Genomic DNA, 72089 nt, shown 5'->3' with positions numbered 1-72089 from the left:
TATGTTTAGGCCTCAAACTTCTGATATAATATGCCTGCTAGTTTACCCACATGATAGGAACGACTCTACTAAATTTACACCATGAATATGTTTGAAAATTGGACTGTTTTTCTTGCAGCAACCATTAGAAATTCTATATTCAATGATCTCCAAGAAATAAATACTTTTATTTTATTGCCTGTTCCTTCAACTACTCCCATAACCAGCAATAGTCGGATGGGTCCCCTGCAAGCTCATTCCAAGATAAGCTTTGAGATTCAAGAACTACTTTAGAAATCAATGTATGTGAAGGGAAAGGAAAGAAAACAGGATTGGGGAGGGAAAGGCATGGCACTCTGAGGTAAACCAAATTGCTGGGTACTCTGGAGCAAATACTGAGCATTAGAGTGTCTCTTATCATACTGGAAAGACTTGGCCTTGATACACTTGTTCCATTCGGTAAATGTGGACTACCATATGAAGAGTATGTATTAGCATTCTCTAGAGAAACACACTAATAGGATGTGTGTGAGAGACAGAGAAAAATAGAGTCAGAGAAAGAGAGAGAGAGAAAATATAATAATTTGTACAAGGAATGACTTCAGTCATAGTGACTATAGGGGATTATACTCCCACCAATAGTGGATGAGGTTCCTTTTTCCCCACACTGCAGAAATTGTTGTCATTTGATTTTTTTTTTTTTGATGATAATCATTATGACTGGAGTGAAATGGAATTTCAAAGTCATTTTCATTTGCATTTCTCAGATGGCTAAAGATGTTGAAAGTCTTTTTAGATGTTTATTGGTCATTTTTGTTTCTTCCTTTGATAACTCTGTTCAGTTCTCTGTCCCATTTTTGAGCGGGTTGATTGAATTTTTTGTTGCTTAGTCTAAACCTAGATACTAAACTTCTATCAGATGTATAGCTGTTGCAGATTTTCTTCCATTCTGCAGGCTGTCTGTTGACATTGTTAATGGTTCGCTAAGCTGTGCAAAAGCATTTTAGTTTCATGAGATTCCCAACAGGCAAGTGTTTATCTAATCACCTGAGGAAAAGAATTCTTTCTTCTTGTCATGTTCATGTTAAACTCCTAGATGTGAGTTTTGAAGACCCATACAGGTGACTCATTTTCTCCGAATGGTCAGTCTATGCACATACTCACATTTCAATTTAACTATATTTGTTTTACAATTAATGTCTTGTTTACTTTTTTTTGAGGTAGGGTCTCACAATATCCTAGGCTGACCTAGAAATTTTTATGTAGTCTCTGGCTGGTCACAAACTCTTATGCTGGGCCCTCTTTTTCTTTTTATCAAATTTATATGTTTAAATTCTCTCCCATATAGTAATCATTCTCTCTGAAATTGAAATAAAAATCTATATGAATTAGCTCTTTTTTTCTCAGAAAGAGTTATTTTACTTATAGTGTTCTCAGAGGTCAAAATGTTTGTCATAGAGATATATGCCATGAGGTTAAGGAGAGACAATTTTAATGGTCTTTTGGAATATTATATGATTTCCAAAATGTGGAATGTTAGGTGAAAATCCAGAAAGGTCTTTGAAAAATCAAAGTACTATTATTTCATTAATGTTGAAAGAACATTATTTTTGTTATACTTAGATTCATATATATTTAAATGATTTTTTCATAGTGATTTATTCATAATACTTTTACATGCAGTACTAGATGACAAGAGGAAAACTTGTCTTTATATTTTATTTCATTTGTTGAATAAGTTATTTTGACAAGTCACCTTTGTCTCAAACTGGTGATTTCATCCAGAATTTTGTCTTATGCTACTATAATTTAATAGTTTCAAGGCTAATTAAATAAGTTAGACAATTTAAAATATTGATGTAATATACATCATTAATACATTATGCATAATGAAATGCCAGAAATAATACACACACATACACACTTAAAACCAACTGCTTGGGATTATGAAGATTGGGAAAGCATCTCTGTAGTAAAGAAGAAATGGAAAGATATGTTTTTAAAGCCATTGAAAAAAACATTATATTGTTGGTGATAAAACTAGAGGCTCACAGGAACTAGAGCAGTTAAAAATATAAAAGTTGGGATATATTAATTTTAGGGCATTTCCTTGTCAACATGTTATAGACATATATTTCTCACTACCTACTCTTAATTTTCATAGAAATTGACAACAGAATATGCTTATATCAGCAGTAAATGACTCTAGCAAGGACATGGGTTGATGGATATCTAGGCAGTTCCTTTGCATCCAGTGAAGCATGAGATCTCCATAAAGTCTCAAGACCTAATGCTTCATGCTAACCAGACAATGCATCTCTCACTTAATAATAACAGTCAGTATGGAAAGATGACTTTTTAATCATACTTAATTCACCACCTAACCTTGAACTTGATAAATGAAAGTTTTCAAAATAACAAATTTTAATGACTTTTTGATTTTTATATATTTATTTGTGGTCATTTGAGAATAGTTGCCATTGATTAAATAATTAGATTGCAAAATACCAGGGCATATATAACTCCTTGCACTTCCAGTAGGCCTGGTAATTTGGCTTATTCACATTCTAAAAACTAAATTGTGTTTTTGTTCATTCTACTACATAGAAAGCATAGTTTGAATGACCCTGGGATTTGGTCTGCTTCTTTAAAGCATTTTCCCCTATTGTAGTCATCAGTGAGATTCTCCATACAGATGAGCAATTTTACTAACTTATTCAGCAATAAAATTGTTGTCTATTAAGACAATTTGCTTCTTGTGCTTTTCTCATAGCTCTTATACACTTATAGATCAGATCCCATATTTACTTCAGGTTTGGTACTGAGTTAGTTAGCTTACTCTCATTGTGATAAAATGCCCAAGACAATTAAGAAGGAGTAAAAATTCAGTTTAGCCACTTTTGCTTGTTTTCAATTATTTATTTATTTGAGAGAGAGAGAAAGAGAGAAAGAGAGAGAGAGAGAGTGTGTGTGTGCAGGAGAGGGAAAGAGATGGGGTGGGGGTTGCAAAGAAACAATGGGCATGCCAAGGCCGCTAGCAGCTGCAAACCAACTCCAAAGTCATGTGCCACCTTGTGCATCTGACTTACATGGGTCCTGGGGAACTGAACATGGGTTCTTTGCCTTGTAGACAAGTGCCTTAGCTGCTAAGCTATCTCTCCAGCTCACTGCTTCTTAAGTTTTAGTCCATGGTACCCTGTCTCCACTATTCCTGTGACATGCTCAGTCATAACCTTAAGAGAAAGGACTGGAGCACACAACAGTGCCTAAGAAACGAAAGGAAGAGACCAGGGACAGAATATTCCCTTAAAATACAATCTTCCAATGGTCTACGTCTTTAAATTAGTCCCACATCCTGAAGTTTCCAGCACCTTCCTCCAGTACTACCATGTAGAGACCAAACCATCACCTCATGAGCTTTTGGGGATATTCCACATCAAATTATTACAGATATTTCCATATGGTATAAGATTTACTACCCTCATGTATGCTAATAAAGTCTTTCAGAGCTTAACAAAATTCTCTGAGAATATGGAGAAGTTACTAATAGTTTTGGAACATTTTCTTCCCATAAATGCCATGGATGTCTATGTTCTGCATAGAGACTGCCAGCATTTCTTGCCATCCTGCCTATTCAAAACTCACTTCTGTACCTCTTCTTATACTTTCATGATATAGCATTTAGGTTTTCATAGATAAGCTCCCTACTTGCTCTTTGATGCTTCTTTGGAGCATATTTCTCTCTTAAGCAATTTATATTCAGCTCTGCTAAAGTCCTTCACTATTTTTTAAGGATTACCAGAACAACCAAAACTTTTAAAAAATATTTTATTTTTTATTTATTTATTAGAGACAGGAAGAGGGAGAGAGAGATAGAGAAAGTGAGAATGGGCACGCCAGGGGCTCTAGCCACTGCAAATGAACTCCAGATGCATGAGCCACCATGTGCATCTGGCTTACATGGGACCTGGAGAATTGAACCTGGGTCCTTAGGCTTCACAGGCATAGGCCTTAACCATTAAGCCATCTCTCCAGCCCCAAAACTTTTTTTTTTTGTTCTCTTAAACCTTGTTAAGAGTTCTAGCTAGAAAAGAAATTGGCACATATACTTACTAAAGACATTAAAAAAAAACTAGAATTGAAAATAAAAATGTTATGAAAAAGACAGTGCATGAGCACCTAATTTATGTAAATACCAACCTCATTAATTTAATGACACCTGAAATGTCATAGAAAATCACTAATCTAACCCATGAAAAAATATATTCCAAATACCAAACTCTTGTGTCAGAATATATTAAAATTATAGATATAAAATGCATGTACTAGTAAAATTCAAGTTGACATCAGTATATCAAAATCATGAGTTTAAAAAAAAAGGTAAAAAATATTTTTAAGAAATTAACACAGGTGTAGTGTGTGTGTTTCTGTGTGTTTGTGTGCATGTGTGTGTGTGGACATGCATGTGGAGGCTAGAAGACAATCCCAGGTGTCATCTTCAGGAACATCATCTATTCCTTGTGAAGAACAGTCACTCAATGGCCTGAAGCTCACCTATGAGGCTAGACTGCATGGCCACTGAGCCTTAGGGATCCTTGTGTCTCCACTTCCCAAGCACTGTTTACAAATACATGTCACCATGCTCAGCATTTTACATGGATAGAGGGGACTGAATGAGGGAAGCATTTTACTGACTAAGCTATCTCTGTACTCATTTCTATAATATATTTTCTTTTTTGCTTTTGGATTTCCAAGATGAGTTCTTACATAGACAAGGCTGGCTTCAAACTCACTATGTGGCTGAGAATGACTTTGAACTCATGATCTGGCTCCTATTATGGGCATGTTGCCACCATGCCTGGCTACTAGTGTAGGTTTTCCTAAAATGTATTAATATATGGTGTCAAAGACTAAGTATAAAAATATGGATATTTCCCGGGCTGGAGAGATGGCTTAGCGGTTAAGCGCTTGCCTGTGAAGCCTAAGGGCCCCGATTCAAGGCTCGCTTCCCCAGGTCCCACGTTAGCCAGATGCACAAAGGGGCGCACGCGTCTGGAGTTCATTTGCAGAGGCTAGAAGCCCTGGCGCGCCCATTCTCTCTCTCTCCCTCTATCAGTCTTTCTCTCAATGTCTGTCGCTCTCAAATAAATAAATAATTTAAAAAAATTTATAAAAAATGGATATTTCCCAATTTATTAACAACAATAAGCAAATCATAAATCATTAGTTATTAATACTAATAAAAAGCAAATTTCTATAATAATTGCACAGAATACATATATTCTGGAGACGTTATGAGATACAATATATATTCCCAAGAATTGATACTTATTACACATGATCCATAATAGTAAAATATAGCATAAACCTTAATGAGGATGAATAATACATTTCTATTTTATAAAATACAAATAATCTGTCAAAATATTTTTAATTGCTGGAGATATAAGAACAATGACACCACAAAATTTAATTATAATCATATCACTGATATGAATCTCAAGCTTCTATATTGTGAATTTCTTGTTTGACACCAAGGAGAGGCTATTATTTAATTTTTAAAAATTTTCAAAAATTTTTAATTTTTTAAAATTTATTTATAAGAGAGAAATTGAGAGAGAGAGAGAGAGAGGGGATGGGCATTGTAGGCCTTTAGCCACTGCAAATGAATTCCAGACACATGTACCACCATGTGCACCTGGTTTAATGTGGGTTCTGGGGAGTTGAACCTGGTTCAGCTTAACAGGCAAGTACCTTAAATGCTAACCCATCTCTCTAGCCTGATGAATGCTATTTAAATATGGAAATTTAACCAAGTTAATGGTACAAAAATTTTGCTTTATTTCAGATTCACTTTTATTATTTTTGGTTAATTTTGTTTGACCATCTAAATGAGATTATTAAAGACATTTAAAAATTTCATAAAATGTGGAAAGAGGAAGTAAAAAATTAAAGTTAAAATGAAGTGAAGCAGATAGTACACATCAGAAAATATATGAGAGGTCAAAGATTCTGTAATGGTTTGGAGGGATTAACCCTAGTCAAAGGAAAGTTCACCTCCTCTTTCTTTGTTAAAGGAATAGAAAGTAGAAAGATCATACAAGGTTGAATTTATAGGAGAAGAAAGGAAATTGTATGTTTCTATATTTTCTTGAAATAAGATATTGGTTAAAGGTGAAATAAATAGTGTGCAGAATAATATTTGCTAAGTTGAGAAATACTGATCTCCTAAATGTGGTGCTAACTTGAAATAAGAGAAATATAGTATTTTTGAAAAAAATTCTACCAATACTCAGCAGCCCTTATGCAGGCAGATAAGATCAACAACGAGAGCTTTCCAGGAAGGGTAGTCAAAACAACAGAATCATAGTTATTGTCAAAAATATTAGCTCAATCATAATATCCACCTGGTATAAAGGGAATGAAGTCAGGAAACATAAACAGAGACCAAGATGTCCCTCACAAGCTGAAAACAGGTGAAGATGAGAGAAAGAATTGGGAGTGAAAGTCATGACTTTGTACTTATGATCTGAGAGATCAAAAACATGATTTTATAATGTAAGTACCATAAGCAGTCAAGAGATGGGCTTGAGAATATTCATCTAAACAAGATGTGGAAGAAGCAAAGGGTTGGGCTGGAGAGATGGCTTAGCCGTTAAGCGCTTGCCTGTGAAGCCTAAGGACCCCGGTTGGAGGCTCGGTTCCCCAGGTCCCACATTAGCCAGTTCTTTTGCAGAGGCTGGAAGCCCTGGCGCGCCCATTCTCTCTCTCTCCCTCTATCTGTCTTTCTGTCTGGGTCTGTCGCTCTCAAATAAATAAATAAATAATTTTTAAAAAACTATAAAAAAAAAAAAAGAAGCAAAGGGTTTTCTGTTGTTTGGATACCATCCATGTGAGGGGAATATATTTAAAGAGGCAAGGGAATTGGGAACAGCCTGCTTCATGGGCATTGGGGGTTACGCAAGTCAACCCCATGCATTCAAACTAACTTCAAAGCTCATGAAGAGCGCTCTGCTGTGATGGTAGCAATGTGTGAAACCTGTTTATTTTAGAGCCATAGAATCTTTACTATATCTAAAGCTATTGATTTATATTTTATATCTCCAGGTAAACATGTCTATCATGCATGGTAAGTGTGAGGCTCAAAATTTAGAAACATTTCTAGAATACTGTGAATTTTTAGATTTAAAAGTGATGGAATTCTTTTAGCACTTCTTTTGACTTAACATTATGTTTCAGCACATGTCAGGGGAAAGCCATTTGCTGCATAGAAATGACAAGATTGAACTCTGAGCCAGTCATTGATGGTTAGTGATCTTTCATGATTTCATCTTTGTTGCGACTGAATTTATCAGTCATGTCTTCTACGTGTGGGCTTCTTCTTGTTGTTTCTCTCTTTCCTTCCCAACCTCTTCCTCTGTGCTTCTTCGTTCCTTCTTTCTTAGTTTTTTTTCCTTCTTAAAATTCATCTGATTTTCATTTCCCCTGCTTTTATTCTTCACCTTTCCTATCTAGTCATTTTCCAGTTGGTCACTTGGTCCACAAACATCTCACATTTGAGGGGCTCAATATAATGCTATCTGTATACAGTAAGTCAAAAATCAAGACAAGAAAAGAAAAATATTCTGTTATACTGCCAATAATGATGAAAAAGAAGATAGAATTGCATATGTAAGCAATAAAAGGGAACCATGAACAAAAATATTAAACATAAAAATTACACTTAATTTCTACACATTGAATGCCTACTAAGAAATAGAACTTACTCTGTGGATTGAGAATAAAGTAAAATTATCATCAGATAGTGACTCACAAAATTCTTTCAAACATTGAGTATGTTTAGTCATAGCCCTCTATCTCTTTAGCTTATGATTTTATGGGTACTGTTTCTTATGTAATTGTCTGATTAGCTACAGCTTATCTGTTGGCCACTTCTTTACCATAAAACCTCCAAAGCGTTTATGCTGCTTTCTGAGCTGCTGGAGCATACCAGGGGGAAAATGATTCTTTCAGCTGAAGTACCAGTAACTAGAGAAAATATTACCCCAGGGACAGAAGAAATAAAGTTAAGGACCAGTGGGAATGAACTTAAGAAGAATAATATTTTGAACCTGAAAACAGTGAAAATAATGGTACTTGAATCTGCAATAGAGAAAAATATCCTTATCAGATGGAATGAACAGCTAATTGTTCTGTGTCTGTGAAACTGTTGTTAACATTGTTTTGTGTCTACTAATGTCTACATTAGCTTACATAAATAGAGACCAAGATGTCCCTCACAAGCTGAAAACAGGTGAAGATGCTTACTAATAGTTTCACTTGGTAGTTGGTTTCTGTTTCAAATGTAACTTTGTTTGGCAGCATAATTATTTGAAATACATAGGATCATTTTCATTATAACATAATTATCAATTTTATGTACCTTCACATTTAAATGAATTACATGGAACACAATTTTTCTTAGATAACTTCTTAGAAAGTTCATTTGCTGATGCCTAAATAGTATTCAAGTGAGTTTAAAAAAATTGAAATATTGGGCTGGAGAGATGACCTAGCAGTTAAACACTTGCCTGTGAAGCCTAAGATGCACAAGGAGCTGCACACATCTGGAGTTCATTTGCAGTGGCTGGAGGCCCTGGTGTGCCCATTCTCCCTCTCTCTCTCTCTTTGCCTCTTTTTCTCTCTGTCACTCAAATAAATAAATAAAAATAAATAATTTTTTTAATGGAAATATTATTGAACATACAAATTCCTTTTTACTTTATTTATTTATTTGAGAGAGGGAGATAGAGGGATAATGATTATGCCAGAGCCTCTAGTCAGTACAAATAAATTTCAGACAAATGTGCTACCTAGTGCATCTGGCTTTACATGGGTACCGTTGCAGTCTGATTCACATTGCTGGTAGAAATCACCCAACCAAGAGTAGCTTCTGGGAAAAAGAGGTTTATTTTGGCTTACAGGCTCGAGGGGAAGCTTCACGATGGCAGGGGAAAACGATGGCATGAGCAGAGGGTGGACATCACCACCTGGCCAACGGAAGATGGACCACAGCAACAGAAGGGTGTGCCAAACACTGGCATGGGGAAACTGGCTATAAAGCCCATAAACCCGCCCCCAACAATACACTACCTCCAGGAGGCATTAATTCCCAAATATCCATCAGCTGGGAACCTAGCATTCAGAACACCTAAGTTTATGGGGGACACCTGAATCAAACCACCACAGGTACTGAGGAATCAAACTTGGGTACTGAGGCTTTGCAAGCAAATGCCTTAACTGCTCAGCCATTTCTCTGGCCCCCATATGAATTATTTCACTGAAGTTACTGAATATTTCTTTATGTTCTGTTCAAATCTTGAAAATCCTGTTTACAGTTTCCCCAATCAGAAGATGAGGGATTTACTCTGAGTCCCATTTCCCGGTATACTAGCACCCATGTAAATAGCTGGATGTGGTGTTTCATTTGTAACTCCAGATGCTTTCTAGTCACCCAGTGTTGCAGAAAACAGTAGTTCCACATTTCATGAACTTAAACCTTTCAATATCTCACCGATTATTCATTCTATTTTCTAAATATACTTTAAATTAATCTCAGTTGAGAAATAAAATGATGGAATTCTTTGCAATTAAGTCTGGTCCCAATTTATACCCTCCAAATTTTTCTGTTGCTGATTATTACATCAATTGTAATACCAATAATGAGGTAGTAATTTCATGTGCTCTTTCCACTACACATTGTCTTTTGATTATTATGCATTGCCAAAGCTCAATGCCCTATTAATAATGCTCATGTACCTTTCTCTTTAATATGAGTTTTAGCTGTCAAATTATACTTTTAAAATCTCTTCCTAAAAGTATTCTTGAAGCTGGTGGAGGGCTTGGCAAACATATTTGAAACTTTTCCCTAATATCATATCATCGAATAAATAATCTTCCCAGGATATCAGCCAATCTCTAGCATAGCTTTAATGAGACAGATTTTATATAGCAAGAAAGGAATGTACAAGTTTACAAAGATGGGGAAGGACAGAAGTAAGGAGAGATCATGACTTAAGGGAAGAAAGTGAAATAAAAAAATAAAAAAATTAGTAGGGGAACATTGACTTCCAAGTGAAAGAGTTCCATGAAAGTGAAATCATCATTTTAAAATTAATAAGATATTGTATAGTCATTTTAGGAAATAAGTTATTTAGGAATAATTCAGGCAAAACCAATAATGTTCTCACAATTTGAAAAAAAAAATTTTAAATTTAATTTTTATTAACATTTTCCATGATTATAAAAAAAAATCCCATGGTAATACCCTCCCTCCCCCACCACTTTCCCCTTTGACATTCCATTCTCCATCATATTACCTCCCCACCTCAATCATTGTGCTTACATATATGCAATACCAACCTATTAATTACCCTCTTCCCTTCCTTTCTTTTCCCTTTATATCTCCTTTTTAACTTACTGGCCTCTGCTACTAAGTATTTTCCTTCTCATGCAGAAGCCCAATCATCTGTAGCTAGGAGCCCCATATGAGGGAGAACATGTGGCGCTTGGCTTTCTGGGCCTGGGTTACCTCACTTAGTACAATCCTTTCCAGATCCATCCATTTTTCTGCAAATTTCGTAACTTCATTTTTCTTTACCGCTGAGTAGAACTCCATTGTATAAATGTGCCACATCTTCATTAACCACTCATCAGTTGAGGGACATCTAGGCTGGTTCCATTTCCCAGCTATTATAAATTGAGCAGCAGTAAACATGGTTGAGCACATACTTCTAAGGAAATGAGATGAGTCCTTAGGATATATGCCTAGGAGTGCTATAGCTGGGTCATATGGTAGATCAATCTTTAGCTGTTTTAGGAACCTTCACACTGATTTCCTTCCACAATGGCTGGACCAGATTGCATTCCCACCAGCACTGTAGAAGGGTTTCTCTTTTTCCACATCCCCGCCAACATTTATGATCATTTGTTTTCATGATGGTGGCCAATCTGACAGGAGTGAGATGGAATCTCAATGTAGTTTTAAACTGCATTTCCCTGATGAGTGATTAGCTTTTATAATAACCAAATACTATCTGACTTCCATTTGTGTCTCATATCATGTATGTTGATTTCAGCAAACTTCCTGAAGTAGGATGTTAGGGGGCACTCTACAGCTGATATCATTTACAAAACTCAATACATGAATTTGCAAATGATACCAATTTAGTTATTTCTTCATTGGGTCACAACAAATTAAGTACTTGCTCTGTAAGCATCTATTCATTGGCTGCTGAGTTGTGTGACTTTGGTAAATAATTTGATTTTTGATAGAAGCAGATGTAGGAAGTAGACTACAGAAAATAAGATCTATTTACTAAAGGATATAAATCTTGAGAATTGAAATCATTGAGATTGCTCACTGTCTACAGTATGATGATGTTACTATTTTACTAATTTTATCAATATATCCTTACTCTTCCCCAAGAAATGTAAAAATATCAATATTTGTTTCTTTGATATATTCCTAAATATACGTAACTTCAATAAAAGCACAAGGTGACAATAGCCCAATACTCTGAAAACTCACCTCAAAATTATTATGTTACACTGGCCACCTTAAATTATTGCTTCATGATTTTACACAGTTATAAACAAACTATTTTCATTGAATCGCCTGTCTTGAGCTGACCTCAGTAACTTAATAAATATCCCTGTTGTTTTGCCTTTGCTCTGAAATGCCTCCAAGGATCAATACACCCTCCTATTCAGGATAGCAAACAGGCACAGAGATCTTATTTGCCCTGAGTCCCATTTCCCAGTAATCCGGCACCCATGTAAATAGCTGGATATAGCCCTATCATCTGCAACCCTAGGTACTTTCTAGTCACCCAGTCTTTCAGAAAACAGTAGCTCCATATTGCATAAGTGACTTCTGTAAGAAACATATAGATGAGTGATAGAATTGATCTCTTGATATTTTCTTGTTTCCATATGCATACATGGCACTCATATCTGCACACATATGTGCACACACTGTACAAAGACACACCACACCATACATATCATACCAGTACATAACCAAGTACATACACAACTAAGTAGTGTGAGCAAATGAGAGGGAGGGAGAGAGAGAGAGAGAGAGAGAGAGAGAGAGAGAGAGAGAGAGAGAGAGAGAGAGAGGGAAGTGGGAGATCCCCTGTTGGCCTAAGGCATTATACATGTCATTCTGGTCACTTTTTTCACTGGTAGTCTGTATGGTTATCTCCATGTTCTTGGCATATTATTCAGAGAATTAAAGAAGTGGACATGGATAGCAAAGCAACAAAACATTTTATTAGCGGGTGAAGCCAGAGTACAAAAGAGGGGAATATGCTGCAAAAGAGCAGCAGGCTCTTTGAGCTAAACGGCCCACAAACAGCTAAACTGGGATCCTTTTTATATGGCCGAGGAGAAAGAGGAGCTGGTTACTACAGGGTGTCATTGGGTTGTTCTCTGTCTTAACAGGCATCATTTATATAAAAGTTATTTTTAGCCGGGCATGGAAGTGCACGCCTTTAATCCCAGCACTAGGTAGGCAGAGGTAGGAGGATCACCATTAGTTCAAGGCCACCCTGAGACTACATAGTTAATTCCAGGTAAGCCTGGACCAGAGTGAGACACTCCCTCACAAAACCAACTAATGATAATGATAATAATAATAATAATAATAATAATAATAATAATGTTATTTTTATTGTATATGTACTTTCCCATTGTACATCAGCTTTTAGTGACATGTATGTCCAGTCAAGCATAAGCATAAGATGGTAAATAGGGGTTTCTCCCTAAAATTTCATTCAGAGAAGACCGTTTGTCTTGCTGTGCATGTACCCAAAACCGGTCCAGATTAGGAAGGTCCACTATCTCTCAAGGGTTGAACATATTTGAATAGAAGTAGGGCATTACCCACAGATGAGTAGCAGCATAACTGTCATGGTCATAACTAACAGCATTCTGATTGGATTTGAAACCTGCTCCTTTGGATAGAATTCATGCTGAGAATAAGAGAATGTTTAGTGTTCATCACTAAGTGAAAAATCTTTCTCATGCCCTCCACTTCTAAAGTAATATAGAGCAAGAGTGATTATGATAAAAATGCATTGTGTACATGCCAAAAAAATTAAAAATGGGGCTGGACATGGTGATACATGTTTTTTATCTTTTTTTGTTTTGGTTTGGTTTGGTTTGATTTTTTTTTTTTTTTTTTTGCTGTTGTTTTGTTTTCAGGACAACTTAAGATTACATGATGAATTCTGGGTCAGCCTGGGCTAGAACAAAATCCTGCATTGTTTTATATGTGTGTGTGTGTGTGTGTGTGTGTGTGTGTTTAACTTAAAAAAACTGAAATGGATCATTACAAAGGGATTACTAAGGGAGTAACTCCATCCATCATCTGGATTGGAATGTACATGTAGCTACATGGGGAACATGGCATTTACTAAACTGAGGACATTCTATTCAATTCTTGTGTTTTATATGTTTTCCTATTCCCTCATCTGTCACTGCAGATTATACAAATAGTTCACATGAATTAATACAGATATGTTCTCTCATAGTTTATTTCTAAAAGCATTAACACCATGTTAGCAAGTTTTTCTTTATATTCTTTTCTTTGAATTTGTCATGGTTCCAAGTAGCATCTTTTCATTTAATTTAATTAGAACACAATGAATGGCAATGTTCCCAACGTAATCACATCCTAATCCTTAGAAGCTAACACATGTCAGATGATTACTTCTGCTTTTTAATATTTTTCAGTTTGTTTGTTTATTTGCAAGCAGGAGAAAGAGAGAGAATGAGTGAGAGAGATGGGGAAAGGATGGGCCCATCAGGACCTCTAGATACTGCAAACGAATTCCACATTTATGTACCTCTTTGTGCATCTGGTTTTCTGTGGGTACTAGGGAATCAAACCCAGGTCATTACACTTTGTAGGTAAATGCCTTAACTGCGGAGCCATCTCTCCAACCTGATCACTTCTCTTTGTTCAGTTTTAAAGTAGTGCTCAAGCTTCAATAACTGGCTTTGGAATCTTTAAATAGGGAAGATTATACTAACTTCGGATATAGAAATTTTGTAGTTACAGTGACTGAAAAATCTCTGTGATACTTAGCTTTTATTTGTTTTTATTGATTCTGTTTATTTGATGCTGAAAATACTTTTTACTTAACGTGAAAAAGAAAAATAGAGAAATACCAAATATCCTTAGTAAAAGCTGATGAATTTTTAATTTAAAAGTGAATTCATAGGCTGGTAGTAACACAGAAAAAAAAATATTACTTTCTTCAAAATCTAAGTCATCCTAAAATAGGAGAAATGTTTTTTAAGCCTCCATCTTAAGAGGAAAAGGCATGGCTCTTTAAAGGCAAGTGGTAATCTTTTATTGTGTTCTTGGAAATGCTGGAGTCCATTTTTCTTCTTTAAACAGAAAATAAAAGGTCCTCTACTATATGTGAATTGATCTAATCGATCATGTATCCATCTGGATTCCTAGCAGAACAAAATGTTTACTTCATAAATAAAACATGTATTATATTACTTGTATTCCATTTTATAGATAAAATAATTATTTAAACTATATACACTAAAAATAGAAAAAGGCAAGTTATAGAGCTTGAGTGGTAGAATCAGAAACACTATTCAAGAGTCTCGATTCTCATATTTTAGCTTTAAAAAGTAGCTGTGAAACAAAATGATTTAATGAAGTTATAGCACTTACAACATGGCATCCTTATAGTAATGAAATGAAGAGATATATGTAAAACTTAAAATATGCTAGCCATAAAAAACTACAATGTACAATGTACTGTTTCATAATCAGTCACATAATTGTCCCAAAATTCTTATAAGATCTAATTATTGAAGCTGAAAGAATTGAAAAATGAAATAAGGTGGCTTATTTTAAATAATTATTTGGCATACTTTTATTTCATAACTTAATTTATCAAAGTCTGTAAACCTTTGTCTACTGAGTAGATATTTCTTGAATGTAAGAATTGACACTTGTAACTTACACAGTGGGTCACTGTCTTCAATAGACTTCTCTAAGATGGAAGCGACTGACACATGGTACAAATCTGACACAAGTGGCAGGAAGCAAAGTAGATGAGATTTCCTGGCTAGCTCTTCCAGGAGGCAAACAGGAACCAGCAACTGCAGCTTGATGTCCTTCACACATGACATGTTACATGTAGGGAGGGTGATGCACTTCATTCAGGTAGGCCTTTTCAAAGGATGAATAGCATCCTTGAGAAGAACACATATCTTTTATTTTCTGTGCATTTTGACACTGTCATTCACCATTAGAAGGGCATCCCTCAGTAAATATAAATTAGGTTTGCAACATAAAGTATGTGATATTATCCTTTGTACATCTGGTACAAGGTGAGAATCAGGCTATAGAAATGGTAAAAGAGGCTCAGGGAATGTTGTAGAAAAGGGGTCAGATTGATTGTAAGAGCCATAGGTAGGGGAAATATCCAGAAGCATTGCCTCAATCCCTCCCCAACATTGATTAATGTCTGTTCTCACAACTCATAACCCACAATCCCATGCTGAATACCAAAAATCTCACTGAAGAAGACCCTCAGCAGAATGGGGGCAGGAAGAAGGGAGTGATGGTACCAACAAATGATGTGGCCATACAAAGTTTCCAATTTAAAACAAATAAATAAATAAAGAGGGGTTAAGAAATGGCTTAACCATTAAGGCACTTGCCTGTGAAGTCTAAGGACCCAGGTCCATTCCCTAGTACACAGATAAGTCATATGCACAAGATGGCACTCACATCTGGAGTTCATTAGCAGAATCTAAAGGCTGTGGCATGCCAATTCTCTCTCTCTCTTTCATAAACAAATAAATAAAATATTTTTCACATAGAAATGTAATAAGAATATAGAATAGCTACTCAATTCATAATAGCTAAAATCTGGAATCAACACAGATGCCCATCACTGGATGAATGAAGACCAAGATATGGTATATCTATACAATGGAATTGTACTCAGCAGTATAAAAAAAAAAAGTGACACATTGAAATTTGTAGAAAAATGATTGAACTTGAAACAGACCATTTTAAGTGAACTCACACAATCACAGAAAGACAACCATGTCATGATTTCACTCATCTGTAGTCCCTAACATGGATTATCCCAAGTTGCTGACATAAATGAATAGCATCTTGAGGCTTGGACAATAGGGAGAGTAGGGCTTGGGGTAAGAGAAAGGGTAGGGGAGGCACAAAACTAAACTACATATTGAACTGGTACTATAGAATCCTATATCTTGGAAGTCAGACTAAAAGGTAGAATCCTTAAGAGGACCTCAGAGGGAGCACCTGAATTGAAGGGCCCTGGAGAGAGTGAGATGAAACCTAACCTCAAATTTCTCCCCTTTCTCTTACTTCTTTGGCTTTCTATTTTTACTTTTTCCTTGGTGATGGCCTGCAATTCCATATACTACTATGTTGTCTACATCCACAATGAGCTCTTGATCCTAGAGACCTACTATATTGCCCAATACAAATTAGACACACTTCTATCAGAGCACTTGATTACCCACCAGAGGTTAATGGTAATACTCTACTGCTGAAGACACCAAACACTGTTGGCATGGACCATGGAGAGACCTGTTTAGAATCCAGATGAGAGCCAGTCCCCAGACAATTAGTCCATCTAGTGCTGGAGGGTGCTACATGAGCTACCAGGGGAAAATGGCCAACATCTCTCCAAGCAACTCAAAGTCTAAGCAACTCAGAAGCAAACAATTTGACATGATGCTCACACAAGTGCAATAGTGGCACACAGCCATGGTGAGTAACCAACTGCTCTTGGGTTGGCTAACAGATCCTCTTAGTGGAAAGGAAACTATATTTGGAACTGGGAAATATGTCAGAATCATATCCAGATAATGATTCTGCTTTCCATTGTAAAGCTCCCACTAACTTCAGACTATAAGAGTATCTAAACCCTTTTAATTCTCTCTAATTTTATAATGATAATACCATTTAACCAGCACTTACTTCACTCTTTGTCGGAGATTCTGCTTCTGTTTTTCAGATGGGTACTGGACTTAAGAAAATAAATGACCCAGTGCACTCCATCCTGGCCCCAGCTGAAACCACAGAGGAATTGGGGAAATGAGCAAGAGTGGTGCTTTCTTAGTGAAGCTGATATCAGCACAAGGGTGATGGAGAAAGATACTGAGGACACTTAACACCTACCAAACCAGAGATTCAAATGTTCCTAAATGCCCATCACTGAAGTAGGCTTAAAATGCTCTCAGCATGGCTTAGGGAATTTTGCAGAAGAGGGGGTAGAAAGACTGTTAAGAGCCATAAGTTGGGGCATTTTGCACAAAGGCATTGCCTCCCCCACCCTCGCCCCAGCCCCTAATGCATGACCCACAATTTCCATGGTGCTGATCTGCAGCCCCAATGAGGAAGGCCTCTTCAGAAAAGGGGCAAGGAGGAGGGAAAGGATGGTACCAATATGTGATGTTTACATACAAAATATGTCCATATCTAATAATAAAATATAAGTTAATTAATTAAAAAAATAAAAACAATGCATCTATTCATAAAAACAAAGAGTATAGAACAAAAGGAAAGATAATGAGGAAATGCTAGATTCTAATCAAGTAGCCCCAGAATAAAGCACAATGCTATATGTTGTTTCAAATAATCAGTGTAGCTATATATGCCTGTGTGGTATAGAAACATGTATTTGTGTTGATATATGATATGTACATATGTACTCATATATATACATATATGAGTATGCGTATGGAGTATGTATGTTTGGAGTAAGTATGGAGTGTGTATGTTTTCATGTGTAAGCTAGAGGACAGACTTGGGTGTCTCTCATTATCCTGGAACATACGAATTAGGCTTGCCTGTCTGGTCAGTAAATTTGTGGGATCCTCCTGTCTCTGCTTCCTGGCACTGAAATTACAAACACACTGTTGTGCCCAGATCCTTGTTGTTGTTGTTTGTTTTTGTTTTTGTTGCTTTTTATGTCAGTTCTGGGGATTGAATCTAGCTCAGCATACTTGAGAAGCAAAAACATTACCTTCTGAGTTATCTACCCAATACTCATTGAGCAATTGTTAAATGAATAAGTGAGGCATGCAACTAATATTCTTCTTACCGGTATCATGGTGACTAGTTTTCCTAAATATTCAAAACATGCATAATAAAAATTAAGCAATATTCAGGTTAATTTGTATGCAAAGGGAGTAAAATGCAAACACTGTGCATCATCAACAGGGAACTGAGTGAAACAAAGCAGTCAAGGCTGCTTGGTTTAGTCACATCTGAAGGTGATGGTACTGAGTTCTTGAGATTGACTGCTCTTAAATGTAATTATAAGCTCAATGAACTTAGGCAGGATTTTAAAACTCACTGGCCTTCATTTCCTTATCTTTCAACATGCAAATAATAGTTAATTCTAATACTGAAAAATTAGATGAGTTAATGTACTTGGGAACAAGTTGGTTGTTATTCTTCATAACATTATCATGTTTATATTCAACATATCTGTGTGAGATATCTGTTTTGCTCAGAACATAGACATAGAGGTAGAGGCTAAGTTCCTCATTATGTTAGTCGTTAGTAATAATCAAGTCCAGTGTTTCAAACTAGGTCCTATTAAAAGAACAAGTAACAGCAGCACATGTTACTGATGACCTCCACCAAAGACACCACAAGAAACTTACTGAATACACAGCTAAACTTACTATACTTGCACAGAAAAGTAAAACTCTACTTTGGACAAGTCCTATTTTACGGAATCCCATGTATTTATATGGCTTTAGACTTTGAGAAATATCATTTTGAAAGTTATTTTGACAAGTAAGGAGCTGACTGGGACTGAGCCAAGTTTGTGAGCTAATGTTTGCTTATATGAAGAGTGATAATAAGGGCTGATGAAGAAGTGACTAGTTAAAAAATTACACAGCACATGAGCTACTGCATTGTCTACAATCTTATGAAGCAAACACTCAGAAAATCTTTTTTGTATGTGTTTGGTCTCAGTATTACCTAATGTAGATACATGAAATTAAGCTGTCTTTAGTTCACAGAAGAAGTAGGCAAATAACTGAATGGATCTCCTTTACAGCATCAGTAAAGATAAATTGGAAAGATGTATTGATTTATAAATATCCAGTGAGCAATACTGAGGTAAGTTTGCACTTAAAGTAAATGCCTGCTAGCACTTTTTTATTGTAATATTTTTTTCTAGTGCACAGGAAATAAAAATGATTTGAGTTTTACCTTAAAATACATGTCCAACTTGAAAAGAAGCATATAAGAATGAATAGTTTACAGATGAATGGTTTTAGTAACAGAATTCTAAAAGCCAATTTAATGCCAACTTCTAAACTACAAGTATATACATTTTTAACATGCCTTATTAAACCTTATTGTTTGATTTCTCATTGGTGATAATTTTTACTCTGCTTCATACACAATAGATCTATTGTCAGAAGTTACATTTGGAGATATTTAATTTTGTATTTGAAATACTTAAAAACAGATGAAAATCAATTCCTTATAGAAAAACTTAGATAATGAACTTACCTGAGGATTGAAGAAAACATGCATGGTAATTTCTCTAGAATTTACAGCAGACTAGGCCTTCAATGACATAGACAATACATGAGCCTGTAGAAGTGACATAGGAATGGGGCACATGGAAACTGTTTGCTAAAAGGAAAAATATTCATAGACACAAAACAGTCTGTGTTGGGTTTTATTTATATGATGAATAAGTATGGTGAATAAGTATGTATGTGTGTGTGTGTTGTTCAGAATATTGTGTATTTATTACTAGGCTAAGAGAGAAACTAAGATAAAAATCTAGAACAATCTCTGTTCTTTGGGACATCCCATTTACTGAGATCCTATACATGTGTGCACAAAGAATGTTCAGAGGAAGAGCTTATGAATAGCCCAGAATCAATTGATAAATTGCTATAGGAGGGAGTTTATTAGGAGTTCAAAAGCAGAGAAACATCCTCATATCCTAGGTGCATTACTTTATTCCATATAGATAGGAAATGTGTTGAATTTTAGGTAAAAATTCATATTTATGCTTCCACAGCACTAGAAATACAATTTTATAAATTTAAAAATCTAAATGTGAGTAATGTTATTCAGTCTTCTACAGCACTAGACATGGTAGCACTTGCCTGTAATCTCGACACTGGAAGGCAGAGGTTATGGCTCACATTCAAACAGATCTAGGGTCGGCCGCGTGCGATGGCAGTGCATCTGACTCCAAAACAAATCTAGTCTACATAAATCACTTCACTGAATCAGTATAATTCATTTCTCCATTTGTGAATAAAATTTTAAATGCCAATGGATCAAACATGTGGCTCTCTGACCAACTGTAACAATTTATTTTCTTAGCAAAAATAATCAAGTTTTAAATATTCTGAGTAAGAATTATAGTTGATAGACTATGGGAAACTTCCTTTTAATGACTGGATCTGATGCTTACTGAGGTTTTAAATTGCTACTCTGATGCTACTCTGAGAACTATTACAATCCAAATTTACATTTCTTTTCTTTTTTTTTTTTTTGGGGGGGGGGGGGTTTGAGGTAGGGTCTCACTCTAGCCCAGGCTGACCTAGAATTCACTATGGAGTCTCAAACTCATGGCAATCCTCCTACTTCTGCCTCCCGAGTGCTGGGATTAAAGGCGTGTGCCACCATGCCCATCTCAAATTTACATTTCTTAATTGTTATTTTGCACTGTGTTCCAGCTTTACACTTTCAGCATGAGCATATTAGGATCATATTATGGCCTACATTGGAACTGATAGACATTCACACTATTTCACTTACAGATGCAAAAATGTGTTCTTATAATTTATATCTATTCAAAGTAGTTGAAACTAGAAGTTATAGTAATTATGACAATTAGATTGGCACAAGGATAGCATGACATTTCTACTTAAAATTTGAATTTTATGCCAAGCGTGGTGGTGAATGCCTTTATTCCCAGCACTCAGGAAGTACAGATAGAAGGACTGACACGAGTTCAAGGTCACCCTGAGACTCCATAGTAAATTCCAGGTCAGCCTGGGCTAGAGTGAGGCCCTACAAAAAACAACAACAACAATAAAAAATATAATTTGAATGTTACATATTGATGTAAGAGAATCATTCATACATACATACATATATATATATATACATATATGTATATATATATATATACACAATCATATATGTGTATATATACATATCCCTGAATTATAAGAACAAAACATATTTTATTCTAAAATTCAAATGGGTAAAAAATCATGCTTATTGTGTGAGAGTAAAATAACTATTGCTAAGGAGCTGGCTTAGTGGTTAAGGCACTTGCCTGTGAAGCCTAAGGACCTAGGTTTGACTACCCAAAACCCAGGTAAGCAAAATGTACAAGGTGGTCCATGCATCTGGAGTTTGTAGTGGCTGGAGGCCCAGGTGTGCCCATTCTTTCTTTTTTTTTAAAATTTATTTTATTTTATTTTTTTTTAAATTATTTATTTATTTATTTGAGAGCGACAAACACAGAGAGAAAGACAAATAGAGGGAGAGAGAGAGAATGGGCGCTCCAGGGCTTCCAGCCTCTGCAAACGAACTCCAGATGCGTGCGCCCCCTTGTGCATCTGGCTAACGTGGGACCTGGGGAACCGAGCCTCGAACCGGGGTCCTTAGGCTTCACAGGCAAGCGCTTAACCACTAAGCCATCTCTCCAGCCCAATTTATTTTATTTTTATTTATTTATTTGAGAGCGACAGACAGAGAGAAAGAGGCAGAGACAGAGAGAGAGGAGAGTGGGTGCACCAGGGCTTCTAGCCACTGCAAATGAACTCCAGACGCATGCGCCCCCTTGTACATCTGGCTAACATGGGTCCTGGAGAATCGAGCCTCGAACCAGGTCCTTAGGCTTCACAAGCAAGTGCTTAACCGCTAAGCCATCTCTCCAGCTCCGCCCATTCTTTCTATAACTGTCTCTTCCTCTTTCTTTTTCTCCTACTCAAATAAAAAAATAAAATATTAAAAATATTTTGTAAAGGAACTATTGATAAAAATAAGAGCAGTTAATGTTCAGTAAGATTTCTTAAAAATTCATTTTAGATAAAGTAAGCTGTTTTAATCCATACTAAATATAATTTGGTTTATCAAAAGTAACTATATGATTTTACTACTAATGACAAAAATTTTGTACCTTAAAAGACTTGTAAATTATTTTTAAAGAGAAATAGTTTTCCTATAAAATTTGATATTAAGACAGTATAGGATAAAAGTTATTAAACTATATTTGATTTCTGTTTTAAGTATCTCAGAAAAGGACTTTTCAATTTATGAAAAGAACAGTATAGATTGAATTTCCCTTAATACAAAAATCTAAAATCCAAGGTAATCTGAAATTTGTATGTTTTGGAGCAAGACATGATGTTATGTGTGGCAAATTGCACCCCTGATCTTATATGTTAGATCAAAGTTAAGTTATAGGTGCTGCAATGCCCCCCAAACAATTCAGGATACTGCCACGGCTCTAGGATGCTGATCAGAACTGAATGGTAAGACTTTATTGCTAAAGATAACACACTTAATAATTGCAGGACACAGAGCAATCAAGATGTAACTGAGTGAGCGTTGCCTTCTGCTGACTAGTTTGCATAATGCCAGAAGGGCAGTATTCTGGCAGAGAAAAGCCACCAACAATATTGCCCAGCATCCTGCAATCTACAATACTAATCCATCAGGGAAGACATGCCTTCTGGTGCAGTTGTGGCATGATTATTGTGGGTTCTGATTGGATCTGAGGCCTATTTCATAAGAGAAAACTCATGCCTGGTACTGAAGAGCTGGTCAAAATCCCATGGCTAAGGAGAGTACATGTCTTAGGGGAGAATCTATTGTTGTTTTGATGAATATACATGTTGTCAAACTGTCTCCTAAATACTTACCTTGATACACATACCAATTAGTTCTGCCCTCACCCTGGTCGGAATAGCTACTTTTCCTCCCCCAACAGAGGGAAGCAATTAATACAAAAGCTTGTAACTGGTCAAAGTGCTAAAAAACAAGTGATTGATAAGTGCTCAGCCTTATATGGGACATGAATATCACCCATTTCTAGTGCTCAGGAAACATTGCTGAAGAGGGGGTACCAAGAATGTAAGAGTTGGATGGAAGGAGCACTGTGAAATTCTGTCATCTGGACATGACAAGACTATTAAACTCATGAACTTGGAGCAGCTATTGTTACCAGCACAAGACCCCAAGAATGGGCTAGTCAGCATTCTTTTATGGATAAGACAGGGGCTTATCTGTCCACTCTCCTCCCTGGAGAGCTAATGGCAATTAATGGTTGAAGGAGAGGAAGGAAACATTCTTTCATGGCATCGCTAATGGTAAGTAGTGGGAAGAAGAGGTTGATTGGTACTGGGGTGATAGGGTTGGTAAAATGGGATGGATGTGTTCAAAATGCAGTATATATGTATGAATGCAAAAAATTAAAAAATACAAATATTAAATTGCCTTCAGACTATATGCATAAGATATATATGAATAATAAGTGTATTTCATACTTACATTTATATTCTTTTGCAACCATTTCAAAATCTGGAAGAAAAAAATACACCTCCCAAACCTTTCTGGTCTCAACATTCCAAGCATCCCACACAAAGGATATGATTACTCTGTCTATATCTGACTTTACTATCGCCATCAACAGTTTATTACTCTATCATTTAAGTGTTTATTTATAAACCATGTATAATTAGATAAAATTAAAATATTTTCTTCAAGGACAATGAATTATTTGGATAATAACTTTCATAAATCAATTTTTTACTCGTTTAATGATTATCTAATTTGTTCATCCTCATTTTGTTAAGTATCCATTTTGTGATTTAGATACTATTAATTGTTATTACATTGCTGACCTTACACTTACATCAGAGTTTATGAATATTGTTACTGACATATAAATGCATATTGTAAAATGTATTTATAAAATTGGACACTAATCAAATATAAAAGTCTTCTTTGATATTGAATTTAATGCTTTAGTCATCCACATATGGCTTAGAATTATGTGCCCTTTCACAGGGACCATTTCATAGGGTATGTGCCCTCCTCGCTCTCCTTGTGTAATATCGCTTGTCCCAAGACAAATAACTTGAAACAATGACCTCCATTTTCTGAAATGTCAACCTCTCAGAAAGGCATGTTCTTCCCACCTTTTACAGCTATGAATTGTAACTCACTGTAGCTATTAGAAACCTCTACACTACTTTGTAAATTCAACTGTAAATGTTTATACATTAAACAGGAAATATAAATATTATATAATAGCACATTTTTGGAACTATAAAAGATAGTTCATTAATTTAAATTTTTTTTTCTATTGTACTTTCTTAAACAATAATTGAACTATGATATTATGTACTATATTAAACAATAAGATATGTTTACTACTATTGAAAATTGACCAAAAAGTAGTTATAGAACAAATGAAGATTTTATTGTCCACACTAACAAAGCACAACTAACATAGGAATTCTGTTCTTATTTTGCTGTTATTTTATTTGAGAGATAGGGGGAGAGAGAAAGACACAGACAGAAAGATAATGGGCCAAGCAGGGCCTTCAGAGGCTGCAAATGAACTTGGGACACATGCTCCACTGTGCGCATCTGGCTTTTGTGGATCCTGGGGAACTGAACCTGGATCCTTTGACTTTTCAGGCCAGTGCCTTAACCACTAAGCCATTTATCCAGCCCTGTTATTTTGGGGGGAAACGTCTTGATTGTACATATGTGTATAATGTGGTATGTGTATGTGAGAGATGTGGTCTAGTGTATTCACATGTATGTGCCTTTGTAGCATCCGCATGAGCTCACCTGCCAGGGGCACATGGCTGTGGTGGACACAGCCAAGAGTCTGATGACTTGCTCCAACCATTCTGTTCTTATTTGATCAAGAGTCTCTTACTGATATCATATATGCATGTCCACACACCACCTCTGCAAGTCCAGATGATTCTAGAGACACTTTGATTATTTGTGGGACTGGAGTTTTAGGCCTTTGTTGCTATATCCAGCTGTTAAAATGGGATCTGGAGATTTTAACTCTGGTAGTCTCCATCTATCCAGTCCTCCTATTTTAAGCTGTGACATGGTAGAAAGATTGCTATTGCCCCAGTCTAAAGATATGTGACAGTATATACTGCATTGGAAAACCATTGAAGGGGAACAATGTAGAACTTACCTAAAGTGTCACACTGCAGTCTTGGCTTTGGAGGATTTGCTATAGTTGTACTCCTTGTACAGGACCTCTTCATACACATCCCATGGGAATTGTCATGATCCTTTCTTCAGCAACATGCTGACTGTTCTCAGTGGCATGAGATAGCTGCCTTTGCCTTCCAAAAACTCATATGTTCTTTGACAACCTAAACAATCCATAATAGTATTAAAATACAAATGAAAATATGCCCACTATAGCATGCAATTATTTAATGAGTTACATTCAACTACCAGATGAAGAAAGGTTAAAAATATCCCATCTTATTAGTTCATATTTTGCCTCTAAATAATTAGTCACAATGTCACCAAAATCTGTTTTTTTTTTTTAATTTTAATACTGTGAATAAAAGATTTGGGGCATTTATATAAATCTTCCCTGAATAAAGAATTTACCTGTAGGAAGGGATTTTGGCACTAGGGAAGTCTGAATACTCCCTGGAAGTCTATAAATTACTGTGCTTCAACATAGCACACAGAAATCTCTTTACCCAATATCTTCCATATATCTTTGTCCCTAGATTCTACTGCTCTTCTTATCAAAGTAGAAAGTTATTTTTAACACTAGAAACATTTGACTTGCCCCTGCATCTCTAGTGACTCTAGCCCAGAAAAGCAGAGTTCATTATTACAGTCCAGAGTGAAAAGAAACTGAGAAAGTTCAAGGAAGTTAGACGTGTTTCTATTGATTGCAACACTACTGAGAGTCGGAGGGATAGATAAAAACCAGAAAGTTGGAATTAGTTTGAAATTATCTCTCTAAGGACCATGCTCAGTGGAGAAAGCACTAAATAAATTACAAATCATATTTTAATAAATTTCCAGAAAAACAGTATGAATGTACAAAATATATGTCTTTGAAAAGAACACATAATTATGGTGTTATTTATAAGATTCTAATCATATGATTCTATTCATCAGAAATATTTAGCACATTTTCTAAGGAAAATTTAAGGGAATATCTTACAGTTGCTATGGTAGCAGAGTTAATATATTTTGAAGATATTGACCTGAAACTTGACTTATAAAAATACAAATGTGAGCCGGGCATGGTGGCGCACGCCTTTAATCCCAGCACTTGGGAGGCAGAGGTAGGAGGATTGCTGTGAGTTTGAGGCCACCCTGAGACTCCATAGTGAATTCCAGGTCAGCCTGGGTTAGAGTGAGACCCTACCTCGAAACCCCCCCCAAAAAAAAAAACAAAAAAAAAAATGCATCCTTTGTATGCCTAAGGAAAGTGATATCCAACAGTACTTTCTGTGATAATGGAAATATGCTAGTTACTAGATACATATTAGCATTGAACTTTGGAAATGTTTCTGCTATGACTGTGTGTTGTCAATTTTATTTAATTTCAGTAAATGTAAATTTATGTGTGTGTAACTTGTTGTGCTTAGCCTATGACAGCATAGCCATAGAAGTTAACATGCATTGAGACCTTTAGCTCTTTTTCCTCAATATTGAAGTTATAAAGATGATAGGAAAATATCTATGCATTTAGGGAGACCTATAAAATAATTAATAATTCTAATTAATTCTATCATATATCGTAACTCTTACATATACTGTTAAGTATGAATAACAAAGTGGAAGGATAAGGATAATGGCTCCCTATGCAAATATCAGTATTAGCCATACACCTAAACTATAGAAGTACTCCTTAAACTTAAGTGTACAAAATAATCATATCAATGAAGAACCTGTTAAAGCATATAATAATTTTTAATAATAAGCAATATACATATTAGTAATGCTATAAATATAAATAATAATTAAATATAATTCTTTTTGGTTGGACTAACCAAGGTGACTTAATGCTTTGGGAATTCCTAAAAATCTCCAAAATGTTATTAGTTATCTACTAATGTACTCAGGACAGTTAAGTATTAATTTATATCTATTGTTATAATTAATTTTACTAAGCCAATTTATTTTTATCAATTTAATTAAAACTAATAATATTTGTCTGTTGGGCTCCTTCCCACACAGGTAGGGCCCAGGGAAGAACCAGGCCTGCTGGTTCCTCCCTAGGGGTTGAGCGGATGATGAGCTTCTGACGCCCAGAAGCCTCTCCTGGCCACCAGAGAAAAACCACACTGAGTCGGTATTCCTTTAGAAGCAGGAACTCACTTTATTGTTACAGGCGGGTGTTTATATAATGTTGAGAACAAAGGCAGAGAGTTTAGGGTGGGGTGAGATGTAAGGGCCAATAGCATACCGTGACCTTTGAGATGATTGGTTCCAAGCATGCATGAGAGGGGACTCTAACTTCAGGTGGGGAAGTGGCAGGCCAGAGGTCATTTGGCCCCCTGCTGAGTTCTAAGTGCCCACAGGCAGGAATTCTAATTTCCTGTGTGGAAATAGCAGGCCAGGGGCCATTTGGCCTCCTGCTGAGTCATAGCTTGGCTGAGGCAGTTAGGCTCAGGAAGTTCCACTAGGCCTCATGTCTGGGCCTCTCAAGGCCCAACATTTGTCAAATCCAGAAACAACAAAGTGTAGTAGACAAATATATTGTAATGCAATTTTTAGATTTTTAAAAATATAACAAAATGGATAAAATATGAACTCATGTAGCATAAACTGTGAATTAAATTTAAGATGTACCACCTTAAGAAGTGTTAACATAAATATGGAAGTTAAAGCCAGGCATGGTGGCACACGCCTTTAATCCTAGCACTCGGGAGGCAAAGGGAGGAGGATCACTGTGAATTCAAGGCCACCCTGAGACTACATAGTGAATTCCAGGTCAGCCTGAGCTAAAGTGAGACCCTACCTCAAAAAAAACACAACAACAACATCAACAGCGACGACAAAAATAAAGATGGCAGTTCACAGGTATTTTCCAGAGTATCTCAGAAGGATCAACTCTTTCCTACCTCTTGCACTGTCAGATGTGATGGTGATCTCATTGTGACATCTGTCACCCCAAAGATGCCTGGGTTGATTTGGCTGATCTGGCTCCATGTACATTTCTTCTCAAGCTGCCTGTTCAGTCATAAAGGACAACTTACCTCCTGAAAGGAGGGCATATGAGTATCTGTGCTTCTGCTAGAACCTTGAAACAAACTCTCCAGGTCTCTTTCATTTTACAAATTGAAACTACATGTATCTGGAATATACAGATTAACTGCTCAATATCCTATTTTATTTTTAAAAAGTTGCATAAATGTAAAACAATAAAATGCAAACAATGAGCCAGGTGTGGTATCAAATACTTACCATCCTAGCACATGGGAAGCTGAGGCGGAAAAATTGCTATAAACTTGAGATCAGTGTGCATTACATAGTAAAATTCTTTCTCAATGAAAATTTCAAAAAACAAAAACAACAAAAATGGATTCATCTCCACATTTGAATTTATTCTATGCAGAGTAATTTCTGAAATCAAATAGATAACAGTGGTTTTCTGTGATGGATGAGCCAAGGTTTGGAGCAATGGCTCTTGTGGTTCCCAAAACAAATGAGATGGAATCCTCAATTCTTTGACCTGATGAGGATTTTGATCACAGAAGTTGAATCAGAATTAAGATCTCTTTAACTTTCTCTTGTTTTCCCAACCATGGAGGAAAAGGTTACTCTGAAATTCCCTTTAATGACTTAAGGAAGTTAATCTACAAGTCTTGAAATTGTTTTGGACCCCTTCCTGAAATCTCATAAATCAGGGAAGATTAACCCATGAAACAAGATACTTAGATTTTCTACCTATTTGTATTGACTACACTATCTAATCTATTGGGGATAGTGATGTGTACACAGAAAGAGAACTTTGTCCATTGTCTATTTCTTCCATTTCTTCTTTGACTCTCTAATATGGTGTCAGCATTTTCCTAGAAGCTTCAAAACCCTATATGCTACAACCATTTCAGTCATCTATTCCTTCTTCTGAGTGTCTTACTATTCTATTAATAACCCCATGATAAGGCATTTAAGTAAAATAGGTTTCTTCACAGCAGTTTCTTTCTTCTGTTTATTTATGCACAACTCAAATACACAGGGCAAGGGGAAGTTCCTATTGCTCATAGATAGTCAATCCACAAGTTGATTAATGTCATAACATGAATATTTTTACTTAACAAATAATGAAAACAAGTCTGTGCCAGGTGTTATATAGAGTTGTGCATATCTATAATATCAATTTCAATGACTTGTTTTATCATCTTTAAAACATAATTCCACACTTTAAAAAGAAATTTTTTTTGGTTTATTTTTATTTATTTATTTGAGAGTGACAGACAGAGAAAGAGGCAGAGAGAGAGAGAGAGAATGGGCATGCCAGGGCTTCCAGCCACTGCAGACGATTTCCAGATGTGTGTGCCCCCTTGTGCATCTGTCTAACATGAATCCTGGTGAATCGAGCCTTGAACCGGGGTCCTTAGGCTTCACAGGCAAGCACTTAACCACTAAGCCATCTCTGCAGCCCAATTCCACACTTTTTATCTTCAATAGTTTAGACATTCAGTTTCCTATGTTAAGTTACAATCAAATACAATTGTATTATTATAGTTTTTCATTATAAAATATTAATATTGAATGAGGATTTTACATGAATAAATTTGATTATTTGCTCTTATATTTATGCTAATGTCATGTTTGTATAAATGATTATTAATGAGCAGGTAAGGAGAATTCTAGAAATGGACCATAATGATCAACTTCTTATTCCTTAGAAATCAGGAGGTTATAGGCATAACAGGAAAACTAAGAGGAGAGACGGCCATATATTTTTTGGTAATGGGTTGATATGTTTCTAGAATTCAGGCATGCCACTGGAAGCTGTGTCATTCAGCATGCAGATGAGAATGTCATCAGATTAGAGGACATCTGCCCAACTCTAAGTAGCTATTTTAGATTAATTCATTTCTTTCTTTCTTTCTTTCTTTCTTTCTTTCTTTCTTTCTTTCTTTCTTTCTTTCTTTCTTTCTTTCTTTCCTTATTGTTTTTGCTCTTCTTTTTTATTAGTTATGGACATACTCAGTATGTAAATAGCACATGTTTGTACCATCCTTACCCTCATTCATCCCCACCACAAAAAAGGACCTTCCTCTTTGGAGATGCTTGTTATGCCCATGGGGATTGTGGGTTGTGCACTGTGGGAGCAGCCATCCGTTATGGGGAAGAGGCAATGTCTCTCTGCCTAATGTCCCAACTTGTGGCTCTAACAATCTGTCCACCCCTCTTCCATGAAATTCCCTAAGCCATGTTGGGTTTGTTTTAGGTCCACTTCAGTGATGGGCTCTTAGGAGCCTCTGGATCTCTGTATGACTGGTTTGGTAGGAGTTGAGTGTCCTCAGTGTCTACCTCCTTCACCCTTGTGCTGATATCAGGTTCTCTAAGAAAGCAATTCCTCTATGGTTTCAGCTGGGGACCTGGTGAAGTGTGATGGGCCATTTCTTTCCTCAGGTCCTGCTTCCACTGAAGAAAAGAAGCAGATTCTCCAAGAGAGTGAAGTTGGCACAGGTTAATTTGTATAACCATTCTTAGTTTAGAGAGAATTTAATGGGTTTAGGCCTTCTTGGGGCTTGATATTGGAGAGCAAACCCATAATCTGGATGTGATTCTGCCTTGTTTCCTATTTCCAGATATGAGTTCCTTTCCCCTCAGCAGTTGGTTATCCACCATAGCTGTAGGCCACTATTATACTTGTGTGAGCACCACATCAGGTTGTTTGTGTTTGAGTAGCTTAGCTGTCAAGTTGCTTGGACAGATGTTGGCCACTTTTCCCCAGTACCCCATGTAGTACTTTCTAGCACTAGATGAGCTAACTCTCTGGGGACTGACTCTCTTCCATATTCCAGCATGTTCTCTCTGTGTTCTGTACCAACAGTATATGGTGTCTTCAGCAGTAGGATCTTACCATTAACTTCCTGTGGATAATCAAGTGCTCTGACAGAAGCCTGTCTTCTTTTGAGAACCCTTGTAGCTCATTGTGTGTGTTAATCACATCCTGATACATGGAGTTACAGGCCAACACCAAAGGCAAAGAAAGAAGAAAAATAAAGAAAATATAAAAAAGAAAGAGAGGGAGATTGAGAGAGAGAGAGAAAAATCAGAGAAAATTAAGGTTAGGCTTCATTTCATCCTCTTCAGGATCCTTTGATTCAGGTGTTCCTGAATCAACATTTTAGTCTGTCATCTAGGGTATAGAATTTTATGGTTCCACTTCCATTTGGGTTCAGTCTTGTGCCCTCCTCCCACATCCTTCTATTCAACAACTTGAAGAAGAACTCTGACCTATGTGAATCCTGTCCTTAGAAATTAAATATATATGTTATATATTTATATATTTATATTTAAAGCCAGATAGAAACTGCTCTAGGTCACCTAGACAGTACCCAGGCTGACACAACTAATACAAACACATGGTTATGCTATCTGTCATTTTTTTTTTTCCCATTTTGCAGTGAATGGGGTTGAGGAAGGTCTTATTAGCTCTGGAACTTACTCTGTAGCCCAGACTGGCCTCAAACTCTCTGCAGTTTCCCTACCTCAGCCTCCTGAGTACTATGAAAGATGTGAACCACTATGTTCATTTTATGCCTTAATTTTTAAGATGAAAAATATTAATATGTATATAATTCATAAGTACAAATTAATATATAAACATACTGCTGTGTATAAATATAAACCTAATTATAGTATATTTAATATAATATAAATATTATATATAATTATATATAGTAGATATATTAAATTTAGTATATTTAATATTTAATAAATGTATCATAATAATCTTATATTGTATAGGGAGAAAATTCACTTTCTATATACTTATATCTACTTTCAATTTAGTTACTTATGTAGAGATTTATATACATATTTATATATTTATTATTGATATAGAATGTGACTATATAATTATATCTATAGGTATCAATTATTTAAATTACACTAAAGTTAAAAATATACTTGACATTGAATTTTTTTAATATAGGAATATAGGCTTGTGCATATACCCATAGCATTTAAGTACTGGAGCCTGTAGAGTAGTCTTTTCTCAAAAGTCAAAGCATAGAACCAGATTATACTCAAAATCTTGGTTTACTTAAGAATTTTGAAAACCAATCCATTACTTTATGTCTATCGTCCCTCCATAAACTTATTTTTCTACAGTTCTGGACAGTCAATATGTTTTGCATGTGGCAGTTATAAATATTGTGCAGTTCTTGGTACATTTAATTGGTATTCTCCAAATGCCTGTCATATTCCAATGTCTCCTTATGATTACTGTGCATGTGGCAAATTGCATTTGTAATTGTGGTTAAGTGGAGGATTTGGGGAAGAGGCTATCTTTTATTACACAGCCAAGTCTTATATGAAATCCCAAATATCATTGTGAAATAAAGCAATGTTCATCTGAGAAACACAGAGCAAACAAACAGAAACCAGGACAAAATGTACCTGTGGATTCAGAGATTAGCATGATGTATTCACATGTGAGCACACAGACCCAAGTTGGGAAAGGCAAAAAATAGATAACCCATCAGTGAACTTCAATATGACTGAATTGACATCCACGTTTTAATTTAAATTTCTTACAGTACTATTAGTGAATAAATGTATATTTTTTTAAGAAACCCAGTTTGTGGTGATTTTTCAGAAAAATAAAACAGAAAAAAATGCATCAATTAACCTGGCCTTTTGGGAAAGCTGGCATATATAAATGTAAAGAATTAAAAGGAAGATTGCAATAAATTTCTTTATTCCTGACTCTATCAATGCCATACTTTATTTGTGGTTCATCATGTGGCAGTAGATGATTAAACATAATATAAAAGTATAGAGAATTTTGTACATACTTATGTATTCCTTTTTTTTTTTTTTTTTTTGAGGCAGTGTCTTGCTCTAGCCCAGGCTAACCTGAAATTCACTGTGTAGTGTCAGGCTGGCCTAGAACTCACAGCAATCCTAACTACCTTTGACTCCCAAGAGCTGGGATTAAAAGCATGTGCTGCCATGTCCTGCTTGTATTCCTTTTTAAGTTAAAAACAAGAATAGGAATATTAACAGCATAGTTGGATTGGAAGTAATGTTTTCTTTAAAATTTCTAAGCATTAAAAACCTCTCATACTAAAAAATAATAAGGATCTTTAAAAAGAGCTAAAATGGTAATCTTTTCTGTGTAACTCATGGTTTTTATGATATATTCTCCAAAACAATTATCAAGTCAGTTCTTACAGCCTACTTTCTTTTCAGTCTGTTGACCAATACTGAGATGACACAGCACACAAAGCAGTATATCTTTTCTAGGTAGAACATATGTTAAGATGACATTTGCAAGACCAAGACTGTACTTCTCAAAGAGGATTAAACAAAGAAGGAAATGTCAGAGTTACACAGCTCTTTCATACTACTCCTGCCTTTTTTGGAAAACACACACACACACACACACACACACACACACACACACACACACACAGTATTCATCCATCTCAAGTATTGTATGACCAATCATCAAAGGACTACTTATTTATTTTCTCCAGATGAATTGTCTGCATTTTAAAAGATATCTCATTTATAAGATTATGGCTTCATTGATTCAATAGTTAGAGTTTTTGAGGTTGTGTCACAGAAGTCCAGGTATTTCTATCAGTCCCTTAAAAATCCTTGAGTTCCCCAGGATGGTCATAGAGTTCTGAGAAAGAGCATGAAGGAAAAGAAAATGGCCCTGCTTTTATTTGAGGCTCACAGCACAGTTCAGTGTGAGGGGCAGCAGCTTCACAGAGCCCATTGTTACCTTTCAGCCCCTCAGAGCAGGGTGCAGAAGGATACCATCTTCATGGGGTTGAGTCTTTTTAGTATGTTTTCAGGTTTTGACATCTGACTGAGGGTAAGGAACATTGAAAGTTGATGAGTTCTCTACTAAGAAGACAGAATAACTTGAAAATAGAGAGATTTGAGTACAGTAAATAGAAAAAAAATATGTTCTTATTTTGGATTGGTGATAAACAAAAGTCAACATTAAATGTCAAGCTTTGGTGTTTGAAAAACCGTAAATGTTGATGATATTCATGTGTGATATTTTTTAGCCACAAAGTAGCATCTAAACTAAGAAATGTCACACTCTGTCTAATGTTAGTCTTTATCTAGAGCATCCTGCCCCAGAGCAACAGAGCTGGCTTCTCTGCTGATACCATCACATCAGTGCTTGGCTCCAGGAGATGTTTTGCCTATTGTTATAGGATAAAATCTTGACAATGTCATAATACACTTCTTTATTCATAAAGTCTTCTGGTGTCAAAATGCTGACAATTAAAGGTAAGCTGTGTGGATAATGCTACAGCATGACTGGCCTTATTAAAGAACAATCAGCTCCCTTGAGAATATTTCCAAAAGCTATAAAAATCTAGTCAGAGCATATAAATTTCATAATACATAAAGAACGCTGAATTTATGGTAGAAGGTGAATTTTCAGCAAAAGGTTTTGAGATGAAAAATGAATTTTCTTAGCACATTCATGGAATTATTAAAACAAATTATATTTATTACTTTGAAGATGATAAATGACTGTCCAAACAACTTAAATAGCAGGTACTATTTTTCATTATTTAAGCCAATTGCCTAAGTATTGCCAGGTACATAGAGTTGCATGATTCTTATGCTGAAAGCAAAATAGAATCTTGAGAAAGGATTATCAGAAAAAGGAGTAGTTAAATGTCTACACATTTGCTTTAATGTGAGGAAGTGTTTCAGCACATTCTCATTTAAATTTCAGATTAAAGTTGGCAGTGACTGCCTACCAAGTGAAAATTTCTTCAGGAAAAATAATACTGAGAGTATATATAGTTTAAGGAGCTTATTTGTAGTATTTAGGTTCTGCTGTATCAGTGCTTCAACTCATTCAGACTATTATAACAATATGGTAAACAATAAAAACACATTTTCTGAGTTCTAGAGACGGAGATACTTGGTGATTACCATCTCCCATGAACAGCACTTTCTTACTGTGCTATTCCATAGTGGAATACGCAAGGCAACTCAACTCACTTGGGTTCTTACATGAAGGCACTGTTCTCATTGTTGAGGTCATCATTACACTAACCTTAGCCTGTTGGGAGCAAGGTGTCTTTAGAAAATTGTGGAGGGTATTTACATTGAGACCACAGAAATCAAGTAACAACTTAAAAACAGGAAGTGGGAACACTCTATAATATATTGCCCTAGAAAATAATTTTAATTTATATAATTAAAACTTACACAGTTTGTCCTTGAGTTTGTGCTTGCTTAACTATTATTAGGTGTTCTTCTTGTGCACACATGAGGGCCTGAGGAGGTTTGAGATTGCCAGAGTTGAATGAAATCTCTATTTCCCACCTACACAGCTGTGCTTGGCCACATTCCTGCAATTCCAGTCCTACAGGGGAGGGGGCGAGCAGACATGAGAATAAACAAAGCTCAGCACACTTTGGAATACTAAAAAAGAGATTACTGCTCATACCATGAAGAAGACCAAGTGGGCCACATACTCACTATTCTAATTCTCTGGCCACAACTGGAGAGCTACTCCCACCACATGCAAGGATATGGGGAATTACAAAGACACCTCTCTCTCTCTCTCTCTCTCTCTCTCTCTCTCTCTCTCTCTCTCTCTCTCTCTCTCATACATACACACACACACACAAATTTACACAATTTCATCATAGATCTAACTACTACAAAAATAATCAAGCATTCACCCTGAGACTACATAATGAATTCCAGGTTAGCCTGGGCTAGAGCAAGACTATCTCAAAAAATAAAAATTTAAAAATTAAAATTTAAAAACCAAGCTAATATTCTAAAATTGAAAAATTCAAGAATAGCAGATAAGATTACATAGATTTTCTTAAGCTCCCACTGTTTGCCCTCTTAACTTCCTTTTATGGGAAAACTCACAGCAAATGCTATCTGTGTTCCTTCTAAACCTCCCTATATATACACCTGTATTCTCTCTTCCACATGTGTCTCTAGTCTTTCCTTGAAAACTTTGATTTCTCTGTAATGAGCTTTATTAACTATTCCCGATGTGCTTGTGGCACTTAAAAATCTTAATTTATCTTAAATAAGCCTTATGAACTATGCAGTGTTTTCCACATGAGAGCTGTATTTTCTACTTCCCAGTGTTTACGACTGCTCTAGCCTTCTTTCTAAATCCCATTTTTTCTTAAATAAACCCCACAATTTGTGATTTCACCCTAAGTAAACTTAATCATTCATAATTTATCTTCCTTTCTCTGTTTTCTGTTTGTTTTTTTTTTTTTAATGTAAGGAAAATGTTTATTTCAGTTTACAGTCTCAAGAGGAAGCTTCATGGTAGGGAAAATCATGGCCAAAAGCAGAGGCTAAATATCACTTGCTTACTTGACATTACTCTTTCTCAGGAGAGGAGAATCAACAGAAATTGATAGATCTTTAAATTATCTGTTGCTGGAAATCTCTATGAGGAGGATGTTCCTCTTTGATACTTACAAGGCACTTCTCACTGATGGAATGAAACACTCAACCAGAAGCAGCTTATGGGAGGAAAGGGTTTCTTTCTTTGGTTTCATTTCATTATATATATGTGTGTGTGTGTGTGTGTGTGTGTGTGTGTGTGTGTGTGTGTGTGTATGTATGTATGCATGCCTATAAAGAAAGAGAGAGAGAGAGATTCATGTGTCACTTTTGTGCATCTGGCTTATGTGGGAATTGGGGAATGAAGCATGAGTCCTTAGGCTTCACAAGCAAAAGCCCTAACCACTAAGTAATCTTTCCATCTCCTTGATTTCATTTTTTTCAAAATTTTTTTTATTTTTATTTATTTTATTTGGGAGTGACAGACAGAGAAAGAGAGGTAGAGGTAGAGAGAGAGAACGAGGGAGTAGACATGCCACGGCCTCCAGCCACTGCAAATGAACTCCAGACGTGTGTGCCCCCTTGTGCATCTAGCTCATGTGGGTCTTGGGGAATCGAGCCTCGCACTGGGGTCCTTTGGCTTCACAGGCAAGCGCTTAACCACGAAGCCATCTCTCCAGCCCCTTGATTTCATTTTTATCAATTACTTATTAAAATTAGAGCAGGACCCAAAATTGGGGTTCACAAAAGTAGAGGACCCTGCCTGAACCCCCAAACCCTGCATCAATTCCAGAAGAAAGGAACAGATAATGAAGACTCAGCAAAGCAACACAGAATTACAACAAGGTAAATATTAAATCTTGAGACTCCATGTCTAGAATCTGGAGCATGTGCTCATGATCTGAGTGCTAAAGGGATTAGGTGGGTGATATTTGGGACTTTCTGCTTTCAGTCCAAATAGCTTATTCTATTGTACTGCATATCATTGCCTATAGCCTTCCTTAGAATTTCCAATATCCTTAGGTCCAAAGACAACTTTGGCTTGACTTTCTATGTTCATGGATTGACCTGTTGTGGGCTATGTGGAGGGAATCTAATTGTACACATTTCCCAGTGTCTTAAAGTTTTCCATAAAAACAGGAGAGAGGTGCTTGTTAGGAAGTTTAGAATGACAGGGTCCTGACAGTTTCCCTGAAGCAGTTGACTTAGAGAAAGCACATGAGGTTCTTTCCTGCAATCACTGGGCACCAAGATACCTCATTTTGTAACAGCACTCACCATCTCATCTCCTGTCTAGTAAAGCTTTATTTCTATTAGAAATGCTCTCCAAATCACCATGAGAAGGACTCTGGAACCAGATGGATGCCATGACAGGCTTCAGAGTCCTCAGTAGACCTAAGTTTCTGTTTCCAGACAAGATCTAAGTTTTTTATCTTCTGGTAAGGGTGGGTTTAACAGTTACTGGAAACTGATTATGCCATACATTCCTGAAGGCATAAAGTTCAATTCCCCTAGCTCCAGCCCACTGACCTTGCCGTAAGGGTAGGCTTAACAGTTAATCCGATTATGCCATACATTATGCCATACATTCCTGAAGTCATGAGACATTCCCATAGTCATAGATGAACTTGTAGGACCCACACTCTGCTTGGAAATGGCGACACCCCAAATCACTCATGAGAAACGGTCTTGATGCAAACAGCAAGAGGATTTTATTCCAAGCGTGCTGGGGCCCACAGTCGTACACCACGCAGGGGTAGAGGACTGCAGAGCCCCGAATGCAGGAGCGGTACAACTTTTATATGATTTCTAACAAAGCCTGCGCATTAAAACCAATCATTTCTTAGCATCAGGAGCCCGCACAGTGAGGGCCAGTCAGTTTATGCCACTCCATAGTTTCTAAGCCAATCATTTTAAATTATTCAAGCCCACGCTCCGTGGACCAATCAGTTTCCTATAACCTCGGTGGTCAGCATTTGCGCGGGCTCTTGGCTGGGGGTGACAAAGTGTAGTTAAGACAGGTTACTAGGGCTTATGGTGCTAGCAGTTTACAGAAGCCAGATTAGTGGTTTAATCCGTTACTCACTTTCCATCCTCAAGGGCCTGTCTTACGCCCTTTTACCTAGTTTTATATCGAGAGCGGGCTCTGACACAATGAGAAGAGTGACTTTTTACTTACCTTCTAGCAGAGAGTAGGGCCTGGAATTTGGGGTATGCAGGGCCTGGCTAAAGCTCCTTTTGGAGCGTGATAGTATTTCTAGGCTCCTGGCTTCTTGGGCCTTTCAAGCTCAATTCCCCTAGCTCCATCCCACCAACTTTGCCTGCCAAAATCCTAAGCCAACCAGAAAAGTATACTGTTTAAATCAACCAGTCATGTACCCGTCCCCTTCTTCTATGTTCAAATCCCTATAAAAACCCTACCCTCCCACTACTCAGGGCTCTTGCATGGATCCACTGTGTTGGTGAAGTCAAGAGACCAAGCTTAAGCCCAAATTAAAAGCTCCTTGCCCTTGCATATGTGTTTGATTCTCCTTGGTGGTCACTGGGGGTGCTGAGAACTGGGCATAACATTTAGGAGATCTCCAGGATCAATTTCCTCAGAGACTGCTGAGGACCACCAACACGTGGAGCTCAGGTTGCTGGCTGATAAGTGTGCTTCTGTGTTGTGCTTCTGTATTTTGTCTTTCCTGAAAACCTGTCCTTTGTTCTTCCGTTCATTAGAAAATTGTGGTTGGGGTGGACGCGTCCCTGCAGGCCACTCTGTTCGGAAGGCGGGTCCTGGTTGCCCCAGGCCTGTTGGGAGGGTATTCCATCCCCCCATTTGTAGAGACAATGAGGGTCGCCACTGCGGAACGGTCATATGCCATGGTCTCATTTGGTTTTGTAGTAGCTGGCCACTTTGTTCAGACAGGTCCTGGGTGCCCCAGGCCTGCTCAGAGGTGATTTTATTCCTCTATCTGTAGAGACAATGGGAGAGGCTGTTGTCTCAGTTTTGTAGTAGCTGGCCACTCTGTGTGGACGGTGTGTCCTGGGTGTCCCAGGTCCACTCAGAGGGGATTTCATTCTCTTATCTGTAGAGAAAATGGGAGAGACTATTGTCTCAGTTTGTAGTTGCTGGCCACTCTGTCTGGACGGTGGGTCCTGGGTGCCCCAGGCCCACTTGGCGGGGATTTTGTTCCCCTATCTAGCGAAAACGCAAGAGGCTGTTGTCTCAGTTTGTAGTCGCTGGCCAGCTGAACTTATTTTGCTGTCTCTTTTTTCTTTTTCTTTGTTGGAGTTACTATTTGTGTGCTTTTTGTTGTCTCTCTTCCTTTTTCTCTTTTGGAATTACTATTTGTGTGCTTGGACAGATGGGACAAACGCAGACTACCCCACTTTCTTTACTGACGGACCACTTTCAGGACTTTAAAATTAGGGCCCCTCGGAGTCCCAGTATTCCCTCTTCGGGTTATGGGGTCCCTGGACCAAGTTGGTAATCAATTTGGGATGATTGTTAACAATTGCTACAGATTATCTTTACTACAGAGGTAAGATAGAGAAGCCAGACTGAAGCCTGGAAATTGGTTCTGGGCACTGATGGGAATCCCACCAACAATCAGGCTGTCACTGATACCTTCTTCCCTTTGGCTAGACCAGACTGGGATTTCAGCAAGGCAGTAGGTAAGGAGGGAGCTGCTCCACTTTCTCCCTGGAGTGTCTTTCTCTCTCTACATGCTCACCCTCCCCCGGTTACCTGGATACCTTTGGGGTGAAAATCCAAAAACCCACAGCTGGTGCCTGAACCTTATGAGATAGACGAGGTGGGTGAGTGCTCTCCCAGAGGGACTGGGAGACATCGACCAATGCGGCCTTGCCTCCATGTTTTTGAGGGCTGGCAGGTTTCACTTTCTCCTCCTTTATTTTCAGTTTGCATCATAGCACAGGACCTGACACGAGGAACTGGCAACTGATATCTCTTGGCCGAGGCCACTCTGGTATTGACTGAAGGCCAGCCTCCTTTGCCTGGACCCCGACAGCCTGTTGGGTGTTGGAAAAATCCCTCTATCTATTTCTCTCTGACACACACACACACACACACACACACACACAGAACCAATAACACAATGACCTCTTAAAAGTCTGTAGGGCAGGTCACCGACCTCTTAAACTTGTGGACAGGCTCATGCCCAGAGCTTTGGGGAATCTCCCGTGTGCTGATCAGCCCTCAGGAATGTTGCCCTCTGGTCTTGGCATTTCTAATCTTTCTCTGTCATGGGTAACATTGCCTCCCACCACAATATAAATATATATATCTCAGATACATGGAATAAGAGCTCTTCTGAAAGTTAAGAGAAGTAACTCTCCCAGAGGGAGGCAGGCTTGTTTTAGGAAAAGTCATGCAGGTCATTTCTGGATTTCTGGGCATCCATGTGGACCCACATAGCTTATCTGGCTAGGAAATAAAAAGCTCAGGAATAAAATTTCCCCTCACTCCCTTTAAGCAGCAAAACTACAAACCAGCTTGGCAAGTGCTCCAAAGTGGCTTGGGTCAAATCAGGTGGCAGAGAGACAATGGTGTCTGGCAGTCTTCTTGGCCATTACCTCCATGTGTACTAGACCGGCCCCCTGGGGAGTGCTGGGAGTAAGGCAGGGCTTATCTAAGGTGTATACAAGCCCCAACCAGCTGCAACAGCGCACCAAAAGGCGGCGAGAAAAAAAAAAAGTCACATTTAACTACACCCTATAAGAACTGAAATTTTACATTTAAAAAAATGTGTCAACTTTGTTACATCATATCATAAGTATAGTTACTGGATTTATGTTCTAGGTCAACTTCAACTTTCATAGAGGATTATTAGAAACAACAGAATTCTCTCTAAAGTGGTAACTTATAATTTGTCAGGTATTAAAAAATTTTTTTTTTAATGTACTTAAAAAGAGGAGGCAACTGACCTGACTTCTACGGCAACCTGCCTCAAGATAGCAAAAATATTTGCCTTAGTTTAGTGTCTTATTGGTATTAATAACATAAAATTGTCTTTAGACTACTCACTTGTTAGTGAGGAATAGGATTAATTAACTTGATGTAGTTTTTCCTAATAGCCTTGTAAGAAAGGTGGTTAATAATGGGAAGAGATGTATTGATTGAAGGAACTGGGAAGGAATTTTTCAATGTTGGGACATAGAATATTCATTAAAAATGCTTTTTGAGTGGTACTTAGATGTTAAAGTATGTGGATAAAGATGTGCATATATAGGAAAGAATTTTCAGGCTAAACCTAAACACCATGCCTAAAGTTAGACTAGGTTTTTCAACTGTTTTATATAGGGACACAGTGTTAATCTAAATTCATATTACATTAGACACAGGTTATTCCTATATTAGGTGGGTCACAAAGTCATAAGTATAGATGTAATTGGAGGTTTAACCAGGTTAAACACAGATAAGAGTCTATCACCTTGTGTTTTGCAAATGGGTAAATTTGCTATGTAAAAACAAACAACTTCAGAATAGGAAAGGAATGTCAGGATGCTTATCTCTCTGCTCTGTAGTTTTTTTGTGATCTTGCTTTCCAACATATGTTACTTAAATTCATGAAAAGCTGGACTCTGGAAAAACGGATGGATCCCCCTTAATATCAGACCCCATGCAAGTTTAAGCCATGTGTTCCCCAGACTCTGACTGAGACAAATTGGCCAATTGTCTCTGACAAGAAAAAAAAAAGGAGTACAGCATACAACTGTGGTTCTCTTTAGTTCTTCTCTTTTAAACACCTAAAGTCACATCTGTTAGATAAAATTTCTCACTAGACAAAATGGTAAACTGAGTCAAGGTATTTGATCAGTTACAAACTCCTTACATAAGATAAGCATCAGACTTACCTAATGTGTATATCAGGGGAAGTGCCCCTTCATTGAAACATTTAACTGGATTAAACCTAAAGTTTATCTAATGCCAAGGTTTTAATCAGTGGAGAAACTGAGTCTTATGATAAGGCCTCATTCATTATCAGGTCACTGATGCTAATTTGTTATGATTTAAAGGTTATAAAACTGGCTTTAAGACTCTCAGTAAAGTAAATTTGGTTCCTCTTTTCATCGAGGTTTTAACTATTCTTAAGATAAAGGCTCACATAGAAATGGTTAATTTCCAAAGGTGAAGTACTCATGCCTAAAGACATTGTGACTTTAAAGATAACCTCTCTTATTTATGCTAATTCTATTGAACGGTCATAACTAGATTTACTCACTTAGGTTTAAGTGATTTAATTTCAGGAATAATAACTTTCATCTTCCTGGGATTTGTTGGGATAGCTTGCTTAAGTTTTATCAAATTTAAGTCATGGGTAAAACATAAAATTGTTTTATGTTAATAAAAATTTCTGTGGTACATAAAATCAATAGCTATCAAGTTGAAGCCAAAATCATTGGTTTTCAAATAATGTTTTTTTTTTTTTTCCTTTCACAAAGATTTATCAAGGGTTATATTAAAATTTAGCTAGCTGCTTTTGTTAAAAAAAAAAAAATCAAACTCTGTGGTTCCGTTTCCAATGTTCTTTGGATAATTGGTACCCACACAGGTATCTGAACTAATCAAAGATGTTCTCAAACACAGGTCTTACTTGTCCTTTTCTGATAATTTCTAGGTTAAATTAGTTAGTCTATAAATCAACTGGTACTGTTTTCAAGACTGGTAGCAGGTTCTGCCTCTATTTATAAATACTAGATATTTAAAATTTAAGATATTTATAAATGTCAGATATTTGAAAATGTGAGATGTGCCCACTTTCTATGCCTCATATATAAGGCTTATGCTGCCATAGTAAAACTAAAATTTTAAAGATAGGACAAAATGATTTTAGAAGCCCTTGTGGCATTCTTTAACTAAGTCTATTTCAGTAATCAAACGTGCTCTATATGTACATACATCCAGGCTGGTGTAACTTCCTTTCTAAGTGTGTTAACTACCTACGTAGAAGCCAAAGCTAATTGGAGTCATCAGAGCAAGAGGTGCCAATATTTTGGCCTGTGCTTCCAGGTCATAAGGCCACTGGAGATGATGGGACACTTCTACACTGGCCCCCTGGTAAGTCACCTGTCTTCCTGAGCATGGAGGATATGGAGACTCAAACAAAATTGGTGTGCAGTCTGAAACAGAAGAGTCACAACTGAGGAGAAATAAGTCCTCCGGACTTCCCAAAGAAGGGAAAACTACTTGGCTGTCATGGCCCTAACTCATCCTAACAGACAAAAGACACCAGTAAGCTATGGGGCTACTTCTGCATCCCTAAAGTCTCTTTGGAGAGCCATTAGTGACCTCCAAAGTGAATCCTTAATTAAATGTGGCTATCTGCATGGTCTTAAACACTCAGAGAGAAATGTATAACCAAAGATAAAAAATACCTTACATATATGAATGACCTATTAAGTAACAAGAGCTTCCCAAGTGGGGAAACAAACATTAAGACAAATCGTTTCCCCATAGTTTTAACTTTATAATAAAGAAAAACAAGTATAGATGTTCAAAGGGTTATTTTCAAATCTAAAATATGTAAATAACCTGGGAGACTGGGTGTTGCTATCGTCGTGAGACACTGGAACCCCGCTGGAAGGAACCCTACATCTTCATCCTGACCACACCTACCGCTGTGAAGGTGGACAGCATTGCCACTTGGATTCATCACACTCACATCTGACCAGCAGAACCACTGGCTGAACCTGAGGACTATCAGCCACAATGGAAACGCAGCATCCCACTCAAGCTTCAACTCAAATGCTCCTGATCCTGACTGTGCTCCTAACTGTATGTATTGTGGCAACTACTCCCCACTAAGTTTATAATCTGACCTGGATAACCAACACTGCCATGGGGGAAATTCTTGCCCCACAGGGAACCTGGTTTCCTGATTTAATCTTCAACCTCCATCAACTATTGGGTGACTCATGGGAGTCTGTGGTGAATCAGGAAATTTCTTATTTCTATGTATGCCCTGGAAACTTAGGGAAAGCGAGAATCAAAGGGGGCTCTGGGGGATCTGAAGCCTTCTACTGTGCTGCCTGGCAATGTGTGTCTACTGGAAATATATATTGAAACCTACCTACTAAGGTGGACTATGTGTGGCCTTAAGGGAAGAATGCTGTTTTTATATCAACCATTCAGGTATAATTAGAGACTCAATGGTGACGGTATGAGAGAATTTAGGGGAAAAAAAAAGCTGATAGAGGATGGTTTAAGTCATGGATCAGTCATTCCCCATGGTTAACTCTGTTGTCTGCTTTAGCAGGACCATTACTTTTATTTTTGTTGCTAATCACAATAGCACCTCGCATTATTAATGGATAGTTGCTTTTATTAGAGAATACATTAATACAGTACAGCTTATGGTTTTAAGATCACAGTATAAATCAGTTGGGAGCCAAGATAGGCTCCTCATGGTACAAAGAGAGGGGGGAATGAAGGACTCAGGTACAAGATGGATGCCATGACAGGTTTCAGAGTCCTCAGTAGGCCTAAGTTTCTATTTCCAGGCAAGATCTAAGTTTATTTATTTATTTATTTTTATCTTCTGGTAAGGGTGGGTTTAACAGTTACTGGAAACTGATTATGCCATACATTCCTGAAGTCATAAAGTTCAATTCCCATAGCTCCAGCCTGCCGACCTTGCCATAAGGGTAGGCTTAACAGTTAATCTGATTATGCCATACATTATGCCATACATTCCTGAAGTCATGAGACATTCCCGTAGTCATAAATGAGCTCAATTCCCCTAGCTCCAGCCCACCAACTTTGCCTGCCAAAATCCTAAGCCAACCAGAAGAGTATACTGTTTAAATCAACCAATCATGTACCTGTCCCCTTCTTCTATGTTCAAATCCCTATAAAAACCCAACCCTCCCACTATTCGGGGCTCTTGCATGGATCCACTGCATTGGTGAAGTCAAGAAACCAAGCTTAAGCCCAAATTAAAAGCTCCTTGCCCTTGCATACGTGTTTGGTTGTCCTTGGTGATCACTGGGGGTGCCGAGAATTGGGCAAAACACATGTAGATCACCTGTGCAAGACCCTTCCCAACTCAGGAGCCCTCTGCTTTACTTCCATACTTAAAATGCCCAATCCTGGGTAACCCTTCTGCTATACAGAGCTCTGCCTTCTTTCCATATTTTATGCTCTGTAATAAAATCTTGTCAACCCAAACCCTCTATGGCCCTTGGATTTCATTTGTCAAATTCATAAGAAAATAACCTTGAGTACACTGGCTCAGTGGAAGGTTTATACGACCATAATAATCTGACACCCTAACTCCTCAGTAAAAGTTGAGATTAAAGAAGAACTCTGTCACTCTCAAAGACATCCCACATTCCTGTATCACCATGACTTTATGACTTTTCCACTTCAAATATCTGCAAAACAGGCACCATATGGAATGTGCCAAAATCTGCCATCCCTGGGCCATTGCTGAAATGGCCTTAGTGTCTGGTTGGCCAAATTTGAGAAAATACTTCCTCAGGTAGTACTGTGGGACAAGCATGCCTGGAATTTCTCTTCTGTCAAGGAATGTTTTCCAAATGAGTTTGTAATCTTACACCTTAAAGACTGTAATGTGTGGAATTTGGCCAATTTCTTTTCTTTTCTTTTTTTTTCTTTTTTTTTTTTTTTGAGGTAGGGAGTCTCAGTGTGTGGCTGTTAAGTATCTTTCCTTTGAGTATTGAGGGAGGAAGTCTCACTCTGAAGAGGGTTAAACACCACCCCAAGGGCTAGAAAGTGAAAGAGAATAGAAAGAGGAAAGAAAAGAGCCTGATGGGTATAAACATGCTCCTTCCACCGGTTCCTGGTGTGCCACACACGGAAAAGCACTCCTGGTTGCATGCTCCTCATGCCATGATGCTCTGCCCAAGCACGTAAGAACCAAATAGCCATGAGCCGAATTCTCTGAAGCAATGAAATAAAGTAAATATTTCTTCCTTTCAGTTTTTTCTATCTGGCATTTTTGTCACAATGACAAAATATCTAATACTGAAAATTGATACTAGAAAAGTGAGATCATTGTCATTACTAAACTTAATGATTTGGATAATAAGCTCTTGGAGCTAATATGTAGAAGTCATTTGTAAAAGTTTGGAAATACAAGCTACAAAGGCCCTATCATGCCATTAGCAGAACTTAATGACTGATTCCAGTGGGAGGTTAAGAAACAAGAATACCAACAGAAATGCAGAGCAAAGACTGTACTAATGATGTTTCAGAGGGAAACAAAAACTGTACTGGGAACTGAAGTTGAGAGCATTCATGTTATATTCTTATGTTGCTTTTGTCTTGAGACAAAAGGCCACCAAAAGAGTGAATTGAAAACTGGAGAGTGATGGTTACTAAAGACATTAGCTCCATTGAAAGAAGCCAAGCATGTACTGTGATAATAAGAAATTGGCCAAGCTGGGAGTGGTGGCGCATGCCTTTAATCGTAGCACTCAGGAGGCAGTGGTGGGAGGATTGCCATGAGTTCGAGGCCACCCTGAGACTACATAGTGAGTTCCAGGTCAGCCTGGGCTAGAGTGAGACCCTACCTCAAAACCCAAAAAGAAAACAAACAACAAAACCCTACAAAAAACAGCTGGAACATGGCCACTTTCTATATAGTAAAATTAAGGAATAAAAACAAAACTGCCTGGACTGAGGAGAAGGTTCAATAAATAAAGTGCCTGCTGTAAAAGTGTATCAGCACACATGCAAGAGGCAAGGGAGCTTGGAAGCCTGCCTGTAATCTCAGCACTTTAGAGGCAGAGATGAGGGATCCCCAAAGCAAGATAGCTAGACAGAGTAACATGATCAGTGAGTTCTGTGTTCAACTAAATCAGCCTGCCTCAACAATTAAAGCAGAAAGGGACAGAGGATGTACCTAATGTTAATCTCTGGCTTCCACACTCAGACACACATGCACCCAGCACAAACTTATGCATATTAAAAGGACAAAAAAAAATGTTTATAAAATGTGAAATTAATACACCTGCTGAAAACAAATTGTATGACAAAATTTCACCAGAAGACCATTTTCAATGATGTTAGGCATTTCTTAAAATAAGCCAAGATGGGTAAACCTATAGTAAAGGTAATAACTAACCTTATTCATCACTGTAAGTTCCAATAATTAGAATCTGTGTGCATCAGATGATTAAGGTGTTAAAATCCTCCTTCCCTGATATATATGCTCTTTTGTTCTTGCACTAGAAGAGGGAGAGCATCAATTTTAATTTCTCAAAGAAATTTCTCTCTTCCATCATCTTTTAGTTTTTGACCTGGACTCACATTTACCATTAATTAAAAATAATATACATGCACTGACATTTATCAGGCAATGGAACATTGTCAGTCTAATACCCACATATCATAGTTAGGTTGTTTTCATTCAGTCATTTTGACTAGAAAGCTTTACTTGATGGATGACCTTGTAATTAAAATGGTTAATTATTATGTTCATATTTGTCTTGAAATTCAAACAGTACCGAGAGGAAAATGATGAAAGAAAATGGTTGACAATAATGAATAATAGATAATGATGGTGATTGGGGCAAACAAAAGAACAAATAATTGATATGAAGTATCATTCCCTATTTATATGGAGCCAGTGAGAGCAAATTGTCACAGTATGGTCCACACTTCAGAGAGCCTATAATCCAGAATATTGTGTAACACAATGTGAATGTCCAAAATATAATAAATATAAACAAGGTCCAAACCTTTGCTTTTTTATTTCAAGGAATTAGGATATTTAAATTGTCACTGAAATTCAAATCATGTTGATTTGTAATATGAATACACATAAATCTTCTTTGTGAATTCTTCATATGAGCTTGCATCATAATCTGAGTAGAAAAGACTTCTTAAGTCCTACAACTGTTTGCAAACTAATTTGGTCACATAAATATGAAACTAAAAACCTAAGTACCAATGTGCAGTCTTTACCGTCCAAGGAGAGAAGTAGATACTGTCCTCTGTGTCACTGTCAAAGATTTTTAAAAAATCCTATCTTCCTTTCTTCCTTCCTTGCTTCCTTTTCTTCTCTTTCTATTTCTCCTCCACCACCTCCTCCTCTTCTTCCTTCTTCTTCTGCTTCTTCTCCATCTTCTCTTCTTTTTGTTTGTTTGGTTTGGTTTTGGTTTTGGTTTTTCAAGGTAGGGTTTTGCTCTAGCTCACGCTGACCTGAAATTTACTATGTAGTCTCAGGGTGACCTGGCACTCAGCAATCCTCCTACCCTGCCTCCCAAGTTCTAGGATTAAAGACATGCACCAGATTCTACCTCACTTTCCATCAGTGGTATCTCTGAGTTTTCAAACATGTCCTCTGGAAAAGCCCTCATGAATGCAGCAAACTTACTTGGGGTTGGATCATGGCCTTTCAAAGTTCCTTTTGTTCATGTGAACCTTCCCTTTAAATACTGTCTATTATTTATTTATTTATTTATTTATTTATTTATTTGAGAGGGACAGACAGACAGTAAGAGAAACAGGCAGGGAAGAGAGAGAGAAAAAGAGAGAGAGAAAATGGGTGCATCAGTGCCTCCAGCCACTGTAAATGAACTCCAGATGCATGCGCTATCTTGTGCACCTAATGTATGTGGGTCCTGGGGAATTGAGCCTCGAACTGGGGTCCTTAGGCTTCACAGGCTAGTGCTTAACAGCTAAGCCATCTCTCCAGCCCCATATTATCTATTTTTGTACAATAACATTTGTATGTCCTCCCTTTTCCATGGCATGCCTATATTATTTTTGCTAAAGTGTACAAAAGACTATTGGAATTATTTTTTTATGACTATTGGAATTATTATAACAGAAAGATGTGGCCATTTATTTTGTAATTTCCAAAAGCCTGTAATAAGAAAGAACCTAAATGTTGGGTTGGATTGTAATATTCCATATGGCTTCCAAATCCATGTCTAACAGAGTAGGGGAGGCTAGTATGAGCGCAACAAAGAATTAATATTTTCTTGCTTATATCTATATTTCCTTTCTATCAAGGTATAAGGAAATTTGTCACTGATCACAGAAATACATAATATTTCTAGGCACTAGCCACATACTGAATAGCACAAGTCTGCAACATAACACATGAAGCAAGTTTTTATTTGCAGCACTGTCACGTTTGTTAGCTATACTGGTGGTTTATATGCCATAATTAACACATATAAATAAATTAGAGGCAAAAATTACACACTTTAATAAGTACTTGAATGCTACACCAGAAGTTAGTTGAAATAAATATGAGCAATATTGGCTCTAAAAGAAAAGTTAGGCACAAGCAACTATTTCAAAGGCTGGCAACCTTAGACTTTTTATTTATTTCTGTCCCCTCCGCTATTCTGAATTATTTAAATGATACATATTTACACTCTATGGGAACCATTGGTGTATTTATCCAGGGGCAAATTATAGAATAATGCATTTCACATAGAAGTCTATTTTTTTTTACATTCTATTCTTCACATTAAAAGTCCTGAAACAACATGGGTCAATAAGCTGAACCCATGCCAGTCCCTTTCATGACAGTATAAAATGTGGAATCTTTTTCAGGAGTAAGCAGAAGTCAAGTAATCTAGTATTAATATGCACAATATTTTTATAATATTATGATACTATTTCTGTTTCCTATGCTTACTATTGCTCATCTGTGACTAAACATGTAATTATGTGTGTGCATGAACCCACATAGCTTCATGTGTGTGCATTGTGTATGACATGACTTTGAAGGTCAGGGCATGTAAAATGGTATGTAATAATGGTACAGAGAAATAGTTTTATTGCTATAGTAGGTGGATGAAATCCCAAATGTAATGATTGCTGCCAGATTGGCCTTGAAGACATTACTTAACCCTTCTAAAGCTTGGTACCTCATCAGTTCCTTCATTGAACCAGACAATCCATGGGAAATGCTATAGACTACTTACTTGTGAATCATGGTTTTACAATAAACATTCAATAGGCATTTAATTCAAAGGACCCAGGTTTGATTCCCCAGGACCCACCTACACCTGATAATTTGTTGCAGTGGTGTGCTCATTCTTTATATCTGCCTCTTTCTCTCAATAGGCATTTAAATATTGAAAATTGGCCTTATGGGGACCCTTAGTTAATATCTCATTTCAGTCTTCATCTCTTAAATTTACTCACTTCAAGAAAGTTAGATAAGCTCAGTGAACATCAGTTACTTACTGGTAATTGCATTGCTGATTTGGTTTTGGATTTTTGAGAAATGAAATAAAATATTTAAATATTTAAGGATTATTTTCAGGGGCTACAGAGATGTCTCAGCAGTTAAGGTACTTGCCTCCAGAACCTAATGTCCTGGATTTGATTCCTTGTTACCAATGCAAGCCAGATGCATAAAGTGGCAAATACATCTGGAATTCATTTGCACTGGCTAGAGACCCTGATGTGCCCATTCTCTCTCTCTCTCTCTTTCTCCATCAAATAAATAAATAAAAGCACTTTTAATAAAATACTTATTTTCAGATGGCATATATAAGTGCCAAGTAAATGTGCATTAAGATAACTACTGCCTTTCCTACAAATAGTAGATGATTCATTTAATGACTTAAGATTCAGCATTTACTAAGTTTTTTTTGATATATCTTTTATTTTCCTTTCTGTATTCAAAGTAAAGCATTATATGAAACTAAGAAGTGTTGATTCCAGGAAGGGAAAGGCTACACCTCAGAGAGGCCTCCAGGACCTGCCTGTTGCTCTCACACCATTTTGCCCTCTCCTCATTATGTCTGGGTACAGCAGCCACCATTGCCTATGGCCTCTATTGTTTCTAGCCAGCACTCCCAGATTGTGATGCACACCCAGATTGTAGCCCACGGCTTCATGGTCTGGCCATCTTGTTAGGCTTAGTAGCCTCATCTATGAAGTCTCAACCCTGAGCCTGCCCACAGTGCCTTGAAATCTCCACGGAGATCATTCCAAAACCTGGGAGCATGATATTGGAGAACAAACTTGTTTATTGGTTGTAATTATGACTTATTTCCCAGTTACGACTATGGGTTCTATTCCACTGAGCAGATCCTTTAGCCAATCCAAAAGCAGTTGGTTAGCCAATGTAGCTGTGTGCTACTATTGCATTTGGGTGAGCATCATGTCAGGTTGTTTGCTGTTAAGTAGCTTAGACCTCAAGTTGCTTGGACAGATGTTGGCCATTTTTCCCCATTAGTTCATGTAGCACCTTCTGGCACTAGACAAGATAACTGTCTGGGGACTGACTGTCTTCCAGATTCCAGCCAGGTCTCTCCATATTCTGTAGCAACAGCATATGGTGTCTTCAAGCAGTAGGGTCTTACCATCAATATTTGGTGGGTAATAAAGTGCTCTGACAGAAATATGTCTTCTTTTAGGAAAACTTATAGGTATTTCTGATCAACTGCTCATTGTGGAAGTTAACTACATCCTAGTACTGGGAGTTACAGGCCAGTTCCAAAGAAAAAGAATGAAGAAAAAGATAGGTAATATAAAAGAGAAGGAGAGAGAGAGAAACAAGAGGAAAATTAAGGTTAGTCATCATTATACCTTTTCCAAGTCCCTTTGATTCAGGTGTTGACTCTAAGGACTTGATGAAGGTTCAACCTCTTAGTCTGTCCTTAAGGATATAAGATTTTATGGTATCAATTCCATTTGGGTCCGGTTTTGTGTTCCCTCCTCTCTATTCTTACCCTCCCCTCCAACCCCACCTTCTTTGTTGTCCAGTCCTACAGATGCCTATTAGGTATGTCAGCATCTTGGGCAGATCCAGGTTAAGAGCCACAGATGAATAAGGCCATCCAATGCTTGTCTTTCTGTGATTGGGTGAGTTTACTGAGAATAATCTGTTCCAAGTTCTACCATTTTTCTTCAAATTTCATTATCCATTTTTTCTTACTGCTGTGTAGAATTCTACTGTTGTTATCAAGCTCTCACCAACCTTGGGGTACAAGATGGCCTCCACCTATTAAATTCTCTCTAAACTAATAATGGTTATCCCATTTATCTGGTGACAATTTCACTCTCTGTTAGAGAATCTGCTTCTCTTTTTCAGATGGATGCAAAACCTGAGGAGAGAATCAGCCCATTGCACCTCACCTGCACCCCAGCTGAAACCATAGAGTAATTGGGGAAATGAACAAGAGTGCTGCTTTTTTAGTGAACCTGGTATCAGCACAAGGGTGAAGGAGGTAGACACAGAGAACACTCAATTCCTACCAAACCAAAGATACAGAGGCTCCCATGACCTCATCACTGAAGTAGACCCAAAACGAGCCCAACATGACTCAGGGAAATTTGCACAAGAGGGGGGGGGGATTGTTAGAGCCACAAGATGAGACATTATGCATAAAGACATTACTTCTTCCCCATAATTGCTGGCTACCCCAATAATGTACAGCCCACAATCCTCATGGCATTAACTGGCATCCTCAATGAGGAGGGTCCCTTTGGAAAGGGGAAGACAGGGATGAGGGTAAGGGTGGTACCAACATGTGCTGTTTACACAGTGAGTATGTACATAACTAATAAAGGAAAAAAATGGTTTAAAAAATCCTGGGAGCAACCAACACCCTTGCCAAAAGACTTACTCCATCCTTCCCTTATAATCCCCTGTTGATGTTGGGGAAGAAGTCCCACTGTTACTTAAAAATGTTTCAGAAATCCAAGGCTATCTTCATTTTGATCAGCAGACCTTTCTTTCTGACTCATCCCCTCCACATCTTACTTAATGAACCCTTAATAAACAGAAAAAAAAAGAAACTGAATTTCTAAATTATATGTAACAGTTATTTTAATTGTATTGAAATTATTTACTTAATCATAAATCACAATTACTTTTACATTAATAACAATAATCTTTCTCAAGACTAATAAGTACAAAGTGCATATATATTTTTATTTTCTACCTGAAGGCAAAACAAAATCATTTTTTATGTCCCCAGACAAAGGATGGTAAGGTTGCTACTTCCCCACTGGTGCCCCCAAACACAGACTGTATTTCATAAAAAAAAAAAAAAAATGAAAAAGAAAAACATGAGTCAGAAATTCATCTGCAACCACGGTTCCCAGTAAGGGCTAGTAGAACATAAACCACAAAACAGATCATGTTATAGTTATTGTCAAAGCAACACTCTGTGGTTTGAGTGGTGTGACTCAGTGGAAAGTGTGGGATTAACGCCCTCGTCTGACTTGGGTGGACTCCTGAGCCCATTAGTAACAGCTCCATGCCTACTGTCACTCACTACAGAGCATCCTCAAGTATTCCTCAGTTTGTCAGACAACTTAGGGAGGGAACAAAGGAATGAGTTGGTGTTGTGATAGACAGGTTACAATAACTATAAGAAAAATCTATACCTATCTATTGCTCTTAATGCAAAAGAAATTAAAGTGATTTTTTCAAAGTCCATTGGTAAGATTTTATTTAATCTCTAAATTTTAACTTTTTTGCTTTTTTTTTCCTTTTCTTTCTTTTTTTTTTTGTAAATTAGTTTTCTGTTCTGCAAGTACAGGCAGTTTGGTACCATTATTAGGCTCATCCGTGACCTTCCCCCTCCCCATAGCCCCCTTCTTGTTGAGATATGGGTCGTGCATTGTGGAGTTAGCCCACAGTTATTGGTACAATAAATGTATCTGTACATCATGACCCAACATGTGGCTCTGACATTCTTTCCACCCCCTCTTCTGCAAAATTTCCCTGAGCCATGTTGGGTTTATTTTTGGTCTGCTTCAGTGATGAGGTGTTGGGGGACTCTGGGGCTCTGGCTCTCTGATTTGGAAGGCGTTGATTTTTCTATGTGTTGGTCTCCTTCCCCCTTGTGCTGGTATCCAGTTCATCAGGAAAACAGCACCCTTGCTTGCTTCGCCAATTATCCTTAGTTTCAGCAGGGGCCTTTTTGAGGTATGATGGGGTGGCTCTCTCCTTAGGATCTGCATCTATCTGAAAAGGAGAAGCAGATTCTCCAATGGAGAGTAAGTTAGCACCAGGACAAATGAGATAGCCCTTACTTTTTTTTTATAGAGAGTTTAATAGGTGTAGGCCCTCTTGTACCCCATGATTGATGGTAGCTTGATATTGGAGAGTGGTCTTATGTTTGGATATGGTTCTGACTTGTTTCCCAGCTCCAGCTATAGGTCTTGTACCACCGAGAGGTTCAATTAGCCGAATCAAGAGCAGTTGGTTCCCCACCATGGCTGTGTGCCACTATTGCACTTGTGTGGGCATCACACCAGGTTATTTTCTGCTAAGTAGGTTGGACCATGAGTTTCTTGGACAGATACGGTGGTTTCCCCCAGTCGCCCATTTAGCACCTACTGGCACTAGACGTGCTGACTGGGGACCGACTCTCTCCTGGCTTCCAGCCATGCCGTTCCATTTTACATGTCAGCTGCATATGGTGTCTTCAGCAATAGGGTCTTACCACTAACCTTTGGTGGGTCATCAAGTACTCTGACAGAAATCTGCCATTCTTTTAGAAAACCTTGTAGCTTTCTCTGATCAAAAGCTCATTGTGGGTGATAGCCCCATGCTGGTACTGGGAGTTACAGGTCAGTGTCCCCTAAGGAAATGAGGAAAAGGGTAACTAATATCTAGGAGTTAGAAAGGAGAGAGAGAGAGAGGAAGAGGGAGGGAGGGAAGATGTAGAGGATTTAGGTTAGACTTGATACTACCCTCTCCAGTGTCTTGTGGTTCAGGTGTTTCCTGTAAGGGCCTGGTGAAAGTTGAGACATTTGGTCTGCCTTTTAGGAAGTAGAATTTTATGATACCATTGCTGTTTGGGTCTAGATTAGTGTTTCCCACCCCTTCGATACCCTCCCCACCTTCCCCATACCTTCTAGTGTCTAGTCCCTGAGATGCTTGCTGGGTATGTAAGGTATCTTGAGTAAATTCAGGTTAGGTGATGTAGATGAGTGAGACTATGTGGTGATTTTTATTTGTCTGATAGAGTAAGTTCACTGAGAATGATCTGTTCCAGGTTTACCAATTTTTCCTCAAGTTTCTGTGTCATATTTTCTTACCGCTGTATAGAATTCCATTGTGTAGATATACCACATCTTATTTATCCATTCTTCTAGTGATGGGCATCTGGGTTGATTCCAGCTCTTAGCTATTATGAAGTGATCTGCTACAAACATGGTTGAGCAAATCTCTCTGGCCTGTGGTTTGAAGGTTTTAGGGTAGATGCCCAGTAAGGAAATAACTCCGTCTGTTGGTATCTCTATAGTCAGCTTTTTCAGGAGTCTCCATATTTCTTTACAAAGTGGTTGTACCAGCCTACATTCCCACTAACAGTGGATGAGTGTTCCTGCTTCTCCACATCCTTTCCAACACTTATTTTCATTTCATTTATTGTTTGCTATACTTATTGGCATAAGGTGGAATCTCATAGTTGTTTTAATTTGCATTTCTCTGATGATTAGGGATGATGAACATTTTCTTAAGTGTGTGTTTGCCCTTTGTATTGCTTCCTGTGTGAACTGCCTAATCAGCTCTTTGCCCCATTTTGTGAGTGGGGTGTTTGACTTCTTACTGTTTAGATTTTTGAATTCTTTGTAGATTCTAGATATTAGGCCTCTATCAGTTGGCTAACCAGCAAATATTCTCTCCCATTCTGTGGGTGATCTATTGGCTTTTCTTATTGTATATTTGCCTGTAAAGAAACTCTTCAGCTTCATATGATCCCATTGGTTGAGTCACTGTTTAAGATCATGAGCTACTGGGGGTTTGTTCAGGAAGCCTTTTTCCATTCCTATATCATGGAAAGTACTTCCTAAAATTTCTTCCAGTAGTTTTCGAGTTTTTGGTCTTATATTGAGGTCTTTGATTCATTTGGATTTGAGTGTAGTGCATGGTGAAATGTGAGGACCTAGTTTCAGTTTCCTACATGTGGTTATCCAGTTTGTGCACCACCATTTGTTGAAGATACTGTCTTTTTTTCCATCCTATATTGTTCAGGCCTTTGTCAAATATCAAGTAGCTATAGTTGCTTGACCCAAAGTCTGGATCCTCAAGTATATTCCATTGGTCTATACTCCTGTTTTTATGCCAGTGCCATGCTGTTTCTATTACTATGGCTTTGTAATATAGCTTTGGATCATGTTTGGTGATGCCACCAGAAGTATTTCTTTGTTGAGGATATGTTTGGATATGTGAGGCCTTCTGCCTTTCCATATGAAATTTGAGATCATGTTTTCTATCTCTGTGAAGAACACTGTAGGGATTTTAATTGGAATTGCATTATATCTATATATTGCCTGTGGTAGGATTGTCATCTTCACAATGTTAATTCTGCCAATCAGGAGCACGGGAGGTCTTTCCATTTTCTCAAGTCCCTCTCAATTTCTTTTTTGAGTGTTTTTTATGTTTTTGTTGTATAGATCTTTCACTTCCTTTGTTAGCGTTATTCCAAGTTATTTCATTTTCTTTTGTTTCTCTTGAAAATGGGACTATGTCCCTTATTTCTTTCTCTGTATGTTTGTCATTTGCATATAGAAATGCTACTGATTTTTGTGCATTGGTTTTGTATCCTGCTACTTTGCTATAGGAGTTAAACACCTTCAGGAGTTTGGGGTTGGAGTCTCTTGGGTCTCTTACATATAAAATCATGTCACCAGTGAATAGCGCTAGCTTAACTTCTTCCTTTCCAAATTGTATCCCTTTTATTTCCTTCTCCTGTCTTATTGCTTACGCTAGGACTTCCAGTACTATATTGAAAAGCAGAGGTGAGAGAGGACATCCCTGTCTTGTTCATGATCTTAATGGGAATTCCTCCAGCTCCTTCTGAGCTTTGTATATTACCTATATTATGTTAAGATATATACCAACTATGCCAATTTTCTCCAATGTTTTGATCATGAAGTGATGTTGTATCTTGTCAAAGGCCTTTTCTGCATCTATTGAAATGATCATGTGTTTTTTATGTTTAACCTTGTTTATGTGGTGTATTACATTGACAGATTTCCGTATGTTGAACCACCCTTGTGTTCCTGGGATGAATCCCACTTGGTCCAGGTGGATGATGCTTTTGATGTGTTGTTGGATTCAGTTTGCGAGGATTTTGTTCAGGATCTTTGCATCTAAGTTCATTAGGGAAATAGGCCAGTAGTTTTCTTTTCTTGTGGCATCTCTGCCTGGATTTGGAATTAGGGTGATACTAGCTTTATCAAAGGAGTTGGGTAGCTTTCTGTGTTCTTCAATTGTGGGGCACAGTTTAAGGAAGATTGGTTTGAGTTCTTCCATGAAGGTTTGAAAGAATTCAGCTGGGAAGCCATCTGGTCCTGGACTCTTCTTTTTGAGGAGGTTTTTTTTATTACTTTTTCAATCTCCATGAGTGTGATGGTTTCATTGAGGTGATTAATCTGCTCTGAGTTTAGCTTTGATAGATGATATGTATCCAGGAATTTATCCATATCCTCCACATTATCCAGTTTTGTGGAGTAGAGGTTTTTGAAATAAGTCCTGTTGATTCTCCCAATTTCACTTATGTCTCTTGTGATCTCTCCTTTTCCATTTTGAATTTTGTTAGTTTGAAACCTCTCCATTTTTGCTTGATCAAATTGGCCAGGGGTTTGTCAATCATGTTTATTTTTTCAAAGACTGAGCTCTTTGTTTTGTCAATTGTCTTAATTGTTTCCTTGGTTTCCAATTCATTGATTTCTGCTCTGGTTTTAATTTCTTCCTTCCTTCTGGAGCTCTTTAGGTTGGATTTTTCTTGTTTTTTTTTCCAGTGCCTTTAGGTGGATGGTTAGGTTATTGATTTGGGATCTTTCTATCTGTTATATGAAGGCATTGAATACTATGAATATTTTCCCCTGAGGACTGCCTTCATTGTATCCCATAAGTTTTGATACGATGTGTTTGCATTGTCATTCAATTCCACAAATTTTGCAATTTCCTTTTTTATTTCATCCACTATCCATTTATTGTTTAAAGGTGTGCTGTTCAGTTTCCAGGTGCCATTGGCATTCTTGGTGGTTCTTTTGTTGTTGATTTCTAGCAATATAGCATTGTGATCTGATATCATGCAGGGAATTATGTCAATTTTCCTAAATATGTGAAGGCAGTCTTTGTACCCAGTATATGGTCTATTTTAGAAAATGATCCATGGGCTGCTGAGAAGAATGTGTAGTCTGTGGATTTGGGATGGAAAGTTCTGTAGATGTAAATTAGGTCTAAGTGCTCTATGGTTTTCTTTTTTTTTTTTTTTTTTTTGAATTTTATTTATTTATTTATTTATTTGAGAGCAACAGACACAGAGAGAAAGACAGAGGGAGAGAGAGAGAATGGGCGCGCCAGGGCTTCCAGCCTCTGCAAATGAACTCCAGACGCGTGTGCCCCCTTGTGCATCTGGCTAATGTGGGACCTGGGGAACTGAGCCTCGAACAGGGGTTCTTAGGCTTTGCAGGCAAGCACTTAACCACTAAGCCATCTCTCCAGCCCCTCTATGGTTTTCTTGACCTCTCTTACTTCCCTGTTGACTTTCTGTTTGGATGATCTGTCTATTACTGATAATGGTGTATTGAAGTCCCCAGCTATAATGGCTCTGGTGGTTATTTCTGTTTTATTGTCAAGTAGGTTTTGTTTTATGAACTATGGTGTCCCTGTGTTTGGTGCATACAGATTTATGATTGTAATATCCTCTTGATGGATTGTTCCCTTGATAAGTAGGAAGTGGCCTTCTTTGTCTATCTTTAGTGGTAAGGTGGGTTTCTTGAAGGCAGCAGATAGAGGGGTCTAATTTCTTGATCCATCCTGTTAGCTTGTGTCTCTTGATGGGTGAATTAAGGGCCTCTTTTTTTTTTTCACTCTCCTTCAAAACTATTACCTCTCTTTGAACTCCTTCTAGTATCTTGTCAATTTGTTCTAGCTTAGTAATGGTAGCATTCACACAATTGTTGGTCTTTTGTTGCTTTCCTGAAAGTTCTGTCAATAGGTTGGTCAGGGTTGGATTGCTCATAGCTTCAATTTGATGTTCTGATCCTCATGATTCTTCTATGTTTTGGTTAGATGTATTATTCATTTTAGGATTAGGTGATCTAACTGGATTTTCTTTCGTTTGATTTTTCATGTTATTTCTTTTGTGCTGTGGTCTGCCCATGACAGTGTATGGGCACATAGATTGGTGGATCAGCATGGGCTCTAGTGCAATGGGAATCTGAGGCAGCCCGGGGCAGTTTCCCAGCAGCCTAGGCTTTAGCTCCCACTTGCCAGGCTGCCTATCTACTGCCTGACGGAGCGCCAACGTTGCCTGAATTCTCAAGTTGTAATACACCAAAGCTGCCTGCATTTGAGCTTGGAGAGGGACTGAGGTACCTAGCCCTGAAGTAGCCCAAACTCTGGTTGGGAACACTAGGACCTGGAAACAGTCTGTGCTCCCCCATCTTAGGAGAACGGGGGCTGGCTGGCAAGGCCCCTGAACTGGCACAAGCTAGAGACACAGTCTGGGTTTCTGTGGCAGTTGCTGTGGGACTGGACTCACTGAATGTGCAGCGCAGGAGCAGTAATGTGGGCAAATGTGCAGAGCAGTTTAAGCTTCTGCAGTGGTGGCAGGCTGGGGGCAGCTGTGGTGAGTGGCAGCAGGGTGCAAGACAGGGCACGGTGGTGGTGCAAGGGACTGGGGTGAGGCACAGGAGGGGGCGCAGGACCGTGCACAGGATGGCGGGGTGCAGAATGGCAGCGGGGCACCATGGGAAGGTGCCTGGGATGGCGATGGTGCATGGGACAGGATGTGGGATGGTGGTGGGATGCGGGATGGTGCTCAGGATGGCAGTGGGGCACAGGACAGGGTGTGGGATGGTGGCAGGGAGCTGTGGGATGGTGCGTGGGATGGCGACGGGGCGCGGGATGGGATGCGGGATGGCAGGAGGGTGCAACAGCTATTTGGTGAAATGGGTGGTCTACCCACCAGCGAGGGGATTGGCAATTCCCTGATTTCTCCCCTTCTGAGCCCCCCACTGACAAGAAGACCCAGAAAACCCTTAATTTCTTACCTTTTCTTCCCTGGGATTTTCAGGGCTGCTAAGCGGTTGCCATCTTGGCCGGAAGTCCTCCCGTTGGCTCATTTGGCCTGGCTGCCCAATTATAAGGCTTTTGGTGTCCACTATTGAGTATCTTTGCTGGTATCTATTTCTCCCATTGAACTACATGTAGAATGGCTTCTTCCAGCTTTCTGTCAGCTGTTCTACATGGAGGAAGTTATCACCTCAGTTCCAGCAAGAATTTTCAGTGGCCTTGCAGCACAAGTATGTGGAGTCTTCAGCAATAAGGTCTTACCATCTATTCCTGGTGGGAAACCAAGGGCCTTGGCAATGGCCTATAATGTTTTGAGGGCACCAGGGACCTCCCTGGCTAACAACTCACTGGAAGCTATCTCATCCCTTGCACTGAAATTTTTCTAATAATGATCTATGGCCCTGAGTGTTCCATTGTCCAAAACCGGAGGATTCCATATGATTTATGCATCCTCTTAGATTTTGATTAGCCCTCCCTCCACCATTCCTTACTCAATCTCTTCCCCTGACCTCACTTTTGGTTACATACTTTGTTCAGCAAGGATCTACTTCCTCAATGTTCTACAACCTTTCAGGATAGCACCACTGTCCTAGTTTGAAAGTGAATATGTATTCCCAATAGCATGAGTTATTTTTTATTAAGATTGTAACTTAAGTCTCCAGTACTCTGACAGAGGATCTCTCATGGGGAGTAGATCTTTTAGTCTGGATCTAAAGTGTGTTCATATCCAGTTTCATCTCTGCCTGCTAGTGCTAGCTGTTTGGTGGTGTCTTTCTGCTATGTATCTGTGGAAGTGAGCCATTATCTTCCATCATGATGATGCTTCCCCGGGATTCTGTAACCCTGAAATAAACCCTTTCTTCCCTATAAACTGCTTCTGGGCAGTTTTTTGTCACAGCAAAAAAAAAATAAATAAAATAATAATAATAATTTCAACTGTATAATTGGAAGTGGGGTTGTTGCTGTGATGGTTTTGGTCTTTTTAATCTTGATTTGGGAGAAATGTGGAAGTGCTTAGTACATTGGACAGAAGAAATCTCATAGTTTTATAAGCAGAGCTTGATGGAATATTCTGGGGAGTGTTTGAAAATTTTAAATGTAGAGAGAGTTTTAGACAGTGAATATTTGGCTTAGGAACATTTAAAAGAGAAAGAGAGAACTTTGTTGAAACTGGGCTAATTGTGGTCTGGCCATGCCCATAGAGTTTAAACAAAATTAATAGACAATGTTGTGGTGGTTTGATTCAGGTGTCCCCCATAAACTTAGGTGTTCTGAATGCTAGGTTCCGAGCTGATGGAGATTTGGGAATTAATGCCTCCTGGAGGGAGTGTATTGTTGGGGGCAGGCTTATGGGCTTTATAGCCAGTTTCCCCATGCCAGTGTTTGGCACACCCTCCTGTTGCTGTGGTCCACCTTATGTTGGCCAGGGTGTGATGTCCACCCTCTGCTCATGCCACCGTTTTCCCCTGCCATCGTGGAGCTTCCCCTCAAGCCTGTAAGCCAAAATAAATCTCTTTTTCCAGAAGCTGCTCTTCATTGGGTGATTTCTACCAGCAATGTGAACTGGACTGCAACAGTAAAGTGGTACTGAGGAGTGGGATTGCTGCTAGACACCTGACTGTGTGGCTTTGGCCTTTTGGAGCTGATTTTCAAGAGGAATGTGGGAGGATTTGAAACCCTGGCCTAAGGGACTCCTTGCAGTGCTGTAAGTACAGCTTGATGGACTAATCTGATCAGAGTTGAAAGATCTGAATGCATTAAGAACTATGGCTTATGAGGGTGAGAAAGAGCTTTACTTGGACTGGGCTAGCAGTTTGTGTGAGAAGCTTACTCTTATGCCCATGTCCTGAGAAGTTGTGCAGGGTTGCTTTGCATAGAAATGAACTGGTGTGAGCAGAGGGATATGGCACAGAAAGAAAAATCTTTGGGTGAACTGTTGCTCCTTCAGCTGCAATTAAGAGATTACAACCTTTGAGACTGGGCTAGCTGACCTGCACTGAGGCAATAGGAAGAATGTAGACTCTTTTGAAGGGGACTGAGTGCTCAAGGAGTGTCCTGTTCTTCAAAGTCTGCTTTATTCTCCCCTGGATTAACAAATTGGCACCCTACCTGGTACCGTGGAGTATAAGAAATGCTGGAAAGAGGGTCATTGTGTTTGCAACATGGTCTTGTGTTTTGGAAATGGCCATGGGCAGTATGAAGCAGGTTTGCTGGTTGCCTGCATAGAGACCCCATGGGGCCATGAGGATGAACCTTGGCTTGCAGTGGAAACCCAGTGAAGATGCCAGGACCATGAGATGGCTGCCGAGGAGCTGCTGGCCCCGATGAAGTTTTCCAGGACTGTGAGTAGCCTAGCTGGGGGGGCGGAATTGGAATGCCAGAGACTTGTTGCTGGTTAGAATTATTGGGCTTGAAGATTTGTCACTGGTTAGAGTTGCTGGACTTGAAGCTACAGAGTTTGATGTTTGCCCTGGTTGTTTTAAACCTTGTATTGGTTGAATGTTTCTTTGCTATGCCCAATGCCATCTTTTGGAGTGTGAATATTTATTCTGTGCCATTATGGGGTTTTTTTGAGGTTATTTTTTGGTATTGTGGCTCAGTTAAAAGATCTTGGACGATGGGGATGTATGAACATCATTGGGATTGATAAAAACTATGGAAACTTTTAAAGTCAGACTGAATGCATTGTATTTTACATCATGTATGGATATCAGTTTATGGGGGCCAGGGGTGGAATGTGGTGGTTTGATTCAGGTGTCCCCCATAAACTTAGGTGTTCTGAATGCTAGGTTCCCAGCTGATAGAGATTTGGGAATTAATGCCTCCTGGAGGGAGTGTATTGTTGGGGGCAGGTTTATGGGTATTATAGCCAGTTTCCCCATGCCAGTGTTTGGCACACCCTCCTGTTGCTGTGGTCCACCTTATGTTGGCCAGGGTGTGATGTCCACCCTCTGCTCATGCCACCATTTTCCCCTGCCATCGTGGAGCTTCCCCTCAAGCCTGTAAGCCGAAATAGATCTCTTTTTCCAGAAGCTGCTCTTGGTTGGGTGATTTCTACCAGCAATGTGAACTGGACTACAATGAATGTTCTCATTAGAAGGTATAGAACAGAAATATATCGGAGATTCCCAGTTTATTACAGGATAAATTTTTTAAAGTTGCTGATACAAACACTTTTTTATTGTTGCTAATGAACTGAAACTGTAAGCAGATTATCAGCATCAAGTGTGGACCAACTGTTTTGCACTGAAACAATTGAAATGACGCACTGAGGGTGAGGTATGGTGGGCTAAAGCTAATAGAAACACAGATTCTTTTTTTTTTTAAATTTAATTTATTAGTTTGCTTTTCAGCAAATATATGCAGTTTGGTACCATTGTTTAGGTTCATCCATGATCTACCCCCTCCCATTGGACCCTCCTTGTTGATGTAAATGGGTAGTGCATTGTGGAGTTAGCCCACAGTTATTGGTACGATAAATGTCTCTGCATATCATGACCCAACATGTGACTCTGACATTCTTTCTGCCACCTCTTCCACAAAATTTTCCTGAGCCATGTTGGGTTCATTTTTGGTCTGCCAACACAGAGAAACACAGATACTTTTGAAATTAGGAAGCTTGAAGGAAGAATTCTGAAGGAGTTTCCTGCTCTTCAAGGTCATAGTCTCTTCCCCCTAGATTAACAAATTTGGTTGCCACCCTGATAGAATGGAGTATAACAAAAACTAGAAAAGGGTCATTGGATATAAAACAAGGTTTAGTTTTGTAGAAATTTCCCCTGGGCAATGTGAAGCAGGGTTGTTGATATCCCTGTGTGTAGGATTAGTAAGGCCATTGTATGACGATGAAATGGTTCCAGGGGCTGCAGAGATGCAACATTATAAATCAGGGTTGAAATCCTTCTATTGAAGGACAAATAAGGCCATTGTATAGAGTTATGAAGATGAATTATGGTTTGCAGTATAGACCTAAAGAAGTTTTGGCTATACCAGATCTGAGAAATGACTGCTATGGAGAGCTTTTGGCTTGGGATGGAGTTTTCCTCAGGCTGCTCAACCCAGCTAGAGTGGAAGAATTGAAAATACAGTCTGTCCACATTGGCTTCAGATGTGAATTTGAACTGCAGATGTTTGGTGTTTCACTACTGGTTATTGATTTTGCATTTGTATAGTCTTTCTTTAGATTGCTTTTTTGCAATGAAAATGTTTGTTGTGTTATTATGTGTTGGAAGTACCTAAATTGTATTTTGATTTATATATAGAGATCATGGTTAAGAGCAAGTTTTATATCTTAAATGAGAATTGGGACATTGGAACAGTGTTAGTGTTGGAAAAGACTGTAGGGGTCTTTGAAGTTTGAGTGAGTTCATATTGCATTGTAAGATGACCATGAGTCTACGGAGGCCAGAAGTAGAACGTGTTGGTTTGAATATGAATCTATGCCCCCCATGCCTTGAAGTGTTTTTGATTAAGCTTTCAACTTAAGTCTCCAGGTGCCTCTGACAGGAGGTGCCACTATGGGCAGAGCTAGTAGCCCAGGCCTACTATGTGTGTTCAGAGCCAGTTTGAACTCTAGCTATTGGTGTTTGCTGGCTGTTTGGATGGTATCTCTCTGCTATGGAGCTATGTAAGTGACATATTCTTCTGCAATACTGATGCTTGCCTCCCATAAGCTGCTTCTGGTCAGGTGTTTTGTCTAGCAATGAGAAAGAAACTGCAAAAACCACCAACTAAGGATTAAATATTCAAACATTTGTGTCTACCAGGGTCATTTTACATTCCAACCACTAGTGCTTTTCTGAGGCCCAACATGGGCAGTGAGTTTAAAAACACAGAGACTTAATACTAAAGTATTGACTTGAATGACAATACTTTAAAAAAAAAATATATATATATATACATATATATACATATATATACATATATATACATACATATATATATATATATATATATATATATATATATGTTTTACTGACAACTTCTATACTTACACACAACAATGCATGGTATTTCCCTCCCCTCTCCTCCCCAACTTTTCCCTTCATAATTCTGCTTTCCATCATATCCCTTCCCTCTCTCCATCAGTCACTCTTTTAATTTGATGTCATCATCTGTTTCTTCTACTATAAGGGTTTTTTGTAGGTATTTCTAGGCACTGTGAGGTCATAGATATTGAGGTCAAATTCTGCCCTGACAATTGTCTGTAAGGAGTGGTACCCTTCCTTTGGCTTTTACATTCTTTCTGACACCTCTTCCACAATATACCCTGAGCCTTGGAGGGTGTGAAATACTTTTTACATAAAGGCTGAAAGTGACGCTTCACTCTTTAGTGATATCAAAGAACCTTTGTATTGCCAATGTAGGCATGGGGCTAAGTGAACTTTGTCTATCTTAGTTCTTGAAAAGATAAAACACATACCACTATAAACGGTGAGCTGAAAAGTATTCCTTGGTAGTTTAGTTGTAAAAAAGAAAAAAATAAGTCCCTTTAAAGCTTGTAAGCAGGGAAAAAGAAAGAGATTAGTAATCACAACCAAACCAAAACAAGCAATCCTCAATGAAAGCATAGTCATTTTCACCACAGGACTTAGTAAACTTCATCATTTTGAATTCTCCAATTATGCCTGCATGCTGCTTTTCAGCGAAGAAACATACAATAGCAATCCCCTCTTCTTTATTGCTTGAAATGGTCCAGCTCATCATGAGGTGGTCTACCACTGTGTCAAATATATGCCATATCTTGTCATAAACTGATCCTTCAGAACACATTGAAAATGGTTTCTAACTCTGAACTTTAAATACATATGATTGCTTGTCCAAATTGTCCAGATTGAATGAAAACATCTTAATTTACACAATGTTAAGCACATTGTGTTAAATTGATGCACAAATGCACACACACACACACACACACACACACACACACACACACAAGCATGCCCTTATTTAAAATCAATTTCCTATTTGGCAAAACAAATGTTTACTTTGAAAATATTTAAATATCATAATACAGGTAATATTTCCTATTTTAATGATAAAATTCTTGTTTAACTATAAGGAAAAGACTAAACTAGGATTGTAACCAAAATATAATAACCATAATATGACTAGGATGCTGCAAATGGATAACAGAATTGCTGGAAGTATAATGGTGATGCCTGTCCATACAAAGAACCCTGAGCTGCACCTTAATTTGCTTTACAGTGAAGGGAACATTGGTAACAATAGGGCAAGTAGGATATAATGTAAAAATATTATGATTATTGTATACATTCATACTTATATTTATAACTAAAATATAAAGTAAAACTTGCTCTTTATTCTATGCAACACTATGTTGTATTCATATAAGTTACTCAAAGTTTACAAATTGAATAAAATTGTGAGGTTAACAGAGATTATATTGTATAGTGCATTGTATAGATGATAGAGCAAAGGTTTAGGAGTACAGAAATTTGTTCAAATTATTTTTCTATTTCTCTTTTCATCCGTTTTCTATATATAGCTTCAATTTTTCAGGAGATCTTTATATTCATTCCATGGAAGCACATTTTCCTTTCCCTTATGAACAATATAGTAATGTTTTCTAATTCCAAAATTTTGGCCATTTCAGGTAGACTCACATATTTTTTTTTTCTTTTCTCATTTTAACAATAGATCTAAGGAAAATATACAGTATCAAAATTATTGAACATAGTTGGGTGTGGTGGTGCACACCTTTAATGCCAGCACTTGGGAGGCAGTGGTAGGAGAACTGCCATGAGTTTAATGAATCCCCGAGACTACATAGTGAATTCCAGGTCAGCCTGATCTAGTGAGACCCTACCTCAAAAAAAACAATAAATAAATAAATAAAATTATAGTACATGGCTGAAGAGTTGGCATAGTGGTTAAGACACTTGCCTGCAAAGCCTAAGGACACAGGTTGGATTCCCCAGTACCTGACACACCCATCCTCCCTCTCTCTCTTTCTCAAATAAATAAATAAATAAATAACAATTACAAAAAAAAAACCAAAAAACCTTTGGTTTGAAATAAATCATAGCTGGGCTGGAGAGATGATTTAGTGGTTTGTTGGTTTCTTTGCAGTATTACTAGTTTTGTGGTTGTTTTAGATTTTGTTATCATTTAAACTTTTGTTGTCATTGTCCACATATGTGCATCAGGGATCTCAGAGGGCAATGCAAGCAAAATTCATATTCAGAATTGGATTCCTCCTTCAATTTTCAGAGAGGATGAACTTCTCTAACTGGCTTCTGATTTTTTAGAATAAAAGAAAATGTGGGTTCAATCCTACTGGCTATTCAAAAATGTATGAACAATGTGTAATCAAACAACTACAATAAAGCAAAAGTATTATATCTATACAATATAGATAAAAGTCTGGAGAAGCCAGGTATGGCCTCCAATTATCCTCAATCTTTGAAAGTAAAATTCCCGGGTTAAGATAGCAGCATAGGTACCACACCAAAGCAGCCTAGGGGGTAAAAGACCAAAAAAACTCAGCAAAATACACATTTTTACTAAAAAGTGAGGTATATAGGAAATTGAAATGGCAGTGGAGAAGTAGAAGAGATCCAGAACATACAGACCCCACACAGGCCGGCAAAAGCGGCCCTGGCAGGTCTGCCAACTGCAGCGGAGGTGGCGGCAGCCAGGCACCAGAAAGCCAGTAGGCTCAGCTCAAGCTGCAGGAAAAGCCAGGTGAGGGGACTTTCCACTCACACTGGAGCTCTCCGCAACTCAAGAAACATGAAGGGAGGGTGGCAGTGAGCAACAGAGGAGCAGACCACGAGGTAGAAAAACACGTGGAACAGTGAGAGAACTAGAGCAGCATTGGCTCCCTCCCCTCCCCCACCGCCGGTGCCCAGCTCCAGCAAACAGAGCAGTGGTCCCGGGACCCAGGCACGCCAACTTCAGCTGACAGCAGGAAATAAGCAGGAACAAAGTCTGGTAGCTACATCAGCAGCTCCAGCACCAGCAACAGTGACCCCAGCAGCAGTGGATCTAGTAGCAGCAGCTTCAGCAGCAGCAGCGGCAGATCCAGCAGCAGCAGTGGCAGCAGTGGCAGCAGCAGTTGTGGATCCAGAAGCAGCAGCTTCAGCAGCAGTGGCGACAGACCCAGCAGCGGCAGTTTCAGCAGCAGCAGTAGCAGTTCCAGCAGTGGGGTTGCTGATCTGCAGGGACAGTTTCAAGGCTTGGTTTGCCCCACAGGAAAAGCCAGTGCCCAACTGAAGAAATCAGAACAGAAGCCCAGAAACCTAGCCAGCAACTTGACTGAGACCAAAATCACCCAAAAAGGTAACTGGGATTGCACCAGGGAAGGGTCTCACTTGGTCACAAGCTGACATGGATCCCTCAACAGACCAGAAATCTTAACCTGTTTGTTGATAGAGGATCTGGTTGTTATAATAACTACTCTTGCATAAATACTTGGAGCTGTTTATGATTGAATGTGTACAGGGTTTAGTTAAATTTTAGAATCTACCTGTATTTTATTCCACTCAGCCCACTTGAATACTCCCATAGCAGGGAAACTCAACCCCTTGGAACACATTTGTAGATACTCTGAGAGTCTTAAGAGCCACACCTAACACATTAAGCTCCTACCCTGAAGATATATGACATCAAATCAATTGATACAGCTAAGAATACCCAGCTAGCTAGAAAATCCAAGCATTAACTTAATCCAAGATGCAAAAATATATACATTATAACACAAGAAACACTAAAAAGCAAGACAATATAAATCCACCTAAAAGTATTAATGTATCAGAAATGACCTCCAGTGAGAATGAGATAGAGGAAATGCCTGAGAAAGATTTCAAAAGAATGATTGTAAATATGTTCAAAGAAGTCAAAGAACAAATCAAAGGAATCAAAGAAGAAATCAAAGAGGAAATCAAAGGAGTCAAAGAAGAAATCAAAGAACACGCAGGGCACCAATTTGATGAAATAAATAAGGCAATACAAGACATAAATAAGAAAATAGAAATCATAAAGAAAAACCAGTCCGAATTACTAGCAATGAAGAACACAGTTAATGAAATTAAAAACTCTGTAGAAAATCTCACCAGTAGAATGGATAAGGGAGAGGACAGAATATCTAAGCTAGAAGACCAGGTGGCAGATCTAATACAGCATAACAAAGAGAAAGACAAACTTATAAAAAAGTATGAGTGGGAATTTCATGATATTCGGGACACTATGAAAAGATCAAATATAAGAATTCAGGGCATAGTAGAAGGAGAAGAATTCCACTCCAAAGGCATGGTAGGCATCTTCAACAAAATCACAGAAGAAAACTTCACCCAAATTGGGAACGAGGTGTCAATGCAGATACAGGAAGCCTTTAGAACCCCAGCCAGATAAAACCTGGAAAGAATCTCTCCTCGGCATATTATAATCAAACTACCAAACAATCAAACCAATATATATATATATAGAAAGCAGTTATAGAGAAAAATCAAGTTATCTACAAAGGCAAGCCATTCAGGATTACAGCAGATTATTCAACACAAACTTTAAAAGCCAGAAGGTGTTGGAGTGATGTATTCTAAATTCTGAAAGATAACAACTGTCATCCAAGCTATCCATTCAAATAGACAGAGAAATAAGGACATTCCATGACAAAAGCAGGTTAAAGGAGTATTTGAAGACAAAACCAGCTCCACAGAAAATACTTGATAGATTCCTCCATGCTTAAGAAAAGGAAAAGCACATATATAAGGAACCTGGAAAAAACAAGCAATACTCAAATACTAGTTATCACAAGAGAGTAAAGGTAGAACCACAAAAAAAATGGCAAACATAAATACACACCTTTCAATAATATCTTTTAATATCAACGGCCTCAATGCTCCAACCAAAAGACATAGGTTTGCAGACTGGATTAAAAAGCAGGATCCTACAATTTGTTATCTCCAAGAAACTCACCTTTCTACAAAGGATAGACATTATCTTAGGGTGAAAGGTTGGAAAACGATGTTTCAAGCAAATGGGCCTAGAAAACAAGCAGGGGTTGCTATCCTAATATCTGACAAGGTAGACTTCAGTCCAAGGTTAGTCAAGAAAGATAAGGAAGCTCACTTTATATTGATTAAGGGCACACTCCAACAGGAGGATATTACAATCTTAAACATATATGCACCTATCATGGGGGCTCCCAAATTCATCAAACAAACACTATTAGAACTAAGGTCACAGATAACACCAAACATAGTGGTGGTGGGTGACTTTAACACCCCACTCTCATCAATTGACAGGTCATCCCAGGAAAAAAATAAACAGAGAGGCATATGGACTAAATGAGGTCATAGAAGGAATGGACCTAACATTATATATATATATATATATATATATATATATATATATATATATATATATATATATAGGACATTTCATCTAAATGCTGCAGAATATACATTCTTTTCAGCAGCACATGGAACATTTTCTAAAATAGACCATATATTAGGATACAAAGCAAACCTTAACAAATTCAGGAAAATTGAAATAATTCCTTGCATCTTATCTGAGCACAATGGAATTAACCTACAAATCAGTAGCAAGAAAGGCTATAGAGGATACACAAAATCATGGAAACTAAATAATACACTACTAAATGATGAATAGGTCAATGAAAGTAAAATTCCCTATGTGCTTAGGAACTTCCAATTTGCTTTTGTTACTTAATGCAGAACACCTTGGGATTGTGGGACTTAATGTGGAGACTCACTGTCTGTGATGATTAATCTTGGGTATTAACTAGACACCTCTGCGCATGTATGTGAGGAATTTGCAGAGAGGTTTAACTAAGGAGGAAATATTACATTGAAAAGAAGTGTCAGCATCCCATAGGTTAGAGTCCAGACTGAGTATAAAGGAAAGATAGGAAAACAAATGGTTTGAGAAATATGAAAAGTACTCTTTGTCTCCTGATCTCCTAGATATGAGCAGGCAGCCTCATAGTCTTTACCCATCCTGAGAGATTGGATTCTCAAAAACTACAAGACACTAAAAATCATTGTTCCTTTAAGGTTGTTTATTTGTTGTATAGTTTTGGTGAGGCATTTCATCACAAAAATAAGAAAAAAAAAAAAAGAAGTACAGACAATTGATATTGAGAAGTATAGCCATGTCTGAAATGTTTATAGACCATTAGAACCATGTCATAAGTGGATTATGGGAGAGTTTGAAGATGTGATGTAGAGAATTTCAGAGATATTATAAACACAGTTTAATGGGAAATTCGTGGGAGTGTGGAAGACCAGAGTGCTCTCAGAAATGCAGACAGTTGACTATGATCATGAGATTTCAGAGAAAAATAAGGATTCAATTAGGAATTGAGCTTTAGGCCTTGCTACTACTTTTTCATGAAAAATTCTCAATGTATTTTGAAAAATACACACCTGAAAATTTTAAGCTTACTAAAATAAGTGGAGTAAGTTATTTTGGAAATGAAATTTCAA

This window comes from Jaculus jaculus, chromosome 2 (assembly GCF_020740685.1).
Source record: "Jaculus jaculus isolate mJacJac1 chromosome 2, mJacJac1.mat.Y.cur, whole genome shotgun sequence".
Classification (NCBI taxonomy): Eukaryota; Metazoa; Chordata; class Mammalia; order Rodentia; family Dipodidae; genus Jaculus; species Jaculus jaculus.
The sequence above is the reverse complement of the archived record's forward strand: the minus strand, read 5'-3'. Positions refer to the sequence as shown.